This window comes from Nicotiana attenuata, chromosome 2, assembly GCF_001879085.1.
Source record: "Nicotiana attenuata strain UT chromosome 2, NIATTr2, whole genome shotgun sequence".
Classification (NCBI taxonomy): domain Eukaryota; kingdom Viridiplantae; phylum Streptophyta; class Magnoliopsida; order Solanales; family Solanaceae; genus Nicotiana; species Nicotiana attenuata.
This window is the reverse complement of record NC_031990.1, coordinates 41,907,215-41,979,303: the sequence shown is the minus strand read 5'-3', so window position 1 is coordinate 41,979,303 and position 72,089 is coordinate 41,907,215. Positions and strand designations below refer to the sequence as shown.

Genomic DNA, 72,089 nt, shown 5'->3' with positions numbered 1-72,089 from the left:
TTGCCAAAAGAGAAGTGGCTTCATAACTGGTTGATCTGAGAAATGGTTATGATTTCTACGTGTTTCATTCATCATTGGCAATATACAGAAGCGTTGGAATGAGGCTCTAATTAATAAGAGGTTTATTATCGGTATTTGGTTGTTTTGGGCAATTGCTGTGATTAGAAGTTATCGCTACGAGTGTCTGAGTTATGTGGTATATCATGTAATTGCATCTTGGTTACAGATATGGTTGTTACAGCTTGTTCGGACTTATTCAGAGTATAGATGTGAGGTTCTGACCTTATAGATGATTTCAGAAGTGGAAATTTGGTTCTAAGGTTTATGGGCTAGGTTGGACTGTGAGATTTCAGTTACATTGTATTATCGGACCTATATGAGATAGGGTGACGTGGGATCACCCCCGGGTATGTGCATGATAAGGTTACACAGTGATTTGATGGTTTTCGGAACAACTCTGGGCACGTTCGAGGACGAACGTATGTTTAAGTGGGGGAGGATGTAACGACCCGACCGGTCATTTTGAGCTTTTGCAATTCGCTCGCCAGTTCTTGGGCATGACTAGCCCCGTGTGATGTATTATGACGTATGTAAATCGTCGGTTTTGGTTTTCAGGGTAATCAGAATGGATTTGGAAGAACAGTTCTCAGTTTGAAGCTTTAAATTTGAAAGGTTTGACCAAGTTTTGACTTTTAGTACTCGATCTCGGATTTGGTTTTTTATGATCTGGTTAGCTCCCTTAGGTGATTTTGGACGTGGGAGCGCGTCCGGAATGTAATTTGGAGGTCCGTGGTAGATTTAGGCTTGAATTGGCGAAATTAGAATTTTGACGTTTTCCGGTCTATAGTGGAAATCTTGATATCGGGGTCGGAATGGAATTTCGGAAGTTGCAGTAGGTCAGTTGTGTCATTTGTGATGTGTGTGCAAAATTCCAGGTCATTCGGACGAGGGTTGATAGATTTTTTTATCAAAAGAGGAATTCAGAAGTTTTTGGAAATCTTAGGCTTGAATCCGTGGTTAATTTGATGTTTTGATGTTGTTTTAGGTGTTTCGAAGATTGGTATAAGTTTGGATGGTGGTATATGACTTGTCCGTACTTTTGCTTGAGGTCCCAGGGGCCTCGGGGTGATTTCGGATGGCTGGCGGGAGGTTTAAAGTTGGGAATTGGCAGCTGAAGCTGCTGAAGTCTGTCATAACCGCACCTGCGGCTTGGGGACCGCAGGTGCGCGCCCGCAGAAGCGCCACCAGGGTCGCAAATGCAGAATTGGGCATGAGGGGCCAAAATCGCAGATGCGGGTGCTTGAGCGCACCTGCGATAGCGCAGGTGCGGGATTTTGATCGCAGGTGCGGTCTTGAGCGCTTAAGTGATTTGCGCAGATGCGCACCTAGGACCGCAGGTGCGGGTCCGCAGGTGCATGGTTTTCGACCGCAGAAGCGGTTTAGCTGGGGCAGAACACATATATTTGGCCCTTCGCGATTTTGAGCTCTTCTTCATCATTTTTAAATCGATTTTGGAGCTTTTTGGGAGATTTTGAAGAGGGAATTGAAGGGAACTTCGTTGAGGTAAGATTTTTGAACATAAAACTCGTTTCTATGGTGTTATTTCACGGAATAGGCTTGCAATTTATGGAAAATTAGTGGTTGAAATTGAAGAACTAGGGCTTGTAATTGGAGACCTAAAATTAGGGATTTGAGGGGTCATTTGTGGTTGGATTTTGGTATATTTGGTATGTATGAACTCGTGAGAGTGTAAGGATTCTAGTTTTGTGAATTTTATCAGAATACGAGACGTGGACCCGGGGGTCGGGTTTGGTCAATTTCGGGATTTTGGGTGTAAATTGGTTACTTTCGAGTGGGCTTTATTCCCTTAGCATATTTTGAGGATATAAATTTGTTTTTGGTTAGATTTGGAGCATCCGGAGGCCGAGTCGAGAGGTAAAGGCGTCGCGGGATAGAGTTTGGACCGGATAGAGGTAAGTAATGATTGTAAATGTTGTCCTGAGGGTATGAAACCCCGGATTTCACATCGTTGAGCTACTTTGAGGTGACTCACACACTAGATGACGAGCGTGGGTTCGTGCACCGTTGGGGATTGTGACTTAGTCCGTCCCGTATGACTGTTAAGTCGCGTATTTGATTGAAAACTGTTTGATATCATTGTGTTTTGGAAAGTATTATCATGTTTTGGGCTGAATGTTATATTTGGGCCTCGTGCCAACTGTTTTAGACCCTTAGGGGATTTTTACTACTATTCCTCATTGTTTTGACTTCATATTTGTACTCAATCATGTTGTATTCTACTGCTTTCATAACTCAGCCTTATTTAATCCGTTTTAATATTTTAAATGATATTTTGGGCTGAGCATCATGTTTTACTGTTGCCCGAGTGGCTTGAGAGATCTCTGAATGAGTGAGGCCGAGGGCCTGTGTTGTGAGGATATTATGGGATAGGGCTGCGCGCCGCATCAGTGTTGTACCGATTCATGATTATGAGGACGAGGGCCTGATTTGTTATGCCACGGGGTGGCTTGTTATGAGGCCGAGGGCCTGTTTGACTATGCCACAAGATGGCTTGTTATAGCGCTTGGGCTGTACGAGCCCCTCTAGGAGTCTATACACCCCCAGTGAGTGCCGGTTTAGCGCTTCGGGTACCTAGTGTGAGATGTGATATTGCCCGAGGGGCTGTTGTTATTTCATGTTTTTTCCAGAGGGGCGGTTCTTGATTTATGTTATGCTCGAGGGGCTGATTACGAGTGATTGTGAGGTAGCCCGAGGGGCTGGTTCTGTTGATATTTTGCCCGAGGGGCGGTGTATGGGACATGTTTTGCCCGATGGGTTGTTTACGTTCAATCATTTTTACTAACTGTTTTATCACTCGTTTGAAACTATTGAAAGTTGTTTTAAAAGGTTTTACTGAAATTGAACTTGATTTACTAGGTAAATGATTTTTGTATTGTTTTTGGAAATGCACTGTATTTGCTGTAGCGTTATGACGTGGTTTATGTGTTTTCTTACTGCTCAGCTTTCATTTACTTTTATTACTTACTGAGTTGGCGTACTCACAATACTCCCTGCACCTTGTGTGCAGATTCAGGTATTTCTGAACCCAGTAGCGGGTGTCGATTGCTCAGTGGCAGAGTCATCGGAGTTAGCAAGGTAGTTGCCCGACGTCCGCAGCCCTGCTCTTATCCCCCTTGTCTTCCTCAGATTGTTCTTAGTATATTTTCAGACTCTTCGTTGTATTCAGACTTTAGTAGATGCTCGTGACTTGTGACACCCCGATGTCGGGTTTGTGTATTTATTCCGCACTGTTCATTTAGTCTTACATTATGAGATTAATGATTAATTAATGGCTTTAAAATGACTTTTATTGAATACTGGTTAAATCCGGGAATTGTGTCGGCTGGCCTAGTTTCACGATAGGCGCCATCACGACCGGGTCGATTTTTGGGTCGTGACAGTATCTCCTTGTTTTATTTTGAAGATGTCTTCCATACTCTTTTCAACTTTTTGAGCTCTCGAGTGTGCTTTTATAAATGAATCTGCAAGCTCAGCAAAAGAATCAATAGAATTTTCAGGTAAAAGAGAATATCATGTTAGTGCTCCCTTTGTGAGTGTTTCACCAAATTTTTTGACCAGCACTAACTCAATTTCTTGCTTGGTCAAGTCGTTCCCTTTCATGCCAGTTGTAAATGCAGTTACATAATCTCGTGGATCGGTTGTCCCATCATACTTCGGGATATCAGGCATCTTAAACTTTTTTGGAATTGGCAAAGGAGCGGCACTTTGCTTCCAGGGTTGTTGAGAATATCTACCCCCTTGATTATAGGTGGGACACCAGGTATCTGCTTTATGCGATCGTTCTGCTCTATGCGATCCTCACTACCCGAATTGGCGAATCCTGAGCGTGGATTTTCAAAGGTTGTGTTGCTATTCGGAGGTGGAGTTAATGGTATAGTCGGCAACCCGCTAACAAAATCTTGAAGAGCATTGTTGACCTGTTCTGCAATTAGGTGCTTCAATGCTTCATCAATAGCTTGGCCATCCCCTTGTTGGTCATTCGCATGTGACGCTGATCTGTCAGGTGACCCTTCTCGAGACTGTTGAGGAGAATTTCAGGATGACGGGACTGGAGTTCTATCCCCTTGTTGATTCTGCTGCTTCAACTGGTTTTGCTAATTTTGTTGGTTGTTGTCGTTGGCAGTCGACATGATTTTTGTTTTTTTGACAGAAAAAAGAATTTGGAAAGTGAAAAGATTATCAGATTCCCGATAACGGAACCAATTTGTTTAACCAAAAATTGAGTAATATGGTCAAAGCTAATTTTAAGAAGTACTCGGGCTACTGATAATCAAGAAATTCTATATTTACTTAACGACAAGAAAGGAAGTTAAAGTATGAAGTAGCAAAAATAGCCAATAGTAAGCAAAAGAAAGTAATTGTATTGCAATAGTAATCAGAACGTGTCCCTGTACAAATGATATCTATTTTCCTTTTACAGAAATCTATAAGTACAACGTTTTCCCCCTTTTATGATCGAAACATTATGAGCATTAATGGCAATAATGAGATGTTATAATTGGTAATCGTAACTGTTTGCGAAGATTCTGTAACGTTCGAGCTCATTCATGCTCATTAACTGATGATTCATGAATCTTTCCTTTTTAATATCTGATTCATTCTGTCGGTACCTCTTCACGTAATCGTTTAAACTTGAATGACTTTGTCTTCTCTTCTCGTGGGTGTTTTACTCGTATCTATTACGACTCGTGCCTCTTTTAATGCATTCTGCCAGCTGTCACTTTCTTACTGATCCACGTGTCTTGTCATATCAACCACTCACATAAATTCACGTATAATATTTATTTTTACCAATACAACTCGTTCGTTGAACTTTTTTGGTCCGGTTATTTTTTTATGGGTTCTCGGAAAAGGCAAATTTTTCATGGCTTTTACTGAATCTTGAAGATGTTACGAGGGTTTGGAGATGTTTTTTGCCGAAAGATTGAAGCTTTGATGAGCTGAAAAGGAGAAAAAAATTTTGGTGTTTCAAATAATCAGTAGGATCATCTGTATTTTTTCTCTTATATATTCCCCGGGCATAAAGTTGAATCTTTGGTGAGCTAAAAAAGGAGATAATTTGGGTGTTTCAACTTTCAAAATCAAATATGGGAAATTTGGGTTAATCCTCTTATTATTCTTCATTTTTCAGTGGTCTTATCTTCTGAAGCTTTAATAATATTTTATAGCAATGAGGTATTTGTATTTACACTCTATTTGGATCATTGTTTCCCGTCGTTTTATAATGTATTGTATCGTATCGTTTTATAAATATAATGTTTGGATAGATTGTATTATTTGCTATTGTTAAATAATACTTTGATGTTTGGTTTGATAGTATCGTACTGTACTGTAACTGATAAGTTGACTAAAATAACCTCAATTGTTTAAATATTAAATTTATTAAAATCATGCATAAAAATAATTTAAAAAACAAAACAGAAAAAGGCATGTAACGACCCGGCCGGTCGTTTCATGAGTTACCGCTCCGTTTTCCCCATTTCTGCTTCGTATTGCTTTGTTTATCGGTTCTATGTATTATCGGGTTGGTTGGCTCGGGTTCGGAAAGGTTTTGGTAAGATCTGAGACACTTAGTCTCTTTTGAGGAAGCTTAAGTTAGAAAAGTCAACCGGATGTTGACTTATGTATTAGAGGGCTCGGATGTGAGTTCCGATGGTTCAGATAGCTTCGGGAAGTGATTTGAGACTTAGGAGCGTGATCGGAATGTGTTTTGGAGGTCCGTAGTAGATTTAGGCTTCAATTGGCGAAAGTGGAATTTTGGCGTTTTCCGGTTGTTAGGTGAGATTTTGATATAGGGGTCGGAATGGACTTCCAGGAGTTGCAGTAGGACCGTTGTGTCATTTGGGATGTGTGTGCAAAATTTCAGGTCATTCAGACGTGGTTTGGTAGACTTTTTGATCAAAAGCGTAATTTGGAAGATTTTGAGAACCTTAGGCTTGAATCCGATGTGTTTTGGTCGATTTGATGTTGTTTGAGGTGTTTTGAAGATTTGTATAAGTTTGGATGGTAGTATAAGACTTGTTGGTGCTTTTGATTAAGGTCCCGGGGGCCTCGGGGTAATTTCGGGATTCGCGTTGTTTTTCGATTATTTTCGAGTGGGCTTTGTCCCCTTAGCATATTTTGATGGTTATGTTCTGATTTTGCCTAGATTTGGAGCACCCGGAAGCCGATTCGAGGAGCAAAGGCATCGCGAGCTAGAGTTTGGGCCGAATTGAGGTGAGTAATGATTTTAAATGTTGTCCTGAGGGTATGAAACCCCGGATTATACATCGTTGTGCTATGTTGAGGTGACGCACACGCTAGATGACGAGCGTGGGGTCGTGCACCGTTGGGGATTGTGACATAGTCCATCCCGAATGACTGTTTTACCGCGTATTTGATTGAAAACTGTTTGATGTATTCATATTTTGGCTAAATGCCATATTTGGGCTTCGTGCCAACTGTTTGGACCCTTGGGGAATTTTTACTGCTATATTCCTCACTGTTTTTTACTTTATACTTGTACTCAGTCATGCTATATTCTACTATTTTCATAACTCAGCCATGTTTACTCTATTTAAACACATTAAATGATATTTTGGGCTGAGCATCATGTTTTACTGTTACCCGAGGGCCTATTTTGTGAGGATACTTTTGGGTCGGGCTGCACGCCGCAGCGGTGATACGTTGATTATGATTATGAGGCCGAGGGCCTGAGATTTGTACGCCACGAGGTGGCTTGTTGATATGAGGCCGAGAGCCTATTGATTATTCCACGAGATGGCTTTATATTGCGCTTGGGCCGTAAGGGGCCCCTCCCGGAGTCTGTACACCCCCAGTGAGCGCGGGTACCCATTGTGATATGAGATATAGAGCCCGAGGGGCTGGTGTTGTTCCATGTTATTGCCCGAGGGGCTGATTTTGTTGACATCGTGCCCGAGGGGCGGATTTTATATGTTTATCTCTTCTTGCTGCCTTTCTTTTATTTGTTTAACTGTTAAAAAGGTATTTTAAAGAAGCTTATTCTGAACTAAGGTGTTTTTATGAGTTTTCACTGTTTTGTTGCACTTTATTGGTTTTATTCTGCCTCTTGATAGCATGCTGTTGTGATTCTTCGTGGTTTCTTATCGCGCAGTCTTCATTTATTGTTGTTACTCACTGAGTTGGAGTACTCACTTTACTCCCTGCACCCTGTGTGCAGATTCAGGCGCTTCAGGTCCTGCTAGTTAGGGTTGATAGCTTCCAGCAGATCTCCGGAGTCCACTAGGTAGCTGCTCGGCATTCACAGCCCAGTGTTTCTCCCTCTTATCATTATTTCTTTCCCTCGTACTGGATTTTGTAATAAAGTGTGTAGTCCCTTTCTACGTTCGAGACTTATGTTAGATGCTCATGACTGGTGACACCCCGATGTCGGGCCGTGTTGATTGTTTTCCGCAAATTGTACTATTTCACTTATATTTTGGGATTATTAGCATGTTAATGACTTAAATTGTGTTATTATAATTGTTTAAAATGAATTGAGTGTTGTGTCGGCTGGCCTCGTCTTCACGAGAGGCGCCATCACGACCGGGTCTGGGTTTAGGGTCGTGACAAGTTGGTATCAAAGCCTAGGTTACATAGGTCTCACGAGTCATGAGCAGGTTTAGTAGAGTCTCGCGGATCGGTACGGAGACGTCTGTATTTATCCTCGAGAGGCTGCAGAACCTTTCGGAAAACTTCATATTCTTGAAATTCTTGTCATGCAAATCTGTTGATCCGAGTACTAAACTTCTGTTATTCTATTCTCTCACAGATGGTGAGGACAGGAGCGACCGGTTAGGATGGACGACCACCAGTACCACCAGCTGGGGCCACTAGAGGCTGAGGACGCGGTCGAGGCCGTGGTAGGGGCAGAGGTGCAGCCCGCACAGCAGCTGGGGTAGCACCAGCAGATCCACCAGCCGCCCCAGTTCAGGATCAGGTCCCAGTTGTGGACGCTCCAGCAGCACCAGCTCTACCCATTGTGATTCCGGGTTTTTAGGAGACTTTGGCCCAGATCTTGACAGTATGTACGAGTCTTGCTCAGGTGGTCGCGGTTTCTACTGCCGCAGCCACTTCTCAGGCCGGGGGAGGCTCTCAGACTCCCGCCGCCCGCATACCCGATCAGGTTGCTCAGGGATTGCAGACACCGGAGGCACCACTAGCCCAACCGGTGGCAACTGTTCAGGGTTACGTAGCTCCAGTTATGCCAGAGGACGAGCAGCGCAAATTGGAGAGGTTTGGCAGACTCCAGCCTCCTACTTTCAGTGGTGTAGAGGGCGAGGATGCCCGGGGTTTCTTGGATATATGCCAGAGGATTCTTCGCACCGCGGGTATTCTGGAGACCAGCGGGGTTGCATTCACGACTTTTCAGTTTATGGGAGTTGCCTTCACTTGGTGGGAGGCATATGAGAGGCGTAGGCCTGTTGGTTCAGCACCCCTTACTTGGCAGCAGTTCTCTGCTCTAGTTTTGGAGAAGTATGTCCTACAGTCCCGCAGGGAGGAGCTGCGTAGGTAGTTCGAGCAGCTGCGACAGGGGGATATGAATGTTACTCAGTACGAGATGAGGTTCTTAGAGTTAGCTCGTCATGTTATTTGGCTGGTTGCTGCGGAGAGAGAGAGGATCGGGAGGTTTGTTGATGGCCTCACGTATCAGCTTCCAGTTCTCATGACTAGGGGGAGAGTGTCAAGTTCTACGTTTGAGGAGGTTGTGGATATCGCTCGTGAGATTGAGGCAGTTCCTCGCCAAGAGCGCGAGGAGAGGGGGGCCAAGAGGCCTCGAGGACATGGTAGTTTTGGGGGTGCTCCTTCGAGGGGTCAGTTTCAGCATGGCAGAGGCCGCCAGTTCAGGCATGCTCAATCAACTCACCCAGGTTATCGTGGGGCGTCATCGGGCCATGGTCCTCACGGTTCTCACGGTTCTTAGCAGGGTCATTCTTCACTCAGTGCCCTTCCACCCCAGGGTTCGTTACATGCTCCATCAGTTCAGGATTCTTCCACGTCAGGTGCGTCTGCTAGTCATTCCGGTGCTAGGGGTTCCCTTCAGTCCCTGTCTCCGGCACCCGGGAGTTGCTATGAGTGTGGAGAGATGGGTCATATATGGAGGCAGTGTCCTCGTCGTCTTGGGGGTTTATCTCAGCATAGGGGTCAGCCATCAGCTTCAGTGCCAGTTACTTCACCATCCACCCAGCCAGCTAGGGGTGGGGGACAGTCATCTAGGGGTCGCCCAAGAGGGGGAGGTCGATCCGATCGTGGTCAGGCCCGTTTCTATGCACTTCCAGCTAGGCCTGATGCGATTGCTTCAGATGCGGTGATTACAGNATTGATGATTTGTTTGACCAGCTTTAGGGAGCGAGAGAGATTGATCTCCGTTCAGGTTATCACCAGTTGAAGATCAGGGACTCGGATATTCTTAAGACAGCCTTCAGGACCCGATATGGTCATTATGAGTTCCTTGTGATGTCTTTTGGGTTGACCAATGCCTCAGCAGCGTTCATGCATTTGATGAACAACATTTTTCGGTGTTATCTCAACTTGTTCGTTATTGTATTCATTGATGATATTCTGGTATACTCGCGTAGTCAGAAGGAGCATACGGAGCATTTGAGTGTTGTATTGCAGCGGTTGAGGGAGGAGAAGCTTTATACAAAGTTCTCCAAGTATGAGTTTTGGCTCAGTTCAGTGGCTTTCTTGGGGAACGTGGTGTCCAGTGAGGGTATTCATGTTGATCCGAAGAAGATAGTGGCGGTCCAGAGTTGGCCCAGACCGTCCTCAGCCACAGAGATTCGCAGCTTTCTTGGTTTGGTAGGTTATTACCGTCGGTTCGTTCAGGGATTTTCATCTATTGCATCACCCTTGACCAAATTGACTCAAAAGGGTGCTTTATTCAGGTGGTCGGATGAGTGTGAAGCGAGATTTCATAAGCTCAAGACTGCCTTGACCACAGCTCCAGTGTTAGTTTTGCCATCAGCTTCAGGTTCATATACAGTGTATTGTGATGCTTCGAGAGTGGGTATTGGGTGTGTGTTGATGCAGGAGGGTAGAGTTATTGCTTATGCTTCTCGTCAGTTGAAGCCTCATGAGAAGAACTACCCTGTTCATGATTTGGAGTTGGCTGCCATTGTTCACGCGTTGAAGATTTGGAGGCATTATTTGTATGGTGTGTCTTGTGAGGTGTATACTGATCATCGTAGCCTCCAGCACTTGTTCAAGCAGAAGGATCTCAATCTGAGGCAGCGGAGGTGGTTGGAGTTGCTTAAGGATTATGACATTACTATCTTGTATCACCCGGGGAAGGCCAATGTGGTGGCCGATGCTTTGAGCCGAAAGGCGGTGAGTATGGGGAGTTTGGCATATATTCCAGTTGGGGAGAGACCTCTTGCAGTTGATGTTCAGGCCTTGGCCAATCGGTTCATGAGGTTGGATATTTCGGAGCCCAGTCGGGTATTGGCTTGTGTGATTTCTCAGTCTTCCTTATATGATCGCATCAGAGAGCGCCAGTATGATGATCCTCATTTGCTTGTCCTTAAGGACAGAGTTCAGCATGATGATGCCAGAGATGTGACTATCGGTGATGATGGGGTGTTGAGGATGCAGGGCCGGATATGTGTGCCCAATGTAGATGGGCTTCTGGAGTTGATTCTGGAGGAGGCCCATAGCTTGCGGTATTCCATTCATCCGGGCGCCGCAAAGATGTATCAGGATCTGAGACAGCATTATTGGTGGAGGAGAATGAAGAAAGACATTGTGGGATTTGTAGCTCGGTGCCTCAATTGTCAACAGGTGAAATATGAGCACCAGAGACCGGGTGGCTTGCTTCAGCGAATGGATATTCTAGAGTGGAAGTGGGAGCGGATCACCATGGACTTTGTGGTTGGGCTTCCAAGGACTTTGAAGAAGTTCGATGCTATTTGGGTGATTATGGATCGGCTGACCAAGTCCGCGCACTTCATTCCTATATGTACCACCTATTCTTCAGAGCGGCTGGCAGAGATATATATTCGGGAGATTGTTCGTTTGCATGGTGTTCCAGTTTCCATCATTTCAGATCGGGGCACTCAGTTTACTTTACAGTTTTGGAGGTCTGTACAGCGAGAGTTGGGTACTCAGGTTGAGTTGCGCACAGCTTTTCACCCTTAAACGGACGGGCAGTCCGAGCGCACTATTCAGATATTGGAGGACATGTTGCGCGCTTGTGTCATTGATTTTGGAGGGTCACGGGATCAGTTTCTACCGCTCGCAGAGTTTGCTTATAACAACAGTTACCAGTCCAGATGGCTCCATATGAGGCTTTGTATGGGAGGCGGTGTAGATCTCCCGTTGGTTGGTTTGAGCCGGGCGAGGCCAGGCTATTGGGTACAGATTTGGTGCAGGATGCTTTAGACAAGGTGAAGGTCGTACAGCGCAGTCGAGACAAAAGAGCTATGCTGACAGGAAGGTTCGGGATGTGTCCTACATGGTTGGTGAGAAGGTTCTGTTGAAGGCTTCACCCATGAAGGGTGTTATGAGATTTGGGAAGAAGGGTAAATTGAGTCCTCGGTTCATTGGGCCTTTTGAGGTACTTCGAAGGATTGGGGAGGTGGCTTATGAGCTTGCTTTTCCACCCAGCTTGTCGAGTGTGCATCCGGTATTTCATGTTTCTATGCTCCGGAAATATATTGGGAATCCGTCTCATGTTCAGGATTTCAGAACAGTTCAGTTAGATGGTGATCTGACTTATGATGTGGAGCCAGCAGCTATTTTGGAGCGTCAGGTTCGAAAGTTGAGATCAAAGGATATAGCTTCAGTGAAGGTGCAGTGGAGAGGTCGGCCCGTGGAGGAGGCTACCTGGGAGACCGAGCGGGAGAACCGGAGCAAATATTCCCAACTGTTTGAGGCTTCAGGTATGTTTCTTGACTCGTTCGAGGACGAACGTTTGTTTAAGAGGGGGAGGATGCAACGACCCGGCCGGTCGTTTCATGAGTTAGCGCTCCATTTTCCCCATTTTTGATTCTTATTGCTTTGTTTATCGGTTCTATGTATGATCGGGTTGGTTGGCTCGGGTTCGGAAAGGTTTTGGTAAGGTCTGAGACACTTAGTCTCTTTTGAGGAAGCTTATGTTGGAAAAGTCAACCGGATGTTGACTTATGTGTTAGAGGGATCGGATGTGAGTTCCGATGGTTCGGATAGCTTCGAGAAGTGATTTGAGACTTAGGAGCATCATCGGAATGTGTTTTGGAGGTCCGTAGTAGATTTAGGCTTGAATTGGCGAAAGTGGAATTTTGGCGTTTTCCGGTTGTTAGGTGAGATTTTGATATAGGGGTCGGAATGGAATTTTGGGAGCTGCAGTAGGACCGTTGTGTCATTTGGGATGTGTGTGCAAAATTTCAGGTCATTCGGACGTGGTTTGGTAGACTTTTTGATCAAAAGCGTAATTTGGAAGATTTTGAGAACCTTTGGCTTGAATCCGATGTGTTTTGGTCGATTTGATGTTGTTTGAGGTGTTTTGAAGATTGGTATAAGTTTGGATGGTAGTATAAAACTTGTTGGTGTTTTTGGTTGAGGTCCCGGGGGCCTCGGGGGTAATTTCGGGATTCACATTGTTTTTCGATTGTTTTCGAGTGGGCTTTGTCCCCTTAGCATATTTTGATGGTTATGTTCTGATTTTGCCTAGATTTGGAGCACCCGGAGGTCGATTCGAGGGGCAAAGGCATCGCGATCTAGAGTTTGGACCGGATTGAGGTGAGTAATGATTTTAAATGTTGTCCTGAGGGTATGAAACCCCGGATTACACATCGTTGTGCTATGTTGAGGTGACGCACACGCTAGATGACGAGCGTGGGGTCGTGCACCGTTGGGGATTGTGACTTAGTCCATCCCGAATGACTGTTTACCGCGTATTTGATTGAAAACTGTTTGATGTATTCATGTTTTGGGCTAAATTCCATATTTGGGCTTCGTGCCAACTGTTTGGACCCTTAGGGGATTTTTACTGCTATATTCCTCACTGTTTTGACTTTATACTTGTACTCAGTCATGCTATATTCTACTATTTTCATAACTCAGCCATGTTTACTCTGTTTAAACACATTAAATGATATTTTGGGCTGAGCATCATGTTTTACTGTTGCCCGAGGGCCTGTGTTGTGAGGATACTTTTGGGTCGGGCTGCACGCCGCAGCGGTGATACAATGATTATGATTATGAGGCCGAGAGCCTGAGATTTGTACGCCACGAGGTGGCTTGTTGATATGAGACCAAGAGCCTATTGATTATGCCACGAGATGTCTTGATATTGCGCTTGGGCCGTAAGGGGTTCCTCCCGGAGTCTGTACACCCCCAGTGAGCGCGGGTACCCGTTGTGATATGAGATATAGAGCCCGAGGTGCTGGTGTTGTTCCATGTTATTGCCCGAGGGGCTGATTTTGTTGACATTGTACCCGAGGGGCAGATTTTATATGTTTATCTCTTCTTGCTGCCTTTCTTTTATTTGTTTAACTGTTAAAAAGGTATTTTAAAGAAGCTTATTCTGAACTAAGGTATTTTTATGAGTTTTCACTATTTTGTTGCACTTTATTGGTTTTATTCTGCCTCTTGATAGCATGCTGTTGTGATTTTTCGTGATTTCTTATCGCTCAGTCTTCATTTATTGTTGTTACTCGCTGAGTTGGAGTACTCACTTTACTCCCTGCACGCTGTGTGCAAATTCAGGCGCTTCAAGTCCTGCTAGTGAGGGTTGATAGCTTCCAGCAGATCTCCGGAGTCCACTAGGTAGCTGCTCGGCATTCGCAGCCCAGTGTTTCTCCCTCTTATTATTATTTCTTTCCCTCGTACTCGATTTTGTAATAGACTGTGTAGTCCCTTTTTTTACGTTTCGAGACTTATGTTAGATGCTCATGACTGGTGACACCCCGATGTCGGGCCGTGTTGGTTGTTTTTCACAAATTGTACTATTTCACTTATATTTTGGGATTATTAGCATGTTAATGACTTAAATTGTGTTATTATAATTGTTTAAAATGAATTGAGTGTTGTGTCGGCTGGCCTCGTCTTCACGAGAGGCGCCATCACGACCGGGTCTGTGTTTAGGGTCGTGACAAGGCAAAATACCTTAAGAAAGCAGAACAAAGGAGCGAGACAGAAGAAGGCAAAACGAAGGAGCACAGCTAACTAGGATTGAGTTAAAGCAAATTAGGAGAAAAAATAAAACAGAAGACGGCAAAACATCTTTAACGTTGGTGGCAAAAGTTCTTGAAAAAAACAAAGTAGAACCATAGGTTGGAGATTTGGAGTTAAAATAGAAAAAAAGGTAAAGGGTAAAATAGAGTTGTGGAGTAATAAGTAAGGGCATAATTGAAAAGAAAAATAGGAAACAATCCCACCACGCCAAATCGCTTATTTCAAAAAGGAGGACTTTTTATTGTTCCGGAATAATGTATGTAACAATACAATACAACCAATTTTAATGAAACAATCAAAACAAATATTGTTTTAGGATAACAATACAATACGATACAATGGGGAACAACCATCCAAACAAGCTGTTAGTCATGGCAGAGAACATGCCAGTAATTGAATTTTTTTTTCATGGTGGCGTTTGTAGAAGGACAGAGAATTTCAGAGCTTCTTTCAGGCGATGTGTCCTTCATATAATTATGGTTATTTGACTGTGATTGGCAGCGATAAGAGTGGAAACCGTAGAAGAAGAAATGGATGGTAAAGAGAAGATATTGAGAGAGGTTGTAAAATAGGCTTTGGGCGGTGAAATGACATATCAATATTAAACCATATAGGATTTTTATAGTTGGATCCAAGCCACAGTATGTCTCGGTCAGAAACAAGGTACATGTGATAAGCTTATTAACGGGAGGAATATTTTTATTTTAATATTCCGAAAGTAAAAGGGTAAATTTGACACTTTTCCATTTTATAATTTTCCCCAATCCCACTTTATTTCTTTTCTTAGTGTTCTATCTTGTGTTTCGTTTGGGATCGATTATTTTGTATTTACGCTGGAATATTTTAACTTTGAGAATAAATCTCTACCACGACCCCATTCCCAAGGCTAAAACGTTCAAATTAGTGACGTTACAGTTCAAATTGTGTCTTATCTAACTATATTCACTAAATTGTCAGACATGCTTTATGTCGCACTTAACATTCTAGCAAGTTGCAAATCAATAAAAGGTACTAAGAAAGAGTAAAAGTGTGAGAGTTCTTTGTTTCATTTTCTTCGCTATGCTATTAGGGAAAAAGACCACAGGAAGAGGAGTAGCTTCTTGGGCTAACTTATTATATTATGGCTACATTAGATGTGAAAGGAAAGTTTAACAAGATAAGAGAGAGGTAGAAGTAAATTTTGATACATTTCTAAGCAAAATGTTCACAACCAATAGGTTGCATGGACATCAATAATTCAATAAATTTATAAATTGCCCCATCAATATTTAACGTACAAAGAATATGCCTCGTTAAAATCTTATTAAAAAAATTAGCAAAAAGCATATTGAATGAAAAATAGTACTGTGTAGTATGTGAGAATATGTGACTAAGTATGCTTCAGTAAGAATCTTACAAAAAAAACTAATAGATAAAAAAAATTGGTAAAGAGAAAAAGATAGTTCAGTGTACATAAGCTTGGCAAACATTAATTCAGACAGGGCCTAGGATGTCTGCCCACAGTGCCTTGTTTACAAAAATCGGAGGAATAGCCAAAACTTCTGTCCTTCCAAACATTTCTTTGTTCCTTCCTTTGAGATGAGGTCCGCCACCTCATTCAGCTCTTTGAAATTATGTCATAGCACTGGATTCTCCAATTGCTCCATCAATGATATGCATTCAAAAATAATAGAGTTATAGTGGAGGTTTCCCTCATTTAGCATCCCTACAACTTGTTCAGGATCAGTGCAAATTTGTAGAGGTGTGAAGTTGTGGTCAAGGGCTATTTTAAGACCCTGCCAGAGTGCATGAAGTTCAGCCTCTATACGGGTGGTATGTGGTAAACCCCTTATGTATCCTAGCATCCAGTCACCCCTGTTGTTCCTGAAGACTCCCTCCCTTCCCCTCCTACTCTTGTTTAATGGCAAGCAACCACATCTGTGTTTAGCTTATAGGAGCCAATAGGTGGAGGCTCCTATTTAATGTGTATTGCAGTGCTTTCCCCCTTGTCTCTGTGGTGGACAACAACATGATAGTACTCAGTAGCTCTAGCAATGATTTGGGCAACAGTGGTGAAGTTTTTCCTTTTGTCAAAGATATTATTGTTCCTGGTGAGCCATATGTTCCAAAGGCAGAAAGGCAGGAGAGATTTCCAGTCAATAGCAACATTAAAGCGCGTGTTCTTGACCTTGTGCCATGTTTGTTTCCAATGAACCATTGAAAACACAAGGTATGGGTGGCAATCATCGTTTGTACACTCACGTGACAAGGATAGCCAGAATATTTTTGCATTGATGCATTCAAAGAAGATGTGGTTTATGTCATCCACTCAGAGGAGCAAAAATAGCATATTGGGTTTACATTTAAGCCTATGATGTTTAGGTGCTTAGAAGTAGGCATCTGTTGTGTTATATCATCCAAGTGAATATTATATCTTATTAGGGACATTTAATTTCCAAATCCAGCCAAAAGAGTCATCCTTGCTATTACTAGGGGTTTAGCTAAGAACTAATGAGGTTGTAGGCTGATTTAATGCTAAAAAGCCCATATCCATTGAGGTTCCAGATAAGTTTATCCTCAGAGCTGCTAGAAGTAGGGATGAAGGTGGAGTGGATAATACTTTTAATATCCATGGGGATGGGGTAGTGAATGTCACGACCCAAACCCATGGGCCATGACGAGTGTCCGAGTCCTACTTGTCGAACACCCTTAAGGATGCGCTAAGATATAAACATGAATAACATTTGATGAACTACGAGAATAGCATACGTGAGGAAACCTGTCCAAAAGACATGTATACATACATGTGCAAAATATGTAGGGCGAGCCGACAAGGATGCTATAGACAACTGCATATCCAAAACTGGAAGCCGACAAGGCCAGATACTATCCAACTATACAAAACTGTCTACAGACCTCTAATAGAATATACAACCATACAAGGGCGGGACTGGGCCCCGTCATACTCATATATGTATACAAACATATTGTACCAAAATCCAAAGAAGCTCCGGATTAAATGGAGCACACCAACTCTCGCTGATCAAGGATCCTAAGAAGGGGACCGTCAGTTTGTCTACCTGCACCTGCGGGCATGAAACGCAGGCCCCAGGGAATAGGGCGTCAGTACGAATAATGTACTGAGTATGTAAGGCATGAAAATCAGTACATAAGAGACATAGATGAACATGGAATAAGGAATTCCTCCTGTAAGTTTGTATTATTGGAAATCCTGAAACGGTTATAATGTCATGCACGTGCGTGTAAATGTTATGTCATGCATAGGGCATCCCATCATATCATCTCGGCCACTGTGGGCAACATTATCAACGTATACCAGCTGATCAGGTGGTGGTGCGTATATAACGTCGTAACCTTTTCCTAAACCTACCCCATATACATATATATACATATATATGCGTATATAACGCCATCTGATCATAGGTCAATGTACATGTATAAATGAATGCAATGCATGAGAAGTACGTCAATAAAATCCTTCGGAGTGTCATGAGACCATTTTGCCTTTGATTAATATCATGAAGTAAACTTTATCAACTTACGTATTTTTGAGACCCATGAACAGACGATAGAATAATAAGACATATGGGAATTCAAGAACATAGGCATCTCTAATACTTCTATGAATAGAGTCATTTATGGAAGTTGTGCATTTGCTTGTTTCGTTCGTGTCGTATAGATCATGCCAAAAAGAAAGAAGGGATAACCTTATCATACCCGAGCATATCCTCTAGATAATCCTTCTAACACACGCCAATCGCGACGAAATACGTAACGAGATCGAAATAGGAAACAATTCGTATGAAATACCCAAAGCAATAACGTTGCAATGCAAAGATAATCTTGGCTGAAGTTTTTCCTTAAGAACTTAGCAATAACGTTGCTATTTGGAAATTCATCTTTGTAGGAAACTCTTTCTTAAGAGATAAGAAATAACATTTCTATGGAAGGAATCTTGGCTGAAATTTTTTAGAAAGAATGTTAGCTTTGCTTGAAATGAGATTATAAATGTTGTCCTTACTCTTAGGTAGGCCCCACATAATTAAGCTTGGTGTCACATAACACCCTTAATTTTGACACTTTTCACTCTTTTGTAAGAGTCACTACATAAGAAGGGGGTGCTGCCACATTGGGTTTTCTTTTTGATTATCCAAAGATTTTAATCAATCTCCCACTAAAAATTATTAATTACCCAATTATCCATATAATTAAGAAAATCTCAAATTACTTAAAATACTACTCACTTTTAACAAACTTTATATACCATACTATCATGGTTATGGGGTACCTCGTATGGCACTAGTCCATAAATACCGGGTATTATAGCTCTGACTGTATTCTATCCCACTTTCTTATCGCTTGTTATAAATAGCATAAATACTTATAACCTCAAGATAATCTCATCCCCGAGTCTACGTCGATTAACTTACGACGAAAATGCGAGACGTAACATCCTTCCCCCCTTAAAAATATTCGTCCTCGAATGTTTAACTTCTCATGATCCATATAAATTTTGGCAGAGCCTTTGTAACAGTACTACTAGCAATCCTTCATGTAGAGAACTAAATAATTCAACGCCACATATTGTCACAATTATCACTCACGACAATGGCCTCACATGACCAATAATAATAATTAATACAAGAATCCATACACGTACCTTAAGGCTGTGATGTCTCAATCGGATCCTTCTCTAGAAGAGGAAATAAGTGAGGATACCTAGACTTCATGTCTTCTTCGGCTTCCAAAGTCATTTCTTCTACATTATTGTTTTTCCAAAGTACTTTCACCGAAGCTACGTCTTTAGTCCTCAATCTAAGAACCTGTCTGTCTAATATAGTAACGGGAGTTCGCTCATATGATAGTTGTTCTGTGACCTGAACATCGTCAACTGATACAACTCTGGAATAATCTCCAATACATTTATGGAGCATAGACTCATGAACGACTGGATGTACATATTCCAAGTCAGAAGGCAAGTCTAACTCATATACTACCTGGCCTACCTTACGTATGACCTTATATGGCCCAATGTACCGAGGGCTAAGTTTTCCTTTCTTACCGAACCTCATAACGCCTTTCATTGGTTATGCCTTTAGGAATACCCAATTGTCAACCTGAAACTCCAAGTCTCGTCGTCGATTATCCGCATAAGACTTCTGACGGCTTTAAGCTGCTAATAGCCTTTCCTGTATAAGCTTAATCTTTTCGATTGCCTGTTGTACCATCTTTTGTCCTACTAACTTAGTTTCCCCAACATCGAACCATCCTATGGGCGATCTACACTTCCGTCCGTAAAGAGCTTCATATGGAGCCATCTGAATACTGGAATGATAGCTATTATTATACGCAATTTCAATTAGCAGCAGATGATCATCCCAGCTACCCTTGAAGTCTATCACACAAGCACGTAACATATCCTCAAATGTCTGAATAGTACGCTCAGCCTATCCGTCTGTCTGGGGAAGAAATGTTGTACTAAGACTTACCTGAGTCCCCAATCCTTTTTTGGAAGGACCTCCAAAAATTAGCTGTAAATTGAGCTCCTCTATCCGAGATAATAGATATAGGGACACCATGAATTCGTATTATCTCCTTAATGTAAAGCCTTGCATAATCCTCTGTGGAATACGTAGTCCTAACAGGCAGAAAATGGGCTGATTTTGTAAGTCTATCAACAATCACTCTTATAGAATCGAACTTACGCTGGGTACGAGGTAAACCTACGATGAAACCCATATTGATTACTTCCCACTTCTAAGTCAGAATCTCTGTAGCTTGCCATAATCCACCGAGTTTTTGATGCTCAATCTTAACCTGTTGATAGTTAGGGCACTGAGCAACAAACTCCACTATATCCTTTTTTTATTCTGTCACACCAATATACTTCCCTGATATCATGATACATTTTTGTTGCTCCTGGATGTATTGAATAACGAGAATAGTGAGTTTCTCCCATAACCTGCCGACGCAGCCCTGCAACATTGGGGACACATAATCATCCTCGATATCTGAGGACCCCATCTTCTGTAATCTCAAACGGTATCTTCTCCTTCTGAGGGGTGGTATCCCTATAATAAACTAACACAGGATCCTCGTACTGGCGTTTCTTCACTTCAGTTACTAAAGAGGATATCTCCGTATCCTAATAGTAATTCCAATATCACCTGAGTCCCGTAAACGAACTCCAAGACTAGCTAACTGATGAATCTCATGGGCTATTCCCCTCTTCTCTGGCTATAAATATGACAAGATACCCATAGATCTATGGCTGAGGGCGTCGACTACCACATTCGCCTTTTTCGAATGGTATAAAATATCAACGTCATAATCTTTAAGTAGTTCCAACCATCTCCTTTGACGTAAATTCAATTCCTTTTTCTTGAAGATATACTGGAGGGTCTAATGATCCATATAGATATCAACATGAATGCTATACAGGTAGTGCCTCCATATCTTTAGTTCATGAATCACTGCGGCTAACTCTAAATCGTGGGTCGGGTAATTCTTCTCGTGCTTTTTTAGTTGTCTAGAAGCATAAGCTACAACCTTACCCTGTTGCATCAGTACACAGCCCAATCCAACGCCCGAAGCGTCACAATAGATAACATAACCATCGGTCCCTTCTAGGAGCATTAGAACCGGTGCTGAAATTAGTCTATCCTTTAATGCCTGGAAACTCTATTTGCAAGCATCAGTCCACTGAAACTTAGCTCCCTTCTGAGTCAACTTACATGGGTATTCTAATCTTTTACAATTCATGAAATTCCTCCTTCTGAAAGCCCAAACGTCATCCTTTATCTATCACAATTACGCCCTTATTCCACTACCAAGGCAGCATTCCATCTCTTCTAAATGTTACTGGTCTTAGACTCCTCTGAGTTCATTTAGGCTATACTGAGCTTTCTATGACTTAGAGAAACCATTTACAAGTCAAAGGTGCTAAAAAAGAAGAAAATCCCTTTACAAGTCTCGTGTATAATCTGCCAAACCGAGAAATTTACGAACCTCCGTCGGTGTCATGGGACTAGGCCAAGTCTTTACTGCCTCAATCTTTTGTGTATCAACCCGGATACCTTCACGCAAAATGATATGCCTAAGGAAAGCTACAGAGTTCAACCATAATTCACATTTAAAACTTTTTGCATACAACTTCCCTTTCTGTAGAACCTTGAGCACAGTATGCAAATGATCCGCATGTACAGTCTCTGAATGAGAATAAACCAATATATAATCAATAAATACAATCACAAACAAATCTAGAAAGGTTTTGAACACATGGTTCATCAAATCCATGAATACTGCTGGGGCATTAGTCAAACCGAATGACATAACACGAAACTCAAATTGCCCGTATCTGGTCCTGAATGCTGTCTTCGGAATATCTTTCTCCTTAACCCTTACCCGATGGTACCCGGACCTCAAGTCTATCTTTGAGAAACACTTGGCACCTTCCAACTGATTAAATAAATCATCAATCCTCGGGAGCGGGTACTTATTCTTGATCGTCACCTTATTCAACTGTCTATAATCAATACAAATCCATAAGGAACCATCTTTCTTCCTCACAAATAACACCGACGCTCCCCACGGTGAAGTTCTAGGTATGATAAAGCCTTATTCAAGCAAGTCCTTTAGTTGTTCCTTCAACTCTTTCAGCTCTGCGGGGGCCATTCTATAGGGAGGAATAATATTGGATGAGTATTTGGTAGTAGGTCAATAGCAAACTCAATTTCTCGCTCTGGCGGAAGACCCGGATCCCAGCTGATCAGGTGGTGGTGCGTCTATAACACCGCAACCTTTTCCTATATATATATATATATATATATATATATATATATATATATATATATATATATATTATATTATATATATATATTATATATATTATATTATATATAATATTATATATATATATATTTATATATATATATATATATATATATATATATCATGGGTCAATGTACATGTATAAATGCATGAAATGCATAAGAAATACGTTAATAAGATTTCTCGGAATATCATAAAAATAATATGCCTGTCGGATAAACTATATCAAATACGTATTTTTCTAAGACCCATGTACAGAAGATATAATAATAATTCACATGGGGAATCAAGAATATAGACACCCTTCCTGTGCCGAGGGTCTATTGGAACAACCTCTCTACCTGAATTAGGTAGGGGTAAGGTCTGCATACAGACTACCCTCCCCAGACCCCACTTGTTGGGATCAAACTGAGTTTGTTGTTGTTGTTGTTGTTAATCAAGAATATAGACACCCCTAGTATTTCTATTAATAGAGTCATTTATGGAAGTTGTGCATTTACTCGTTTTGTTCGTGCCGTATGGATCATGCCAAAAAGAAAGGAGGGTTTAGCCTTAACATACCTGTAGTAGGAAAAATCCGTATGATATTCTTGCTTGAATTCTCGTTGAAGCAGAAATGTCACGTTATAATTAAGAAGGATGACTCCTCTATACAGTTAGTGTCACCAAAACTTTTGCAAAAAATTAAGTAGAAGAGTACTACTCCTTTTTACAGTGTAGCTTATATGATATAATATGCAAATGCATATTAGAGGAATAATCTAACATTACTTTGTTGTAAGAAGGCTTGCTGAATTCTTTCTTAAGATTGTAGGGAATGGTTTTGATTCTTTTTTAGATGTTATTCTTAACTCTAGGTGGCCCCACATAGCAAGCTTAGTGTCACTTGAGGTATGACACCTTTCCATCTTTATGAATAGTTATTAAAGAATTTAGGAGGGCTTGCCATGTTGGGGGAGGGGGAGGGTTAAGTCTTATTCTAAGCTTATTTTATTAATTAATTACCCACTAATTTTAATTAACTTGTTAATTTTCCCATTAACCAATAATCAATAAATTACCCATATAATTAAGAATTATCTCAACTTAAAATACTATTCACTTTTAATACACTTTACGTACCCTACTATCGTGGTCATGGGGTACCTTGTATGGCACTAATCCATAAATATCGGGTATTATCGCTCGACCCGTATTTTATCCCAAATCGGCAATCTTCAACGAAACTCATTTTCTTTAATCTGCGTACCCTTTATCCTTCATGACACTTACTTCTCGCTTGTTATAAATAGCATAAATACGTTAACCTCAAGATAATCTCATCCCCGCATCTACGTCGATTAACTGAAGATGAAACTTCAACGTACGAAAACGCGAGATGTAACCTTCCCCCTTAGAAACATTCGTACTCGAATGTTTGACTCCCCAGGATCTATATAACTTTGTCAGAGTCGCCTTTGTACCAACACTACTATCAACTCTTCCTGTAGAAGTTCAATAATTCAACGCCACATAGGACCACAATCATCAATAATGACAATGGCCTCACACGACCAATGACAATAACTAACACAAGAATCCATACACGTACCTTAAGGTTATGATGTCTTAGTCGGACCCTTCTCTGGAGGAGGAAATAAGTAGGGATATCTAGACTTGATGTCTTCCTCAGCCTCCCAAGTTATTTCTTCCACATTGTTGTATATCCAAAGTACTTTCACCGAAGCTACGTCTTTAGTTCTCAATCTCCGAACCTGTCTGTCTAATATAGCAAAGGGAGTTTCTTCATATGATATCTGCTTTGTGACCTGAACGTCGTCAACCGACACAACTCTGGAAGGATCTCCTATACATTTATGGAGCATAGACACATGACAAACTAGATGTACAGACTCCAAGTTCGAAGGCAAGTCTAACTCATATGCTACCTGGCCTACCTTGCGTATGATCATATATGGTCCAATGTACCGAGGGCTAAGTTTTCACCTTTCTCCGAACCTCATAACGATTTTCATCGGTGATACCTTTAGGAATACCCAATCGTCAACCGGAAATTCCTAGTCTCGCTGTCGATTATCCGTATAAGACTTCTGACGGCTTTGAGCTACTAATAGCCTTTCCTGTATAAGCTTAATTTTCTCGATTGCCTGATGTACCAATTCTGGTCCTACTAATGTAGTTTCCTAAACATCGAACCACCCTATAGGCGACCTACACTTCCATTCGTAAAGAGCTTCGTATGGAGCCATATGAATACTGGAGTGGTAGCTATTATTATACGCGAACTCAATAAGCGGCAAACGATCATCCCAGCTACCCTTAACGTATCTTCAAGTGTCTAAATAGTACGCTCAGCCTGTCCGTCTGTCTAGGGATGAAATGATGTACTAAGACTTATCTGAGTCCCCAATCCCCTTTAGAAGGACCTCCAGAAGTTAGCTGTAAATTGAGTTCCTCTATCCGAGATAATAAATACAGGGACACCATGCAGTCGTACTATCTTCTTAATATAAATCCGTGCATAATCCTCTGCGGAATATGTAGTCCTAACGGGCAGAAAATGGGCTGACTTTGTAAGCCTATCAACAATTACCCATATCGAATCGAACTTACGCTGGGTACGAGGTAAGCTTACGATGAAATCTATATTAATTACTTCCCATTTCCGAGTCGGAATCTCCATAGCCTGCAATAATCCACCCGGCTTTTGATGCTCAATCTTAACCTGCTGACAGTTAGGGCACTGAGCAACAAGCTCCGCTTATCCTTTTTCATTCCGTCCCACCAATATACCTCCTTGATAACATGATACATCTTTGTTGCTCCTGGATGGATAGAATAACGAGAATGGTGAGTTTCTCCCATAACTTGCTGACGCAGCCCTACAACATTAGGGACACATAATCGTCCTTGACATCTGAGGACCCCATCTTCTGAAATCTCAAACGGTGTCTTCTCCTTCTGAGGGGTGGTATCCCTATAATGAACTAACACAGGATCCTCGTACTCACGTTCTTTCACTTCAGTTACTAACGAGGATGTTGTCGTATCCTGAATAGTAATTCCAATATCACCTGAGTCCAGTAACTGAACTCCAAGACTAGCTAGCTGATGAACCTCATGGGATATTCCGCTCTTCTCTGGCTGTAAATATGACAGGCTACCCGTAGATCTACGGCTGAGGGCATTGGCTACCACGTTTGCCTTCCCCGGTTGGTATAAAATATCAATGTCATAGTCTTTAAGTAGCTCCAACCATCTCCTTTGACGTAAATTCAATTCCTTTTGCTTGAAGATATACCGGAGGCTCTTATGATCCGTATAGATATCAACATGAATGCCATACAAGTAGTGTCTTCACATCTTTAGTATATGAATCACCGCGGCTAACTCTAAATCGTGGGTCAGGTAGTTCTTCTCGTGCTTTCTTAGTTGTCTAGAAGCATAAGCTACAACCTTACCATGCTGCATCAGCACACCACCCAATCCAATGCCTGAAGTGTCATAATAGATAACGTAACCATCGGTCCCTTCTGGGAGCGTTAGAACCGGTGCTAAGGTTAATCTGTCCTTCAATGCCTGGAAACTCCGTTCGCAAGCATCAGCCCATTGAAACTTTGCTCTCTTCTGAGTCAACTTTGTTAAAGGTTCTAAAAGGGAAGAAAATCCCTCTACACATCTTCTGTAATAACCTGCCAAACCGAGAAAGCTACGAACCTCCGTCGGTGTTGTGGGTATAGGCCAAGTGTTTACTGCCTCAATCTTTTGTGTATCCACCCGGATACCTTCACCCGAAATGATATGCCCAAGGAAAGCTACATAGTTCAACCAGAATTCATTTTTAGAGAATTTTGCATACAACTTCCCTTTTTGTAGAACTTTGAGCACAGTACACAAATGATATGCATGCTCAGCCTCTGAACGAGAATACACCAATATATCATCGATAAATACAATTACGAACAGATCTAAAAGGAGTCTGAACACACGGTTCATCAAATCCATGAATATTGCTGGGACATTGGTCAAATCGAATGACATAACACGAAACTCAAAGTGCCCATATCTGGTCCTGAATGTTGTCTTCGGAATATCTTCCTCATTAACCCTTACCTGATGGTACCCTGACCTCAAGTCTATCTTTGAAAAACACCTTGAACCTTGCAACTGATCAAATAAATCATCAATCCTCGGGAGCGGGTACTTATTCTTGATCGTCACCTTATTCAACTGTCTATAATCAATACAAATCCATAAGGAACGATCTTTCTTCCTTACAAATAACACAGGAGCTCCCCACGGTGATATACTAGGTCTGATAAAGCCCTTTTCAAGTAAATCCTTTAGTTGTTCCTTCAACTCTTTCAGCTTTGCGGGGGCCATTCTATAGTGAGGAATAGATATTGGATGAGTATATGGTATTAGGTCAATAGCAAACTCAATTTCTTGCTCTGACGGAAGACCCGAAAGCTCATCGAGAAAAATATCGGGAAACTCATTAACCACAGGGATGGACTGGATGGTTGGTGACTCTACTTCTACATCCTGAACCCGAACTAAGTGATAAATACAACCCTTTCTAATCATCTTCCTTGCCTTGAGATAGGAAATAAATCTACCTCTCGGTGATGCCATATTGCCTTTCCACTCCAAAATAGGCTCCCCTGAAAATTGAAATCGGACTATCTTTGATCTACAATCAACATTGGCATGACAAGAAGCCAACCAATACATACCCATTATAACATAAAATTCTACCATATCTAATTCGATTAGGTCTGCTACGGTAGATCGACTATGAACTACTATTATGCAACCTCTATATACTCACTTAGCTATCACTGAGTCCCCAACAGGTGTAGACACCTCAAAAGGTTTAACCAATTCAGGTTTTATTCCAAACTTACTAGCAACCAACGGAGTAACATATGATAAAGTGGAACCTGGGTCAATCAGTGCATATACATCATATGAGGAGACGGATAATATACATGTAACAACATCAGGTGATGACTCCTGATCCTGTCGTCCTGCCAACGCATAAATGCGGTTCTGAGGACCACTCGAGCTAAATGCTCCACCTCTGCCTCACCACGACCCATTAGTGCTTGTGAACCTTGCCCAGGGGGGTGTACTGATGATGACGAACCAGCTACAGATCCCGCTGGCTGAGCTATGCTTGCATCACCTCTCATCGGATGATCCCTCATAACATGGCCCAGATAACCACAAGTATAGCAAACACCCAATCCCATACGGCACTACCCGGCATGCTGCTTACCAGACTGAGCACATCGTGTCAATGGCAGCCTCATCTGACTTAACTCACCCCTATACTGAGAACCTGAGGCCCTGGAATTCTGACCAGACCCTGAATATGTGGAATGATCAAATCTCTTACCGCTAAACTGAGGGGGTGCGCTAGCCGATGGCTGGGCTGGATACCTCGGGTACTATTGCCTCTGACCACCTCGAAGCTCACCAGAAGGACCCGAAGACCTCGCTCTCTTATTATGGGCCCTATCATGCTCACGATCGGCCCTCTGCTTCTGCTTACACTCCTCTACACCTTGAGCGTATGCCTGAATACGAGAAATATCCATGTTTGGCTGAAGTGAGACCGACATACAATCGTTAAGCAAGTGCGGTTCAAACCCCATCACGAACTGATGAACCCGACCCTCCATCTTAGATACAATAGTGGGAGCATACCTAGCCAATAAATCAAACTGAAGACAGTACTCTCGAACACTCATGTTACCCTGCTGAAGGGTCAAGAACCTATCAACTCTGGCCCGCCTAAGCTCTGGTGGCAGATAATGACAAAGAAAAGCTTCTGTAAACTCCTGCCATAGTGCTGAGGGGCATTCTCACCTCTGGACAACTCCCAAGACTCGTACCAATTAATTGCAACATCCTGAAGTCTATAGGAAGCTAGCTTAACTGACTCAGTCGTATTGGCCTTTATTACCCTCAAAGTCCTCTGCATTCTATCGATAAATACCTAAGGGTATTCGTTTGGATCTGCCCCAATAAATACCGGAGGGTCCAAATTAATGAAATCACGAACCCTCGCACTGACGGACCTATCTACATGACCAATACCTACTTCCTGACGTTGAGCCTGCGCAGCTACTAATCGAGTTAATAGCTGAATAGCATCTCTCATCTCCTGACCCGGTGCATCTGGCTGAAGGGCTGAATGTACAGGGGCGGGCGCTGGAGCTGGTGCCCTTTGGAGCTCTACTGGAGAGGGCGTGGTATGTGAAGTCTGAGATGGAATCTCACTATGAGACTCTCCCCGAGCCCTGGTAACTCGTGGCGCTCGACTAGTAGTCTCACCAGCCACGGACTTTCCCTTCTAGGCGGCTGTAATCTTTGGAGGCATCGCTGGAAATATAACATATCATTAGGAACATGAATTCTTATATCGCACGATCTAAGATAAAAAGAGAGGATAATATCCTATATGTCCTGTAGCCTCCTGTCTATAAGTGTGGTGCACAACACACCCATAAACAAGACTCTACTAGACATGGTCAGTAGACAACCCTAGGACAGAACTGCTCTGATACCACTTTTGTCACGACCCAAACCGATGGGCCACGACGGGTGCCTGAATCCTACATGTCGAACATCCTTAAGCATGCGTTTAAGATGTAAACGTGAATAACATACGTGACGGAAATCTATTCAAAAGACATATGTACATATATATGCAGAATACAATGGGCGAGCCGGCAAGGCTGCTTTAGACAACTAAATACTCAAAACTGAAAGCCGACAAGGCCACATACTATGCAACTATACATTACTGTCTACGGACCTCTAATAGTAATATAACTGTACAAAGACGGACTGAGCCACGTCATGCCTATATATATATATATATATATATATATATATATATATATATATATATATATATATATATATATATATATATATATATATATATATATCAAAATCAAAAGCAGCTCCGGATCAAGTGGAGCACACCAACTCTCGCTGATTAAGGATCCTAAGAAGGGGGACCGTCAGCTTGCCTACCTGCACCTGCGGGCATGAAACGCAGGCCCCGGGAAATAGGGCTTCAGTACGAATAATGTACTGAGTATGTAAGGCATGAAAATCAGTACATTATTCGTACTGAAGCCCTATNAATAATGTACTGAGTATGTAAGGCATGAAAATCAGTACATAAAAGATATAGATGAAACATGAAATAAAGAAATCCACCTGTAAGTTTGAATAACTTTGTAAATCCTGAAACATTTATAATTTCATGCATGTGCGTATAAATGTTGTGTCATGCATAGGTATAGGTTTACATAACATCATCAAGCCTCTGAGGGCATCCCATTATATCATCTCGGTCACTGTGGGCAAATTCATTAACATATACCAGACGATCAGGTGGTGGTGCGTTATATATAACGCCGTAACCTTTTCCCATATCCCATATACATATATAACGCCATCTGGTCATGGATCAATGTACACGTATAAATGCATGAAAAGCATAAGAAATACGTTAATAAGATTTCTCGGAATATCATAAAAATAATATGCATGTCGGATAAACTTTATCAAATACGTATTTTTCTGAGACCCATGAACAGAAGATATAATAATAATTCACATGAGGAATCAAGAATATAGACACCCCTAGTATTTCTATGAATAAAGTCATTTATGGAAGTTGTGCATTTGTTCGTTTTGTTTGTGTCGCATGGATCATGCCAAAAAGAAAGAAGGACTTAGCTTTAACATACCTGTAGTAGAGAAAAATCTGTATGATATTCTTGCTCGAATTCTCATTGAAGTGGAAATGTCACGTTATAATTAAGGAGGATGACTCCTCTATACAGTTAGTGTCACCAAAACTTTTGTAGAAAATTAAGTAGAAGAGTACTACTCCCTTTTACAGTGTAGCTTATATGATATAATATGCAAATACATATTAGAGGAATAATCTAACGTTACTTTATTGTAAGAAGGCTTGCTGAATTCTTTCTTAAGATTGTAGGGAATGGTTTTATTTTTTGAGATGTTATTCTTAATTCTAGGTGGCCCCACATAGCAAGCTTAGTGTCACTTAAGGTATGACACCTTTCCATCTTTATGAATAGTCATTAGAGAATTTAGGAGGGCTTGCCATGTTGGGGAGGGGGGTTTAAGTCTTATCCTAAGCTTATTTTATTAATTAATTACCTACTAATTTTAATTAACTTGTTAATTTCCCCATTAACCAATAATCAATCAACTCCCCATATAATTAAGAATTATCTCAACTTAAAATACTACTCTACTTTACGTACCTTACTATCGTGGTCATGGGGTACCTTGTATGGCACTAATCCATAATGTCGGGTATTATCGCTCGACCCGTATTTTATTCCAAATTGGCAATCTTCAACGAAACTCATTTTCTTTAATCTGCGTATGCTTTATCCTTCATGGAACTTACTTCTTGCTTGTTATAAATAACATAAATACGTTAACCTCAAGATAATCTCATCCCCGCGTCTACGTCGATTAACTGAAGACGAAACTTCAACGTACGAAAATGTGAGATGTAACAGACAGAGGTTGTTGAGTGCCCATATATTGGGCTTGGAGGAGGGTGGACAGCCAGAGCTGGTGGCCGAAGTTTGACAGATCTTGGTGAAGAAGGTGGGTCGCTAGCCTTGCAAGGTAGCGTGGGTCCTGGATGGTGATGGATATTGGAACTGGCCCAACCATCATTTGTAGCAACTGCGAATGTCCCTGCAGTGCCATCTCCAGCCAAGATTCCAGCATCAAGTCCGGTGGTAGTGGAAGGGTTGCCATCTTTAGGTGGTGATGTTCTGTTGATTGCTGGGGTTGTTTGGGTTCGCCACTGAGAGAGGGTTCCTTGGGTAGTCCGCCGGTTATACTTGAAGACAGAGGCATCTCTTCAGTTGCCTGGTTATAATCTGTTTGGTGGCTATTGGGTTTCGTGCTGGGACTTTTGAGATCTTTTCTCAATCTTGAAGCATTGACACTCGGTTCACAACTCAGATGGTGTGTTTGATTTTTTCTAGGCAATTGATTGCTTCTATTGAAAGAGGCGCAGTCGGAGATGGGTGGAGTGTGGGTTTGGGTAGAACTGGGCAGGGTCAATGTAGATGAGGGTTGGCCCACATTATCAATTTTTTTGGGTTTGTCAGAGCATAATTTCCCAAATCGGGGGCGCCTTCTGAATTTTGGAGACTACTCGATTTGGGGGGGGGGGGGGCGGGAGTGGCTAAGATTTGGATGGGGTCCGCCTTTTTCCCCTCTCCTTGACAGGTATCATTAGTAGGATTTTGGGGGGATCCTATTTTCCTAGAAAATGATCTTTCATCATTGGGTCAGATGCATATAATTACCTCTTTTACCCAGTGTATTTTTGTTGTGGGCTAGCGTGTGTGTTGCTCGGGCTAGTGCTTGGCATTGGTCCATCTTGAGATAGGCCCGTTTTTTGGCCCACCTCTTTTCCCCCTTTGGTTAGGTTAGATGGCTGCCTGTTAGGGCCCATCACATATGTAGTCCCCCTCGTATTTTGGCTACTTTCGCCGGAATCCATGGCCAAATTGTGGTGGAGATCTAGGAACATACCTGATGAGGTATTGAACCTCTTTACCTATGTATTGGATTCATCTGGAAATATCTGTTGCTTCTGTCTATGTGGTTGGGTACCTTGGCTGGATTGTGTATGTATTTGGAGAAAGGGACAGTTGCGCCATTGTGAGCTTTGGTCCTTTTTGGTAGCATCGCTATTGGAGCAGCTAGTGGGTGTTTGCTTGAAGGTTTTCTTGAGTGGGAATGGAAATGAACTCACAGCTCCTCAGGATGTGGCCAATTCTCCCACATCCCGTATATTTCCCCTTCATACACGATCGATTGGTTATGGGTGCCAATAGTGACGTTCGTGGTTACTGGGATATCTTATGAAACCTTACGCATATTATGGCATACCTGCCTCTTAGTGTAGAAGAGGTGCAAGTACCAATCTTTAGTAGTTTACCCACTCTGTTGCGCACCTGTTCTAGTATTGATTTGTCGTAGAATTTCGTTGGCAACTGTGGGAGCCTTATCCATACCGCTGTTATGGCTAGTTTTGATTCTGCTGGAGCAAGGTTTGGTTCCCATCTGCGGATTGATAGGAAGTCCGCAGCTACAAACCATGGCCCCTCGCTTAGGACCTTGCTCATGCTTTTCTCCATACTAAATTTGACAATGAAGAAGTCCCATCCTAGATCAATTAGGGTGAGTGGTTCGTTGGTTTCCACAGATTTGAGAGTTTAGCCTATAGTAGATGGTGTTGGATTTTTCCCCCAAATAGTTTGATAATCAAGGAGTATTTCCAAGGTTTGTAGAGCCTTATTTTGTCTCCAATCGACAGTGGGATTGGTATGTTCCCTGGGTTTAGTTCAAAAACTTGTGTTTGCAGCCCGGATTGGTGTGGATCATAGCTTGTTGAAGAAACTAGATATTTTTCTAGTAGGACTTCCTTGAAGGAATTTTTCACAGTGTTGTCCTCATCCATAACAGAGCTTGGGTCTAAGATTGATATATCAGGAGGTTCAGGTGGTTTTTCGACGGGGGATCTTCTATTTGGGAGTGGGGATGTGGTCATTCCTGGGTGACTGTGTGGTTAGTTTCGAGTTAGAGAGATGCTGGTCTTTCTCTTTCCTTACCTTTCTACCTTTATTCCAATGTTTGCACATCTAGATTCTTTCTTAACAAGTAAACCGTAGTTAGTAGGTGTTTGGGCATAAGAATTGTAAAATTCCAAAAAATGGTGAAATTTTTTTTCAAATGAAAATGGCATTTGAAATTTAGAGTTGTGTTTGGACATAAATTTCAGTTTGGGTTGTTTTTGAAGTTTTGTGAGTGATTTGAGAATTTTTTTTGAAAAACAGCTTTTTGGAATTTTTTAAATTTTCAAAAATTTCCAAAATGCATCTTCAAGTGAGAATTGAAAATTTTATGAACAAACGTTGATTTCAAAAAAAAGTAAAATTAGTTTGGAAAAAAAGAAGAAAAAATATGTCCAAACGAGCTCTTACTATAAACATCTACAATAGAATTAGGAAAAATATCTCTGGTATTATTAAAATTATTTCTTGGTGTGCTATAAAACTAACAATAGCTGCTCATTCTTTTAATGGAAAAGGGTCAAAACTATCCCTATCATTTGCTTAATGGTTTATAAATACCCTCCGTCCATCTATCCGTTCAAACAAATACACTCCGTCTATCTATCCGTTCAAAAAAACACACGAAACTAATTCTATTAACAAAAATACCCCCGCGACTAACGGCAGAACTGATGGAGTGTATTTTTTTGAACGGATAGATGGACGGAGGGTATTTATAAACCCTTTAGCAAACGATAGGGATGGGTCTTTCATTTAATGACGTGGCGATTTTTAATTGGGCCACGTGGCAATCTTTGACTGGAACAAAAAATGGATATTATTTCAACCCATTTACCTTATCCGATCCATTTACAAAAATGGGTAGTATCTATCACACTCATTCCCACTCATCTGATCTCCCCCTTTCTTCTTCTCCAATTGGGACACTGCATACACACAATAACAAATTAATTAAAGAATAGATAAAACCCAAATCAAATAACCTGAAATTCAAACCAGATTCTGAAATTTCTCCAATCAAACTCAGCATAAGTATTGAAACTCTTAAATGGAAAATCAACAGATACATTTGGGTTGTTAAGTAAGAAGACAAGGATCAAAACAAACCAAAAATCTGAAACAAAAAAATTTAGCCCAAATGCTAAAATTGTCCAAATATATCAATCAAATCTAGGAGAAATATTGAAACTTTAAAAGGGACAAGTAATGAAAATCTTTGGATTGTTCATAAGAAGACAAAAGAGCCACGAAATAACAGAGAAAAAACAAGTACATATAATTGATACAAGCACACAAGAAAATTGAAACCAAGGTGCTAAAAAGCTTGAAATTATCACATTCTAGGATAAAGATTGAATCTATAAAAGGTAAAAAAAAAAAAAGTAAAGGGTTACCTTTGGGATGTTCATAAGAAGAAGAGGAGGACAAAGAGCCATGAATTGCAGATGAAGTGAAAGCCAAAGCCATATTTTCAAACACAAAGAAAGATTGTTTCAACAAAGAAACGCTAAAAATTCTTTGTGAGATGAGAGTGGGTGTGCTGGGTGATAAGGAAAAAGAGAGGAAAAAAAACAAAGAAAAAGAAAGAAAATAATTAGGCGGATCAAATAAATAGGGTCGAACCAGGTAAATGGATAAAAATCGCCACGTCATTAAATGAAAGACCATCCCTATAGTTTGCTAAATGGTTTATAAATACCCTCCGTCCATCTATCCGTTCAAAAAAATACACTCATTCAGTTCTGTCGTTTAGTCGCGGGGGTATTTTTGTTAATAGAATTAACTTCGTGTGTTTTTCGGGACGGATAGATGAACGGAGTGTATTTTTTTGAACGAATAGATAGACGGATGGTATTTATAAACCATTTAACAAACGATATGGATAGTTTTGACCCTTTTCCGTTCTTTTAATCATGTAGAAAAGCACATGAGACTAATCAAAATCATGGCTTTTGCATGATTGAAAATATGTTTGTGACATTAAATAAGGATGAGTGCCTAATACCTAACTCTTACAAAAGCATATATTCGGACATAAATATAGCATTCACTGTTCACTGCTCCCTGCTCCCTGCTCCTATAGCTTTAGTCCCAAATATCTATTGTCCTTTTTTCTTTTCTCTCTTTTTGAGATTCCATAATACTCTTTCTTGAATTTAGAGTCCATCCACCAGTCCCCAGACTGTCTGCGTTCTTCTTTATATATAATTCCCTTCATTCCCAGTTCCTGATTTGATCTTCCTTTAATTTAATCAAAACCCTAGTATTCTTCTATAGCTGAAATCATTGGGTATTTTTGAGGAATTGGATCCGAAAAAGTTATATTAGATGGCGATAGCTGCACCAGAACAGCTGAACCTCACGGAAGCTCCAACGTGGGGATCTCGGACAGTTGATTGTTTCGAAAAATTGGAGCAGATTGGTGAAGGCACTTACGGGTCAGCTCTTCTATTTTGATCTATTTCTTCAACGTAATTGTATATATATGTTAAAGTTATAGATTTTTTCAGATTTTAAAACACATTGTTTAGTATTGGAGTGAAATGGTTAAGAACAGAACGGAACGAATATATAGGAATTATATAGTAGCCTCCAACTAGTTTAGTATTGAAGTGTAGTTGATTAATTGATTGTACATATTTAAAATTTCATCAACTGTACTAGGGAATTTGTGGATTAGGGCAACTTTTAGTCTTGGGCTCCTTTTGGTCTTGCGGGTAGGGATAGAGATGAGGAATTGGAAGAGAAGGATAGTTAGTGTATTCTTTTATCCAGAATCGATTGCAAATTAGTAACTCTATTGTGAGAAACGTAGATATTCTGCAAATTAAAGACATCTGGTGTTTGTGAGCTCAAAGGTTAGTAAAGCAGTATTTTAGCTTATAGTGTCGCTGACCAAAAAGAATCAGCTAAAGGTCTCAGCTTTTTTGCATTTAGCGTCGCCGACAAAAATAAAAAAAATATCAGCTCGAAGTTCCAAGCTTTTTCTGTCTCATCGAAAGAGTAGACCTTGTCTTTCGTTTTTTTACTGATATGTAGTAAAACTTTTATCGATCTCAATCTGCACCAAGTTGGTGCAGTATGGTACATCAGGAACCTTACAAAACCTCAGCTCCCGACTAGTCTAGCTCGTGAGGTCTCAGAAACTCTATTAAGCTATCTACGTCATGTCCATTTTTTCAGCTTACACCAAAATGCCAAAAAAAAAGAGACTGTTATACTTCAATATAGGTACCTTAAAAAAAGAAAAAGAAAAAAAACACTTCAATTTAGATGTTCTCCTTTCTGCTTTCAAAACATCTTTAATTCCTTCATTTCCATACTAACCACCATATACAGGGCGGGATGGTATCCCAAATCCCCTTCTTGCCTTTTCCAACTCCTTTTCTTGTCCAACAAAATAAGGTTCCTTCACTGATCTTGGCATAACCCCCTTCTTATAAAAAATGTCATCTGCCATAACCGATCAATTAGGAAGAGACACTGTGCATCTTCTGTCTCCCTTTCACATATGTATTACCCCCAAAGGCATTCAATTCTAGTGTTCATATCTTTGGCAACATCATGCTAGATGGGACATTCAATTAACACTATCTCGACCACAAAAAGAAAAGACAGAGTTAAATTAGTACATTTTTTAGTTAAATCGATCTTCACCATCTTAACAAGAAAGAGCAGACTCTTTTCCTGTTCTATTTTAACACTAAAAGGTATAATCGAGGATAGATGTTGAGAAACCTTTTTCCAGCTCCTTATCTTGTTGCCTATTTATCTCACTAATGTAATATATCCTTAATAAGGAGTAGGGAGTGTAAAATATCGCATGCGCTTCATATGGAACCTTGAGATTGCCTCACATCACACTCTTATAACCCAAGAATGGAAGGTTTCAGCTATATCCAACTGGTTTTAACATTCACTTACCAAAAGACTACCTATGAGAACATTCAAAACCAAATATGAAGAATATTAGGTAATCAGTCAGATCAAGGGTACCAACAGTTAGCATGCCTGTTCAAGTTTTTGGTCTAATCACGAGGCAAACGAATTCTATCAGGAGCGATATTTTATAGATGAAAATAATTCACATATTCAAAATATTAATGGAGAATTTTCAATATTAATATATTCAAATTCATCTAACTAAGACTTATGCTCTCTGTCCCATTAGGTCTGTGGAATTTAAGTTTCTACTTTCCTACTCCTCTGTCCCAGCCACGCTATATTGAGTTCCTTTATAAATTTGCATAGTTATTAAGAGTACGATTAGTATATGCTGTTTATGTTAATAGGGAAACATGTATGGGTCATAAGTTTTTCTTTTGAATGTTGTGGAATAAGAGACAGAAAAGTTTGTTATTGACAAGTTTACTGGTGGGAACATGTAATTTTAATGCCCTATACTGTATTTCTGGAAGTGGATTTGATTTTAATACAAATCAAAAGGCAAAAGTGGTTGTTAGATCGAAAGGGAGGGAGTAGTTAGTTATCCATTCTTTAGTTTGATCATTGTATGTACAACTGTTAATGGTGCATATCTTTTACCTTGCAGTCAAGTGTACATGGCTAAAGAAATTAGAACAGGGGAAATTGTTGCTTTGAAGAAGATACGCATGGACAATGAAAGAGAAGGGGTGAGCTTATTTTAGTATGATTTGCGTTTGGCTAATTCCTTCAAAATTCAAACTCTTGTTTCACTGATTATTCAAGGGTGTAAGATTATCTTTTGAGAATACGTTGTTCTGAAGTGTTTCTTAATGTTCTTATGCAGTTTCCAATAACTGCTATACGGGAAATCAAAATCTTGAAGAAGCTGCACCATGAAAATGTGATTAATCTGAAAGAGATTGTAACATCTCCAGGTAAGATATAAATAATGTACATGCTTTCATCTTATGTTCTTTTACTGTTTACTACCTTCCCTTATTTACGTGAACTTGAAAGCAACATACAAAAGTTATATGTCCTTTTTTTTCCTTATGTGCCCTCCTTTTGTGCTTTTTTTCTCCACTAATAAAGAACCAATACAAAAGTTTCTGCCCTTGCAATTGCATTGCCAGCAAGTATTTATTTACCTTATTAAATATTTCTTATATTTTCCGCAGCTAATGCACTAAGTTTTGCCTGCATTGACTGTGGTCTTCACCAATATCCAACTATATTCAATTACGGGACGAAACTGAATTGCAAAATACGTCCTTTTGATATCAGATTTGACATTATACAAAGGCCCTAATAGTTTAATGATGTTTTAGTGAGTATGAGTCTTTTCTTTTGTTATTGTTCTTTATCTTGTGATGAACAGTGCTGTGAAAGTATCAAATTTTTAATTGTTGCAGGTCCTGAGAAGGATGAGCAAGGGAGGCCAGGTAAGTGTTTTTAAATTCAGTTTTAGTTCATATGGTGCTTTTGCGTCCCCCCCCCCCCCCCCCCCACCCCCTCGCCCCCCCCCCCCCCCCCCCCCCAACCAAACCCCACAACTGCCGGTCCTGATATCACTTATTTAATTGAGTTTGTCATATTTGAAGTAACAATATGGCTTCATTTGCAGATGGTAACAAGTATAAAGGTGGAATCTACATGGTCTTTGAGTACATGGACCATGATTTGACTGGGCTTGCTGATCGTCCTGGAATGAGATTTTCAGTTCCGCAGATTAAGGTAGCGTAATTTGTCTTGAACATGTTTGGTACCATTTCCGAGCAATTAGATGGCGAGTGGGATGTTGATTTTCATTCTCTCTTTTGCAGTGTTACATGAAACAGCTTTTGACGGGACTTCACTATTGTCATGTGAATCAAGTGCTTCATCGTGATATTAAAGGTTTGATTTAGGAAATTCATGCTGATTTTCTAATTTCAATCTCTCTAAATGTGGTGATAAAGGCTACTCTTTTTCCCTGTAGGTTCCAATCTTCTGATTGACAACAAAGGCAATTTGAAGCTTGCCGATTTTGGGCTTGCTCGATCCTTCTCAAATGATCACAATGCAAATCTTACAAATCGTGTAATTACTTTATGGTACAGGTATGATTTGTGACACTGATCCATTGGGGTAAGCTGGATTTCATTTTAAATTCTCTTCTCGCGTGAGTGGTGACTTGTGGTATATCAAACAGACCACCTGAGCTGCTTCTTGGGACCACAAAGTATGGTCCAGCCGTTGATATGTGGTCGGTTGGTTGCATCTTCGCTGAGCTACTTCATGGAAAACCAATCTTTCCAGGGAAGGATGAGGTAGCTGATGTTTTCTATTGGTTAAATGTCCTAAATCTTACAAAAGTAGTGAAGATGTAAGTTTTTAGTCTAACTAAAATGCACTTCCTTCAGTATTCTCGGCCTGACAAAGACTCGGTTAAAGTCTTAGGAAAAATAATAACAGCTTCCGCTTGAAAAGAATTGTGATGTGTTGATATTTGCCCAATGTGTACTTATTTTTTATTTTTTTTAAAGAAGTATGTATGTGTCTGGTGTTCCTTTACATCTGACTTCTGGTTGGCCGATGGCATGCCTGATTAATCATCGAGCCTCAAGTCTGTTCAAGACAACTGATTGCTTCTACACTTAATTTGTTGCATCTTTAATACTCACCGTTAGAGTTCTTTTATATTTGAGCTGGTGCACCAGCTTATGACAAGATTTGAAGATTCATTCTACACTTGTTTGCCAAGGATATAAAAAACAGAAGCTGCAGTATCTGCATAAATCCAAATTAATTAGTACTTTCAAACTACTTGTCAATATGGAGCTTAAAAGCTGTGTGATATTTTGTGTAATGACAATTTTCTTTTTGTCTGAACAACCTGCTAAAAGTCACTACCATGTCTGAATGTGACTTTGGGCTAGGTGAATAACCCTCTTTAACAATGATTTCAGCCAGAGCAGTTGAATAAGATTTTTGAGCTGTGTGGTGCTCCAGACGAGGTTAATTGGCCTGGAGTTTCCAAGATTCCATGGTATAACAATTTCAAACCATCAAGGCCATTGAAAAGACGTCTAAGGGAGGTTTTCAGACAGTAAGTAAACTATATATGGTGTGCTATATTTGCAGTTGTTCCGCAGCATAGTTATTTGTGTTAAATAGATCTTGTTCATGTATTTATATCATTGTGTCTGTGGCTTTAGCTTTGATCGACATGCTTTGGAGTTGCTTGACAAGATGCTAACGCTGGACCCGTCTCAGGTACTCCCTCCTGTCCAAAATAAGTGATTTTTTGGCCTTTTTCTTGTGGTCCAAAATAAGTGATTTTTCCAGATTTCAAGAATGAATTAATTATTTTTTTCCTACATTGTCCTTGGAGTAAATAGTGTTGGAATATGTGTTAGGAGTGTTTATGTGAGATAGTAAAGGTTAATATGGTCAATTTCATTGCTAATTAATGTTAAAAGGTGGATTTCTTAATCTGTGTGAAAACATCCAAAAAATCACTTATTTTGGACCGGAGGGAGTATCAGTTTCTCTGGCATGCATGTCATTATTTTGCTTGTTTTAAGTAATGGAGTACAAGACAATGTTGAAACATATATTTGACATGGTGCTTGTAGACCAAAGCTAGCCTACGAATCCCATCTCCAAGCTCATCATATTTTCAACTTATGTTGTTACTTCTTTCAGGCCTTATTTTGTGGTGGTTTTTTTTTTTTGGGGGGGGGGGGGGGGAGACAAATAAATAAAATACAGACATGTATTCTTTTGCTTGTATAGTTCATTGCAATTTTCCAATGAATTCCTGTACAAGAAATTTCATAGAATAACCAGATTTTTGGGAGAATTCAGTTCGGTGATAATTCATATTATTTCTTAAAGGTATGATCCTTTTGGGATGTTTGATCTAAGTTAATTAGGTGCCTAACCATCTTATATTTCAAATCTGGCCACGTGGAATTGCTATTGATTCTTGTAAGAATTGGGCTTTCAGTGCACTAATGATGCTAGTAATTTGACTGACTCTCGTAGTCAACATCCCCTCCAATGTCCTCCCCACTGAGAGACCAAAGAGATGCAGAATCTGCCTGTGCAATTTGCACCTGCTAACCAGCTGAAGTGTGAATATTCTGCAATAGTCTCATTGCATGAGCAAACACTATCTTTGTGCACTAAAAATGTGTGCCAACTGCCATTAGATTCCGCTCCCAGTTGTACGTTAAGGATCTGTTCTTATGAATGATGTGAATATCCTGACTGACTTGCTTTTCTACTTTTTATCTTGTGAAGAGAATTTCAGCCAAGGATGCACTTGATGCCGAGTATTTCTGGACTGATCCATTACCATGCGATCCAAAGAGGTATTTCTTTCTAGATAATCCTTTTTCCTTAAAAATATCAAAAAAGAGATTCTCTTTTCTTTATTACAAAGAATCACTTTATGAATTCCCTATATGTTCTTCTAGCGAGCAACTCTTTTAATTAGGAATTATTTGCTTGAACAGTTTGCCAACCTATGAAGCTTCACATGAGTTCCAGACAAAGAAAAAGCGTCAGCAGCAGAGGCAGCACGAAGAAGCAGCTAAACGCCAAAAACTGCATCACCAGCAGCAGCATGGTCGGCTTCCACCGGTTCAGCAGTCAGGGCAGGGACATCCTCAAATGAGACCAGGCCCAAATCCCCCATTGCATGCATCCCAACCTCAGGTTGCTGGCGGACCGAGCCACCACTATGGGAAGCCGCATGGACCTCCAGCAGGGCCAAGCAGATATCCAGCTGGTGCAAATCCTTCTGGAGGATATGGTCACCCTACTCGTGGCCAAGGTGGAGCTTATGGCAGTGGTCGCTATCCACCTCAAGGAAGGGGTTCCCAATATGGTTCAGGAGGAATGCCTGCTGCTGGTCCCCGGGGAGGTGGAGGTAGCAGTTATAGTGTCGGAGGCTCAAATTATCCTCCATATGGAGCTTCTGGCACTGGACGTGGCTCAAATGTGAATCGCAACCAACAACAATACAATTGGCAGCAGTAAAATGTGCAATGTGAAATATAGGAAGCGAAGCGAAGTGTGGATTGGATATTCCCGCTTTCTTGGTTCTCTGATCCACCTTATGCATGGCAAAGAAAGGCAGGCAATGTGTGGCAGGGCATTGGCGGAACCTGTTTATATGAAAACCTGTTACACTGAAGGTTACGTAAAGTATATATAATGTTCTATGGACATTGTCTTATGTTCTCTATCCACGCCCAAATTTACTTGTAAACAGAACCACCATAAATTTACGTACTTGGCTAGGGAGGACTTCTATTTTCATCCGTTTCCGTTGAATATCTTCCTGTTGTTTAAATACTGAATTTTACTTTTATAAATCGTGGTCGAGATCAAAATGTGTATTAGCTCCTTTGATTAGCCATATATTTGCGAGGATGAGCCACATCAACTCTTACTAGAGCCCTTCTGATTGGCCATTTCTTTGTGAAGATTAGAAGGGCCCTTCTCTACACTTTATAGTTGTATCTTATTACATTGCCAATCTCAGCTTAGCAACTAATTAAATGGACCAACTTCCATGCTATTCTATCAACTCTACGAACAATTAGGTATAACATCAAATAAGGATGCTCTGTATGGAAATTTTTCCCTTTAAAAAATGAAAGAATAGTTTTGACACCTTTGCCCCCCTTTTTCTGTTTTATTTAAATTATTTTGATTATTTCTTAGCTTTCCTTTGTTACTAGAAATTATTACTCACTTTCTTCCACACACAGTATGTGACATTATCTCCTTTTTAGTCTATTCCATAAAAAATGATCGGCTCTTTAAATTTGAAAATAATTTGTCTTTGAACTTCTCATTCCACTCTTACTGACAAGCTTTTGTAGTCATGCAAATATTATTGACAAGCTGTTGTAGTCATACAAATATCATACAAATATTATGATATGTTTAAGGTCACAGGTTTCAAAAGTATCCTTATTTTTTTGCTTCTTGAATGAGCATAAGAATGTTGTCTAAACTCTTAATAAAGTTGCACAATAATGCTCCAGCCATAGTGCAGCAGATTTCAGTACACGAAGCTCACCGATGAGAAGGCATTGAGCCATTTCTCTCCGCAGATCATGTTTTCCAACCATGCAGAGAGTAGTAGGCAGCTCCAATGACTTAATAGATGCATTATACTCTTGTATTAGCTCATTGATTTTTGAGTGCAAAAACTGATGTGCTTCAATCTCTCTGCTCTTGTCCTTGAGCGGACACCGAGCCAATCGACCATCATTTTCTGCAGCTTCCACAGCCAAATCATTCATCTCTTGTGGAGAAGTGCAGCACACAACACGAGCAAACGCACGAATTGACTGTGGAATTCCCCTACCTTTACCGTCATGAGCGTACCCCCTAACCTCCTTGAGCGCGAACGACTTGTCAGAAGAGCTTAATCCATTGACATCTTTAAGAATTGGCATCTTGTGTCTGCTCAATAGCTCCAACTTCAACTGACGTAGGTTGTCCTCATGAGGTATACTCAGCTCAACTTGAACCTGTTCATACTTATTACAAGGAAGAGTAAATCCAAAATCCAAAAGGAGTCTTGCATTTGAAAACTTTCCATATCTTATGAGCACCTCATCACCAGGAGCATAACTGTAATCCGCAATAACCTCTGAGAGCTGTTCCTCTTCATTACTCAATACAATCGTGTCCGAAAGGTCACTGTGATTTGCAAAATCTGCAAAAGGAATCATAGATACACCTCGAGAGCTTTCCCATGCTCGCGATGTAACTAAAGAGAATGCATATTTAAAGTCCTCTAATGTTAACACATCTGGTATAAAATCAGCCTTCTTAATTGTTAGAAATTCTTGTTCAACAAACAACTTATGCATAATTGTGTGCTGATATAACGAACTTGGTTGAATCATCTGTAGCTCATTCTCATCCCAGAATATTGTGTTATGCATATATTCAAGCCGGGGAAGACGAGTAATATAAGGGACCCATTCAGATTTGTGGCCCAACTTCTGCTCATATAGAACGAGTAAGGCAACTTTAGCGGCATTGCTTACATTATCTCCCAATAAAGTATCGATACCTTTGGGGAGATTATCAGGGGCCAATTGCACATTGTACGGAACCTTGAACAAGCAATCGCCTGCTTTTATGGGGTGACGAGCAACGAGTGATTTTCCATGAGCGGAGTTTCCAATTGAAAGCGAGGAAGATATCTCCAACCCGGCCTTGTGTTCCAACCACGGCAAAAAGTCATTACACTCTGAACAACAAGTGGAGAAGGTGAATTGGCAGCGGAGCCGACGGATGACGGTGAGGACTGAGCACGGTGGTCGCCAGGTGTTTGATAATTTGACTCTGTGGGAGATTACCATTTTTAAAGATAATAATCTTATAAGGTGCGGTTTCAATGCTATGTTGTTGTGACGAGGGACACCATCTGTTGCTAATTCCGGAATCGTAATGCTAACTGGCTCCAAAAAAGTTTCCTTTTCTTTCTTTAATTCAGTGTCTCTTTCTTTCTTAAACTTCATCCCACCTAATTTGGCTCACATAAAAGAAGGGAATAATATTGTTTCTGACGTGAAAAGGACCCGTTTTGTAATAGATTTTGGCAGTTTTTTTGAAATTATTTTTGAAAACAATGTTTTCTCATGGAATATAATCAGTTTATGAAAAAAAAATCAATTTTTTTTTCAAGTTTTCAGAAATGGTTTAGGCCTTTTTTTTGGTGAAAATTTCCCACACGCTCACAAAACTTTAACTTTTTTTTCAAATAAAATGCAATCCAAACATAACTTCATCTTCCAAAACTTATTTTTCAACACAAATTCAAAAACTCTATTTTTAAGTTTCAACCAAATATATGTCCAACCGCTAGCTTACAATTGTCATTGCAAAGATATTTTAATGTTATGGATAGGAGTACGCTAAAAATAATGCACACTAACTCCTTTGCCCATAGTAAGGACTTACATTCGGCGTCAAATTCAAAATAGCCAGATTTACAAGTGCTAATTGAAAAATAGTCACACTTTCAAAAGTAATCGAAATTTAGCCACTGTTCATGTGAAGATATATCTGAACGAAAACACTATTCAAAATTCGAAAAATATTCCAGCATAATATACTGGAGTTCTGGAGTTCCGGCATAATATGCTGGAATTTCCTGCACAGGTGCACCACTCTCCAGTATATTATGCTGGAACTTTTCGTGTTGCGGCAAAATAATGGTTATTTTTCATTGACCTTGCAAATGCTGGTTATTTTTCAATTACCAGTCCGTAAACTGGCTAGCCCATGCTATTTTCACCTTACGTGAAGACCACACCATCAATATGGGCTTGGCCCAGTGGGCCGGCCTTAGTCCATGATTTAATAGGGTTGGGCTAAAAAATTTGGAACTCATTTAAAAATGAGGCTTTTAAGCCCCAAGTAAGCTCGTGGCCCATGAGGTTTGATCGAGGTTGGGCGGGCCGACCCATGGGCTTAATAACGTATTTAATTAAAAATAAAAAAAAATAAAAAATAAGAAACTAAAATAACAAGAAGAGTAATCCAATCCTAAACTAGTAATACTTTTTATGTGAATACAATTATTTTTTGTCCTTAAAATTTTAGTTATTTCTTAATGTTTAACTAATTAACATTGCACATAATTACAGATTTAAAAGAAAATGAAGATGTCAAGACATTTTTGTTTCACAAGAGAATTTCAATGTGCTAGATGAAGATGATTTATTGGCGTTGGATATACAATGAGCACGTTGAAAATATTTTTGAACAGTTTATTTTGAGTATTGACTTTTAATGAATGAAATATTGTCCTCCTTTTTTGTGTTTTATAGTAATCTATTGAAACAATATCAAAAGTTATTAAGTTTTGTAGAAACTTACTATCCAACAAGTAAGTTCTTTGGCTTGTAAATATATATGTTTTGCAATTTTGGGAAAACAATTTATAAAAATAGTGGGCGGCCCCGTACCCACATAGGATTGAGTCAGGCTGATCATTTTAAGACTTATCGAAATAGTGGGTCAGCCCAGCTCAGCCCGTATTGACAACTCTAGTGAAGACATATATTGCAAAGGGCTTAGCAAAGTAGTCTGAGTTGCCTTTTTTAAACCTTTTCTCCTTTCTACGTATTTGATTGAAAGGGACAAAAAGAGGAACAGAATATCCAAATATCTTATTCCTGAATCCTGATACATGTGTGCGTGTATATTTATTTACCTAATGAAATTGAAAAGGCTACCAGTCAACTTCTGGAAATCACAAATTTTTATGTTACTTAACGTTAGACCTTCTGATACATTATTCCTTTGATTGAAAGAAATTTAATTATTTGAAAAATAAAAAATAGGGATTTCATCTTCGAATTCTTAGGATTTTATATTCTTTCGAAGCAGTGAATTCGAGCCGACGAAGGATTCATTCCATTAATAATTGGAGCAGCTAGGTGTATTCAGGTTGGTTTCACTTCCCAATTTATATTCTCTCAATCACATATTAGTTGGGTCTAATTATATGAATCCTCTGTATCCATAAAGCTCTATTTATCCTGTTACATTTAAAGGCAAATTACCGTTAAACTAGAAGTTCTCTCCAATTAATAAAATAAAATACTAAGAGAAAAGCAATACTGCAATCAGCAATACTACAAAGGAGATGCATTGCATCAAAGACTCTCACAACTCAAGACAATCTAACATGCAGAAGTCATTTTCAGTTTATCGAAAAATATTATATTGTCTTCTATTGTTGTTTAACAGCTGAGACAATCAAAGTTTGTATGGCAAAGCGTAAAAGTACCATAATCTTGCTGAGCTTATTGACTAGATGGTAGACATGGCATCCCCTGTGCAAGAGCCATGTCCACAAACTTGATCTGATGGTTTGACTACCAATATAATCATCAAAAGGACCGTAGCCAACTTTCAGCGCCAAATGGTTCTCACATAGTTCTGCATAGGACTGAAACAATTGGAGTCAAGCAAATAGTCTGGCCTGGAAAAGATTGGGTTTGAGGCGTCTTCCTTCCCATCATAGGGCCCGAAATCAAACTTCTCCTGCTTAACCTTGCAACCTTCACAACCACAAAACAATCAAATTACATAAAATTTATGTTCTCAACTGTTAACGCAATAAAGAGAAGTGAATATTATAATCAGTCTCACCTGGCATTGTCAATAACTGGGGCTCCTCTGATGAGCTTCCACTAGTAGGGGTGTATTCACTAAACACAGATGCAGCAGAATGACCTAAAGGAGAGATTGGATCACCATATGTTTCCCACCCAGTCTCATGGAGATCTGGACATGAATTATCCACCACATCATCAGAACTCTCCTGCTGCAAGTTATTCTTTGAAGCTCTCATAGTTTGTGCTTCATAAAGTACAGCGTCCAACAGACCGCTGTTCCTAGGTGACAGATTGCAGGACTCAGTCTGGTCAGTTGGAGGGGACTGAATCAAAGTATCAACGGACTCGAGTGAAGGAAGAGGGGAAGAAGATAAGCCCCAACTTGCCATCTGACTTTGGAGTGAAGGGAGCTCGAGCTTCTTTGCCCGTGAGGGCTCTGAAGAAGAGGAGTTGCCATTTAAATGGGCATGGCTGCCAGGAATTACACCCAAGGATGTCGGGTGATGATCAGATGTTAGATTTCGATAATATGAAGATGAAAACCCCAAGGACTGAGCAAGCAAAGAACCATCATTCTGATATTGATGGCAGCTTGGGAAAGAATCATTATTTTTTAATGGAGAAGAATCATCATTCAAACCAGAGAACACGGACTCGGAGCCTCGCATACGCTTGGTTGGATGCACCGTTGAGAGGAATGACCGACTATAATAGGCAGAATTAAGACCCTGTGCCAACAGGCTTCTCGCAGGAATATCAAGTAAGCTACCGGAGGGAATATCAAGAAGTGGTGGTGGACACAACTGCTGATTGAATTCCAAATTTTTGAACTCAACTGCTGGAATCTCATAATTGTTCATTGGTAAGAAATCAGGATATTGTGCATCTGTAGAGGAGAATGCACCCAACTCCTCGTTTTGCTTGTTTTCACTAATCGCCTGAAAACAAATATCTGGAGGGTAAACTGGCAAGCCTGCACGCTGTCGTCTCTTTATTCTGGTATTCCAGTAGTTCTTTATCTCATTATCTGTGCGCCCAGGCAACTGAAAAAGTAGAATAGGGGCATCAAATGTTAAACTGGAATAATGAATGATATACCACAAGATTTCCAATTTGAGAACATGGTGAGGTCACAGTTTTTGTTATTTTGTAGAAAGTCATCTCAAATAGTGGAAGTTACAGAGCTAAATGTACTGATAGAAGAGGGGAAAACCCACATTTCCAGTCTGCAAAGAACATTATCCAAATATATCCATACATACAGGTTCTACCAAGAACAAAGCACTATTCATATCTGGTGACACACATTACACGAAACCACCTAAAGAAAAATCATGTGCACTATATGGTGGAATATAACTTGGAACATCACAAAAGAGTCGCAAAAGAGTGAAGAGAAATTTATCACGGTAGTTAGGCGCTCCCAACAATGTGGCATTCACTATGAGTACTTTCCCTTTCTCCCTAGAATAACTTACTTTTCTTACTCACCAGAATCAAGACTCCTATCCAAGTCGAGAGATTATTACCAAGTGTGCAATAGAATTATAAAATTATTGATAAATATGTCAAGGCAGATAAGACCCTTGTAATATGTTGAATCCCAATGACCCAGACACTTTTACATTTGGTTTCTTAAAACTTTTTAAGATAAAAGATTGTTAGACTATAAATTCATATCACAACACTTCTCACCATGCCACGATTTGTCACATTTTGACACTCCCCAATGTTAAGAACAGCGAGAAAATGAAGAATAAAGGAGAAGGAAAAGAATACTATAGCTGAGGAGAGCTAATCCGAAAGTACTAGCATTACTTCCAAAAAAACAGCAACAAGGCCAGTATATGATAGGGCTATAAACTACAAGTGTGCACTTCAACTGAACAATGAACTCCTTAAATGGATAATCTGAATAAATTTCATAGTACTGTTAATTCGATAACCTGATCAGGATCTAAAGCAAAACCCATATGCTGCACATATATTTGCAATATATATATATATATATATATATATATATATATATATATATATATATATATATATATATATATATATATATAGCACCTAAAATATCAACAGAAGTTAGGGATAACTGCACATGGAGATCGGTAAGCTGAGACAATGATAAGGATAACTTTGTACCCAATCCCACCCCAACACCTCTTTTCGGTTAATTGCGGAAGTATTGATTGATCCTCATTATTATGGATTGAGGTGTAGTTGATTGATTACTTGCAAAAGTATAAAAAGAAAATATTCACATATTTTGCACATGTTGTATACAGAAAAATAAGGAAATAAATGAGCACATAAATGGCCAACACCTAAAAAGTGTTGCCTTGGAACATTTCATTCAGTCGCACGAGAGAGGGGTAGGAGGATGTGCATGTGTCTTCTGCTTAACATTATATAGCAATAACGACTGAGAAAGGGTTTTATATTTACTAAATGATGGAACAAGAGCTTAATAAGAGCCAGACAAGGATCAAACCGATCTGAGCCAAGTTACCAGTTTTGAATCAATAATCAGGCAAACGGCATTCAATGTCTAGGACCAACCAGATGGAACAACCATCCAGGCTGGTTTCTAGAAGGAAAAAAAAAGGTACAGTTGATCAACTTGTTTCCTCCTCCCTTCAAAAGATGATGTTAATAGCTTTACCAGACCACCCTCTTACACCTTAATATCATTGAGGATCAGACTTTAACTTCATACCAACTGAGCAATAATTGACAACAAATAGAAAAACAAAAGATAAGAAGTACAGAGAGCTTAACAACAAACAGGGGAGTACAAAAAGAAAAGATAATACTATTTAATGATAAAAACTTGAGCAAGGTTTCTAAACATTGCACTTGAAAACTTGAAGACAAGCAGATAACACATTATTAAATAAACATATTGAAAGAACGCTACATTTTTATATAAAGGTAAAATATGAGAACACTAATTGTTTCTCCCAAAAGCAGAATGCTTAGCAAGGACTGTTTGGAATGTGTTATGGTGATTATCAATCTAATTATAGATTTTGTCAATTAATGCCAGGTATAACATCCAGCTAAGATAAAGAATTAAGCAAAATCAAATAGAAACTTAAAAGTGAAAAGATGGGCAGTCATTTCCCAAGTACTGTGATTTTAAACTGGTGTTTAAATTATTTAAGGGGCAGATAAGGCTTTTAAACCAGCTCAACCCACCAACTTAAGGAAAGAAATTTTACTGCCCCACTAAATAATATAGTAGTGCATCACATCAACTGAAAACAAGGATTTTCTTTAAATAAAACAAAGTTCACATATGATTCTGTTCTCATTCCTATTTTTTTCAAGAACATGATTTAAAATTTTCAATAGAATGATTTGGGTATATGAAATGTGATCGTGTAGATAACGCAGAAAGTAAAACATGAAAAAAAATGCTGTTTCTACCAAAAGTTATCTTGAACTGTCAGTTTAACCAAATTCTAGGAAATAGTTTAGCTAAAATAATGATATCTGATAGCATTTATGGATTTTATTATCAGAGATAAGATTTGAGGAGAAGTAAGCCATTAGCAATATAGACTGCAAAAAAAGAAGCAGATTGAGAGAAGTTACGAACATCAGCAGCCATTCGTGCCCATTTATTTCCCATCTTAGCATGCAGTTCAATTATGCGGCGCTCTTCCTCGGGAGTGAAAGCGCCTTTCTTTAAATCTGGTCTCAGGTGATTGGCCCACCGCAAACGGCAACTTTTACCACATCGAGCAAGTCCTGAGTGCTTCTGGACGGCATTCCAGTTCCCCTCACCGTGTTTCGTGACGTAATCCACTAAAATTGCATCTTCTGCAGAAGTCCAGGGGCCTTTTTTTAGTGGTAGACCTCCTCCGGTATTTCCTCCACCACAGGCTTCTTCAACAGATGGCGAATCCACACCAACATTTGATGTCATCCTGTCATCGCTTTCACTTGTCATACTCATATCCTAAAAAAAGGTTGAAGAAGTAAACAAAAGTGACGGCGAATGTAAGGGATATAAAATTGTTTGTTACTAGGTCAAGGGAGTAATAAGGGCAACACATCCAAAAGGAGTGACATCATTCATGACAAACCAGTTGCGCTTACTATAAAATGAATGACAATAAAGAAACTGCCAACTTTTGAAAAGCAAGATTGAGATTTTTAAATAATAGTAACAAAGATGGAAAAAGGTTCATGACGAAAAACGAATAACCTATTCTGAAATATCGCAGTCAAAACTTCTGAAAACCCATTAGATCAACTTATCACAACTACCAATTAATGTGACATAATCAGAAATTGGTACACTTGTAAGGATCCAGATGTAGCGAATAGCACAATCTTTGTGCTCCCTTTGTTTCAATAAAATGTTCACTTACCTATTAAAAAAATGTGAGATAATCACTTATTGGGATAAAATGAAGGAAACACGGGGAGAAAAAGGGTTTAACTTATTTATCGACAAATCAAATCAATTATACCTCAATCCCATACTTGAAAAAAGAAAATGCTGATCTCAACATCCAGGTGAGCAAAAAAGGGAACGTTTTGACAAAAACTCAAATAAACATAGCTTGTAAAACCTAAAGAAACAGCCAAGAATATTGACCAATCATATAGCTTCTAACCAGCCAACGAACTCAACGACTTTGCTGATAAGGAAATCAATTTGTACATAGGAGAACCTCTTACATCATATTAAGCGTTTGTCGGTTCCATCATAACATTTATCAGTAAATATATTATTATTTTTTTGATAAGGAAAATAATTTTATTGATGATTGTAAAAGAAGACTCCCCAATATACAAGATGTATATAGAAAATCTACAAACAGATATGATTCTCTACAAAAGACACCCAATCTTCAATACAAATTATCGTTAAACAAACATTTAGAATGAAAAAGTTCAAAATTCCCAGTTTATCAGCCTCAAAAGGTTGAAATGTCAAATATAATAAAGACCCTGACTATCAACTCAAGAAAAAGATTATCATTTAGAGACCACTCAAATATCATGATATCCGTAACTTATTTCCAAATAATAACCTATTCTTAAATTCCTTAACGCATAATTCAGGGCACCAAACTTCTAAAAACCCATCACGTCACCTTATCACATCCAACTACCAAATACTGTGACATAATAACTTCTTGAAATAAAATGAAGGAAACACGGCGAAGAGAGGGTTTAAGTTCTTTATCTACAAATTAATCGATCAACTACCACTTAATCCCATACTCGTAAAAAGAAAAAAACTCAGCTAAACATCCAGCTGTAAACAAAAAGTAATGATTTGTCCAAAACTCAAGTAAGTATATTTTGTAAACCTAATAGCAGCTGAACAACATAAAGAAACCGCCAAGAATATCGACCAATCATTTAGCTTCAAATCAGCTAACAAACTCAATGATTTTGCTGAAACGCAAATCAATCGTGCATAGGTGAACCTCTTCCACCATTGGGCGTTTGTTTTGTTAATAAAAAATATAACATTTATGAGTAAACAAGCATTATAATAATCAAATAAAAAATCTCGAATTTCACAATTTACTAGATCACTCAGCATAACCTCAGCCTCAAAATACTAATTTTGTTAAATCTAATACCTACAATACGTGAAATACCTCAAATTAAAGCTATTAACAAGTCAGAAACTTCAGCAACACCAATAAAGAATCCCCAACCCTCAAATCAATAAAACCTCTATAACTTAAAGACCAATCAAATTCATGCTAATACATTTTCAAAAACATAAGTATCAAGATAGATAAATGCTAACAGCCCTAAAATGACTGAAAAAAGAAAAACAATAACATACCACAAGCTGAAACTGAACCTAAAGATAGTTATGTAAATTATCATTTGTGAATTTTTATTTTTACCTGAATGAAGAAAGCTGGTGAAGTTGCCACAAGGACTCTTTGGAGTAAGTGGAGCACCTTCAAAGCAGTAAATAGTATTCAAACTAATTGAACACCCAGTCCTCAAACCACCTCAATATTACCCAAAATGAAAATCCAAACCCTAAATATGGATCATGCAAATATGAACCTTCAAATTCATCACCTAAAATCCAGACACCAGAAGCTAAAATGTGAATCCCAAAATGTCCAACTTTTGAAACCCTGATAAGGGGGTCGGTGAGAAAAGAAATGGGTAGCAGCAAGATCCACTTATTTTTCAAGTTTTTTTTTTTTTTTGGAGATAGAGAGAGAAATAAAAGGTGGGTGTCAGCTGATTATGGAATTTTGAAAAAGAAAAAAAAAAAAGGGGTAAATGTGAAATGGAGAGAGAGAAAATAGAGATGGCAAAAGAAGAGGGGAAATAGAAGAGAAATATGAGGAAATGGCTAACACAACATCATTAGATTATAAAGAATAAACTAAAGAAAGTTTCTTCTTTTTGCAATCATTTTTTGCTTGTTTTATTGGCATCTTTTTCTTCTTTCTTTTTCTCTCCCTATTTTTTCTCTCTCTTCAACTACTACGCGTAGCAATGGCACTTGAGAAGATGGAGATTGACATTTCTAGAGAGAGAAAATCTTGGACCGAAGAAAAAATTATGGGACTTTTAAATTATTTGTTGAGTACTATTCTTTTATTTATAGTATGATGGGGTTTAATCATTTCTACTAATGATTAATGTATTAATTAAGATATTAATGAATTAATTAAGATATGTGGCCTCTAATAGAATTACTTATATATTACTTTCTCTGTTCACTATTACTTATCCACTATACTAAAATATATATTTTTCACTTTTATTTATTCATTTTAGTAAATCAAGAGATTTTTTTTTAAATTTTACTCTTATCATTAGTTATTTATTTTTAAAATTATTTCTCAAGATAATTTGAAATGCTATTATTATTGTTATGATAAAATATATACTATTTTAGTTAATTTTTAAGGGATGTGTGAAGTTTATCGTGGACAAGCAAAAATAAAAAGAAGAGTATGCATGGGTTTAATCATTTATTGATGACTAAATGATTAAGCTACTAGAAGTAATTATGAGGCCCCACAACATGACAATAAAGAATTATCTTTCATTTATTGAAAATTGCACAATTCAAGAATTTCGTCTCTACTATAAAGAACCACATGGAGTCTTGTGTCGTTTATGAGATTTATTTATTTTTTCTTCCATTGGAGAGAGGATAAACAGTATCTCCACTTATCTTTCATACAATTCGAATATTTAATTTAAATATTGATTGTCGAACTTCTCACTTGTTAATGGGTAGTAGAAGTGTCTAATAGTGAACTTCACTTATCCGTTATTTGTAAGATATATTTAATGATTTACAACTGATCACAAGATGAAATTTTTTTTGTTGATAATAAAAATATTATTATAAAGGTATAACAAGTTTGTATAAAACATAAAGAATGTATATATATAAAAAAAAGTTATACAAAAAATACATATTTTTCGGCTATTATTTTGAGAGCTGCTATAAAGTTTCATTTATAAAAAAAAAAAAAACTGTTAAAATTAACCTTCAGAAAGATAAAATGAAAATTTCTATATTGGGCATGAAAGAACTTAGGGGCCGTTTGGCCATACGATATTTTTTCACTTTTTTTCAGAAAAAATTTATTTTTTTCAAAACCAGTGTTTGGCCATGAAAATTTTAATTTTCACTCGAAGACGAATTTACAAATTTTTCAAGAATTTGAAAAACTCAAAACACTGTTTTTCAAAATTTTCACTTCAAATCACTCACAAAAATTCAAAAACAACCCAAAATTGTAATCATGTCCAAACACAACTCTAATTTTCAAATATCATTTTCACTTGATTTTTCTTTTAAAACTTTTTTCCGGAATTTTATAATTTTAATGTCCAAACGCCCACTTAATATTGTCAGTGTGATTGAAAGTGACTATAAATGGAAAAGGTTTAATAAAAGTATCTGTTTAATTATTTTTGGAATGTTTGATAGGGTAATTGAGGGGGGGGGGGGGGAGTGGTTAGTGTAACTTAGTACTGTATTAATTAGGAGAGGTGCTTAGAAAGATAGAATTAATTAATACGAGGAATGAGTTTGATTAAGCAATTACTACTATTAAAAGAGGAATTTAGGTGAGGAGTGTGTCTGATATTAAAAGGAAAGTTTAATAATCCCTTTAGTTACACCAGTCTTAGTCCACCTGGGGAACATAGTCAGAGGAATATAATTAATTAATTAATTAAAAAGTGCAGTTTTAAGTCTCTTACATTAATTAATAAGTGTCTTTTTCTATAGTTGTACTATTTCTCCACATATATTTTACTATTGTTGCTAGGGGGGTGGTACTGGTCTAAATAAGGCCAGACCAGACGAAATTATATTGTTTTTCTTTTTAATAAGTGGTTAAAAATTGGGTGTCTTTCTTTTTTCTGTTTTTAGAAGAGTTTTTATTCCTTTCATCATCTCAAATAAATTTTCACCCATTTCTTATTTTGGCATCCTAAATGATGTTTCATTTGAAAAAATAAATTTCTTTTATATGCAAAAAAACAATTTAAGAGGGACCTATAGCAGATTCAATATCAGCTTCTCTTTTATTTGGTAGTCCAAATAGTTGTCTAACTATTTTGAAATTTATTATGCATTATGCAAAATAGAAACTTGTAGGGACCCTTTTTACTTTTTCTAGATATTATTCTTTTCTATTCTATCTCCTAAAACCAGAAGTTAGTAGTCTTTAGATACTTCCCTTTACAGACACAAAATTTGAAATACTTTTTTTTAATGTGATTATTAAGTCAAAAACAAAAAGAAATTCAATGTGAAATGAACAGAGTAGTATGGTCATTTTACGTGAAAGACAATTTGGAGTGGGTATAGAAGACAATTTATTTTCTAAAGAAAAAGAGTGTAAGGAAAAAAGAAAGTTCTTGAGGTCACCTTTGGCAACTATTTGCAAATTCATGGGATCACACTTTTTTCTTACGTTGCAATATTGTTAAGCAAAAGAATACTCGTCACACGTTCAAAATGTGACATTACAAGTGAAAAATTTAGGAAAAATTAGACTATAGCCGCTTCCAAAAAATAATAGCCGACAAAATATATATTTTAGTATATTAATGTATATTATATACATATTATACACATTCTTTTGTATATTTGACTAGTATGTAGGTTTCTTTGGCCGACCAGCCAAATATGAACTTGTTTCACGTACTCATGTTCGCATTAAATAAATAAATTAAAATCACATGTATTTGCATGTGTATTTTTATTTTTCAACACGATTAAGTGAACTTTGATAAGTTATTACGATTGAATTGTATATGTTCTCACTTTAATTTATAATTTTTATAATGAAATTGATTAATTAGACTTTAGTGTAGGATGAATCTCGCTCGGCAGGAGAAGAGCCGAAGGGATAGATAGCAGACAGACAGATAAGGTTCAAATGTGAACACTGAAATTTAAAGTTACTTATTATTCAGTATTGAAATTTTATATGTTGACTCTTGAGAGAAAATACAAAAGTTTACCTTTTCACGGTGATTGATTTTGTCGATTATTCCTCCCTTCTACTCACACGATCCAAGAAAGTATTGCTCATTTTCTTACTTATTGCCACACTTTGTTGTGGGGAGGGAGGGATCTTTCACACCATTCAATATTTGGGTGAATCGTTCTTCCTATTTACATTTATTGCCATTTTCCATATTTATTGCTCATCATTCATTCTTCATTTATCCTCAAAAGCGTGCATTTAATAATCTGATAAGCGATTCCGCGTGTTAAGTAGACGATACCATTTAAACACTTAGCTAGATCTAAGAATTATTATGCTTGACTAGGATTCACCTTTCACCTTATTTATCTTTTGAATAGTTTAACAAAGAGTGCTATACTTTTTGGTCAAATAAATTGGCGTCGTCTGTGAGGAGTTTCTAGTCAAAATCATAGTCTTTCTAGACCTACAAAAATACACCAATAGCAAAATATAGGACTTTCTTTCCCCTACTTGCATAATCTAACATGGCAGGAAATGAGAAGAAAGATTAAAAGCAGTGGCATGCCTTACTACTAATCTCCTAAATACCATTAATGAAACTCACGGAGAGGACGAGGAGAACGTGACACCAAGCGCCTCACCTAGGCGAAGTGATTCACCCTCTCTCATAGCAGCGTTACCGCTTCTCATGGAAAGGGAGTCTCTACGTCCACGACGGGAGAAGCACCACCAGCGGTGAAAAAACTACTAGAAGCATGGCTAACGGATACACTGAACAGTATACTCGACAAACTCGCTTAGAGGGTGGGCGGAGAGGGTACGCGAGTCGACATCACAACAACAACCAATGAGCAATACGCCCCGCCTCTCTCGACAGGTATCATTCACTCTGTTAATGATGCAGGTAATGATGCCCTCGCTGCTATCCTAAGAAAAATGGAGGAGATGGAGAACGAGAACAAAGCACTCCGCGACCAAACGAGAGAGCATCAAAAAGGGTAGATAAGATACCGGGAGAGGACGACCTTAATGGGCCAGCCCAGCGGTTGACGTCAGTCCAGATGGAGTCGAGAAAAGACTGCAGAAACGACAACAAGAGGGATCATGCAGGTCCGCGCCTTAATCGCGAAAGACACTAGCCGTACACCAGAATGGCCGTCGTACCACCTCCCCGCCATGGTGACGGCTCACTCAAGCCACAAACAGGGAATCACCAAAACGAAAGAGGTGTGCCTCTACTGTTATCTGCTCATAACTTCTGTGTTTCTCCTTCAGAGATAGTCTACGCTCTGGAGAAGCTCGGCCCTAAGGTGAAATGGCCACAAAAGATGAAGTCCGACCCAAACACCAAAAATCGAACGCCCTCTGTGAATTCCATCAGGAGCGAGGCCAGAAGACCGAAGACTGCATCGCCTTAAGGCAGAAGATAGTAAATATGCTCAACCAGGGACATTTGAGAGAACTGATGAGTGACCGAGGAAGAGCGAACTTTGCTCGCGGACGAGAACAACATCAAGGCCCCTCGAAGCCGCTCTCCCCAACCCGTACCATCCAAATGATCATCGGCGGAGGTGACGATGCAACAATCAACAATGTGAAATTCACGACCACCCACGAGTTAAAGCGGTCGATCACCCATGAACGATATGATGACCTCAAAGAAAGTATCATCTTCGATGAGTCGGATACCCAAGGTTTGACTTTTCCTCACTATGATGCTCTTGTCATTAGTTTACGAATTTCAGATACCGATGTAAAATGGATTATGGTTGATGACGGAAGCGGTGCATGTATTATCCACCCTAGAGTCCTCGCCCAAATGAGGCTCGAGGATGAGATAGTACCACGCTGCATCATGCTAACAGGTTTTAATAATGTAGTTGAGCGGACCTCCGGAGAAATCACATTGCCCATTTTGACCGGCGGTATCACCCTGGAAACAACGTTCCACATCATGAATCATGACACGGCATACAATGCCATCATAGGACGGCCTTGGATACACGCCATGAGGGCCATCATGTCCAGCCTATATCAAGTCATAAAATTTCCCACTCCATGGGGAGTGTTCAGTATTCGCGGCGGGCAACGCACAACTTGAGAATGTTACTGCATCGCCTAAGACTGCACGTATACCCAACAGTTAAAAAAACAAAAGCACAGAGGCATAGCAATTAGAGAGGTCGAGGTCAGCTGATGACGAACGAAATGATGTCATCAAGGACCCCGACGTCGTGGAAGCCACGGGATCAACTGTGGAAGACCTCGATCCCATTCAGCTGGATAAAAGCGACCCCAACAAAAAAGCCTACATCGGCCACAAACTTCAAGAACCAGGTAAATTCCATAAATTTTTAACTAACAACGCGGACTTGTTTGCCTTTTCCCATGTAGATATGCCAGGCATCCCGAAGGAAATAGTGACACACAAGCTGAACGTCAACCCACTCTACCCACCGGTACGGCAAATTAGAAGAAAATTTAATGCATAAATAAATGATGTCGTCCGCGAAGAGGTGGAGAACTGCTCGCAAACGGCTCCATCAGGGAGTCGAAGTACCCCTAATGGGTTGCTAATGTGGTCATGGTGAAAAAGAAAAATGGGAAGTGGCGCATGTGCGTGGACTTTACAGATATGAACAAAGCCTGCCCGAAAGATTTATTCCCGTTGCCTCACATTGATCAGCTCATCGATGCGACAGCAGGACACGAGCTTTTAAGTTTCTTGGATGCCTACTCAGGTTACAACCAAATCCTCATAGAGGAGGAGGATTAGGAAAAACATACCTTCATCACCCATCAAGGGACGTACTGCTACAGAGTCATGCCATTCGGACTAAAAAACACAGGGGTAACCTATCAGAGGCTAGTAACCAAAATGTTCAAAGAGCAACTCGGCAGAACGATGGAAGTATATATATATAGAGGACATGTTGGTCAAGTCAAAAAGAAAGGAAGACAACATTGACCATTTGAGGGAGGCCTTCGACATACTTAGGCGGTACGACATGAAGCTTAATCCCGAGAAATGCGCCTTCGGCATAACTTTAGGAAAATTCCTTGATTTTCTGGTATCGCAGAGAGGCATTGAGGTTAACCCCGACCAAATCAAGGCTATAGAAGGAATACCAGAAAACTTGACCAGTAAGAAGCAGGTGCAAAAGCTGACCGGCCGCATAGCCGTACTATCGAGGTTCATCTCACGATCCTCCGATAGATGTCACAAATTCTTTGGCGTACTCAAGAAGGACAATGGACTCCAATGGTATTCCGAGTGCGTCAACGACCTCAGGGAATTAAAGGCATACTTATACTCACCCCCGCTGCTTGCCAAGGCAAACCCTGAGAGCGCATCCTAATCTACCTGGCCATGTCCGATGTCGCGGTGAGCGCAGTTCTGGTCCGCGAAAACAAATGTATGCAATCTCCAATCTACTATATCAGTAAAACCTTGGTCGATGCCAAAATGAGGTACACGCACCTTGAAAAGCTGGCCCTAACTCTAGTCGTAGCTTCATGAAAGCTTAGACCTTATTTCCAATGCCACCCCATCTCGGTGGTCACGACCTTTCCCTTGAGGAATATCCGACTTAAACCCGAGCTGTCGGGTAGGTTGGCTAAGTGGGTCATCGAGTTAAGCGAGCATGATATAATCTATCAGCCTCGAACGACGATAAAGTCACAAGTACTTGCCGACTTCGTCACCGACTTCAGCGCTAGAATAATGACCGAGGCCGAAAGAGAAGCAACTAGTACTTCCCCGAAGTTACACGACCTATGGGTTCTATACACCGATGGCGCCTCCAACGCGTTAGGATCTGGACTGGGACACGTACTCGAAGTCCCGACAGACGAAGTAATTCGCCAATCCATATGGTGTCCTGATATGACTAATAATGAGGCCGAGTATGAGGCCGTGATTGTAGGATTAAAATTGGCCCTCAGATTTGCAGCATGACGGGTTGTTCTTCGATGTGATTCATAACTCGTCGTCAACCAAGTCACGGGGACTTTATCAAAGAACAAAGGCTACAAAAATATCAGGCCGAAATCTGCAAGCTGCTTCCCGAGTTCGATGAGTGCCAGCTCGACTAGATACCTCAAACGCGGACACCGAGGCAGACGGCCTCACCAAATTGGAAGCAACCACAAAAAGCATAAACAGAAAAGAAAATATGGTCACACTCCTCCACTCAACCATCAACCAAATCGAGGTACACACTATTAACCTTACCTGGGACTGGCGCAATCGTATCATCACCTACCTACAGGACGGCATGCTCCCAAACGACAAAAAAGAGGCCAAAAAACTTTGAATGCAAGCAGCCAGGTATAGCATCATCGACAACGACCTGTACAAGAGAACATTTGGCGGCACTCTAGCAAAGTGTCTGGGACCGAACAAAACGAGGTGTGTCCTAGAAGAAGTCCACGAGTGTCACTGTGGGGCTCACACCGACAATCGAGCACTGGTCAGATGTTTCATACGAGCAGGCTACTACTAGCCCACAATGAAAAAGAAAGCAGCCGATTTCGTTAAAAGATGTGAACCATGCCAGAAGTATGCTCCCATAATCCACCAAGCTGGAGAGCACCTCCACTCAATCATGTCGCCCTGGCCCTTCATCAAATGGGGAATGGATATCGTCGGCCCGCTCCCTGCGGGACGAGGTAATGTGCGATTTCTTTTGGGTTTGACTGAATATTTCTCTAAATGGGTGGAAGCAGGTGCATTTGCTCAGATACACGAACAAGAAGTGATCGCCTTCATATGGCGGAACATCGTATGTCTTTTTGGCATTCCCAAGGAAATCAATTGTGACAACGGACCTCAATTCAAAGGGAAAAAGGTCGCCGAGTTCTTCGAGGAATGGCACATCAAAATAATACTCTCCACACCATATCATCCCTCCGCCAACGGCCAAGCTGAATCCTCCAACAAAACAATATTGAATATCATGAAAAAGAAACTCGAACGCCAAGGGACTGTGGCCAGAAGTGCTGCCAGAAGTGTTATGGGCATATCGCACCACGCCAAAGACGGGCACAGGGGAAACTCCATACTCACTGGTCTATGGGACTGATGCAATGATACCAGTTGAGGTCGGGGAACTAAGCCTAAGATATTCAAATGAAAGCGGGCCAAGCAACAACAGGAACAGAAGGCAAGATCTCGACGTGGCCGAAGAACGAAGAGACATGGCTTACATAAGAATGGTGGCCCAGAAGCAACAAGCAGAGCGATACTACAACAAAAAAGCCAAGGTCAGGCCACTCAAAGTCGGGGACTACATACTCAAAACCAAAACGCAGGCGAGCAAAGATCCATGGGAAGGAAAACTGGGGACCAACTGGGATGGCCCATACAAAATCACGACGGTAGCAAGCAAAGGGTTGTTCCAACTGGAAACAATGGAGGGAAAAGTGTTACCAAACAATTGGAATGTCGCTTACCTCAAATACTTTAACTTCTAAAAACAAGACATCCTCCAAGTCGCACTCTTTTTCCCTCGCCCGAGTTTTGTCCCAATTGGGTTTTCTCAAGGAGTTTTTTTTAACGAGGCGACGAAGAGGGCATCTCGAAGTTAAGTATAAGTTCATCGCCCGACCTCTCGACAACCTCTCCAGGTCGGCCGATGAAAGGACTAGATAGACTAGGACTTCCCCAATGTATGTATGAACAGAGAAAAAGCATGTAAACTTCTCCAATGAATGTACAAACAAATAGAAATACGCAAACAAGCTAGTTTCTCATTTCTCCGCCAAGTTTATATATTACACCAATCTCAGAGTCAAACATTCGACCTTGCTCGAATCGACTTATATTCGACCTCGCTCGAATCACTCAGAGTTAAACATCCAACCTCATTCGAATCATTAAGAATCAAACATTCGACCTCGCTCGAATCGACTTTGTTTGAATTAATTAACATTCAACCTTGCTCGAATCGACTTATATTTGACCTCGTTCGAATCACTCAGAGTTAAACATTCGACCTCGCTCGAATCGACTAACGTTCGACCTCATTTGAATCATTCAGAGTCAAACATTTGACCTCGCTCAAATCGACTCACAATCGACTTTGCTTGAATTAATTAATATTCGACCTCGCTCAAATCGACTTATATTTGACCTCGTTCAAATCACTCAGAGTTAAACATTCGACTTCACTCGTATCGACTCGCATACAACCTCGTTCGAATCAATTTAAAATCAATATTCGACCTTGCTCGAGGCAACTTATATTTTGACTTTTTTCGATTAAAAGCACAAGTCGACAGTCTACCTCGAACCAGCTCGACTCGCAGTCGACCTAAGTGAAATCGTGACCAAGGCAGTCGATTACAAAAAAATAACATTCAAGGGAAAAATAAGAAGTTCAAGAACAAAAATTGAAAACAAAAGTATTATCATTGCAAAATGTCATCTTACAAGGGCCAAACAAATGCCCGCAAAAAAAAGAGAGAACAAAAGTACAGAGAAAAGCACACTATTCGGCCGCAGCTCCCCCATCGCCATCACCACCGACGCCCTCGCCATTTGAGTATTCGTCATCGTACCAAGCATCTGGCTCAAGCCCATCCAAATCCTCTTCGTGATCATCCATCCCGGGCGTGCCGGGGTCATAGCCGCAAGCGGCACGAGCTGCACGTGCCTTAACACGAGCATCCTCAAACTCCGCCTCAAAAGCTTTTCCGGTCGCCATCAAACCCTCATGAGCTCATCATCCTTCCCCTTCAACTCCTCATCATTTTTGGAACAAAGTGTCCTCACCAAGCATGCGGACTAGGGCCCGGTGTTTGGTATGGTACTCTCTGTATTTTGATTCTATCTTCTTATAGAGAGCCGTCCTCTTCTCCTCCCGACGAGCGCTCTCAATATCCAGGATGAGAGTCTGATAAACAGACGAAGAAGGGTCAGCAAAGGCAAATAACGTAAAGGAAAGAAGAAATTAAAACGCTTAGAGAGAACTTACTCGCAGGGCCATCCCGGAAATGCCTAATGGCAGGTCCGCATCTGTCGCGCCCCCTTTTTTCCTCCTCGCGGAGAACGTTCGGGTTTCGACATTCATGGGGGAACAACTTTTTTCCTTCTGGGAATTGGGTATTTGAAGAGTCGCCACCTAACGGATTATGGTGCGTTAGGGCACCTTGAGCAATTAACTCATGGACTAGTTTGCATCACCAGAGATTTAGGGTAAGGGCTCGAAATAACCTTGAGGGGAAGGTGTTAGGCACCCCTCGCGGTCCACTACGGTGGGTCCCGGCCGAACTTATATGAATCAGTCATTTGAACAAGTAAACAATTTTAACACATACTTGCAAGTAAAGGATGTTTTGACATTCTAAGCACATGTATGATTCAAGTAATGAAACAAGGGAAAAGGTTTGAACAAGTTGCACATATACAAAGAAAAGTAAATTCATTTAAACAACGGGAGTTGGGAAAGGGGGTCCTAGGTTGGTTAGCCTACAGGATCATACCCACACAATGTCCGGTAATCACTCCTCAATGAGGGGCTACACGTGACATTAGCGCGTAGTCATCATATCCTTACTACCCAGTCCCCTCCCCTTGGTCATAGCCTAAAGCGTTCTAGCAACCTTGAAAGATATCCTATGCGTGCACTACCCGACCCTTCCTCGTGGCCCTGGAGGTATTTAGGACCTCTAATTTAGGTAGTTCTAGACCATCCTAAGGTTTTTAAAGGAGAAAAGTCTAAGCGTCAACCAAAACAATTAGGATTGCATTTTAAAGGGGGGAACAATTAAAGTCTCACATTCTTACCTCCACAAGCAGAACAAATACGTGCACGTCTCAAACAACTGTTTCAGGTATTTAAGAGAGAAACCTTAGAACATGATATCTAGGTGAACAAAGAGTATACAGTATTGAATTAGGACCGAAGTGTCAAAGACCTATTCAGCTTGCCTACTGATTTTAGACCTGTTGAATGTGAGTAGTCTCAAATAACGAAGCGCGGTTTTATAATTGCAGGATTTTAATCGCCCTATAGGCTTGTCTAGGTGCGTAATAGTGATATCCTATGAGCATGATATCTATATTGACTGGGAATGCAGAAAACAGTAAACGATTTTAAACGGGCCATNTGGCCAGATGTCCTCCTTCAGTTCCTTCAGCGTTCTGGCAATCCTCAATCCTCTTTATGACTTTACCCTCCAGCTCCACTATTCCTCGCTCCAGATATTCCAACTTCCTGTTGGAAGTGACTGCCATTTCTTTCCATTCTTCGATCAACCTCACATTCCTCTCATGTATTTCCCGGTGCTCATTCTTAGAGTCGTGGACCCTCTTGCGCAGCCTGTTGTATTTGACTTGAGCTTCCGCTTCTTCGTCTATGATTCTATTCCCTCGACCGGCTCCTGGCCCCACCATTCCCTTTAGATTGTCTTCTAACCATGCCGGGTAGAGAGGTTCGCACCCTGCATGATACCTGTCAGGCTCAATGGTGTTCTTTTCCACAATGATTTTGCAGTGCAACATGTGCTGGGCTTGGCACTTGTAAGGGACGTCGTCATCTTGAAAGTCTGCTCTGAAATGACTCATCTTGGCAACCCTTGGTACAACCTGTTTCCTGCCAGCTTGCCTCATAACTCGGATAGGGACATAAGGGTATATTCCTCTCAACCCAATCAGCACCAAGTGTGGAGCGTCCCTGGATCTGATGATAAATTCGTCTGTTGGGAACCATTCAAACATCCATTGCACTTGTTCCTCTGTCAGATTGTCGAAGAACTCTACCCACTCTTTGGCACTTTCCGGCTGAGCAAACCTGTCCGGAATGTAAGTCATCCGCTTGGGGTGATGGAAGGCAATATGGTCATTCCAAGCCCTTCGCAGAAATTCTTGGCGATACTGGCCCCTTTGAAGATGTTCTAATAACCACAACGGCAACAACAAGTTACAACCCTCGAAATGCTTGACCTCTCTTTGACAGCATTCCAGAGCCCTGTAGATGTCGGCTATGATCATGGGGACTATGGTGTATGTCTGCCCATTGATCCCTTCCATCAGAGTCTTGGCGACCATGGCCAACCTAGTGTGGATTCTTTCCCTTTTCATTGGGAATACTATCAGGCACAAGAAGCACACAATGAACACGAACACTCTGCGGTGGATGTGGCCCAAAGAAGTGATAGAAAGCTCGTCATGGAAGGTACGGTATGACTTGTTATGGCCATATCTCTCATACAGATATTCGAAGGGTATGTAGGATTCCTTCAGGCATCCCAAGTCAGCATTTTTCTTCAGCCCCATTATCTTTAAAAACCCTTTGCCAGTACGGTTCTCCGGCACCAATAACCCAGGGCTATCCCAAGTCAATCCTGCAAGTCCCCCGATTTCTTCTAGAAGTGGTGTCATTTCTATGTCGCCAAAACGGAACACTGCCCTTTCACTATCCCAAAACAAAGTGGCAGCCTCGATCAATCTATTGTTTGGCTCAATGTCTAGTAGAGAAGGTAAATTGCCCAAGTGCTTCCTTACGTGTTTCTTGTCACTTTAGGAAAGGTCTTCCCACCAATCTAGTAGCAATGGTGGAATGTTGCTGACCATACCGAATCTGGGGATTTCGTGCCTCATTTTCTGTACATTCATGATTAGCATATTGGCATTTAGTTCTCCAAATTAATGCACAAAACGTGATTGTGACCGTTGGGATTATGGAAACCCCGGTGGACTTTGGATAAGGCTCGTCTTAAAGGATTATTATGTGGACAGCATATTAATCTGACTAGGTTTGACCATGATGCATGCACAGTTACGATCAGAGTAAAGTTACTATGGGGTTCTAGACTGGTACCCTTAAGCGGACAACTTGAGGGGCAAAGGCACGGAACCGTCGACTGCACTGCTGATTGACTAGTTTTACCGTATATAAGCCTTTTCGAATTTAAGTGTAATAAATTGGAAGAGCGCAACCACTCATCAAGCGTTGCTATAGGATTTGATACGCACGAGTGGAATATGATGTGGAGTATATGCAACAATAACAGCATGTTGTCAAGTATTTGCACGTAAGAAAATAATAAATGCAGTATTTAAATAATTGAAAGACAGTTACAGAAGAAGAAAACAAAGAGACAAGTCAGTTTCAAGAAAATAAGGAAATCATAAATGCTTAAAAAATAAACAGTTAAATTCACATAAGGGGAAAGGGTACGTGGGATAGAGCATGCTTAAACTGATTCAAAAATAAGTTCGTTATGGTAAGAACCTAAATTCCCCAGCAGAGTCGCCATGCTGTCGCGCCCCCTTTTTTCCTCCTTGCGGAGAACGTCTAGGTTTCGACATTCATGGGGGAACAACTCTTTTCCTTCTAGGAATTGGGTATTTGAAGAGTCGCCACCTAACGGATTATGGTGCGTTAGGGCACCTTGAGCAATTAACTCATGGACTAGTTTGCATCACCAGAGATTTAGGGCAAGGGCTCGAAATAACCTTGAGAGGAAGGTGTTAGGCACCCGTCGCGGTCCAGAACGGTGGGTCCCGGCTGAACTTATATGAATCAGTCATTTGAACAAGTAAACAATTTTAACATATACTTGCAAGTAAAGGCATGTTTTGACATTCTAAGCATATGTATGATTCAAGTAATGAAACAAGGGAAAAGGTTTGAACAAGTTGCACATATACAAAGAAAAGTAAATTCATTTAAACAACGGGAGTTGGGAAAGGGGGTCCTAGGTTGGTTAGCCTACAGGATCATACCCACACAATGCTCGATAATCACTCCTCAATGAGGGGCTACACGTGACATTAGCGCGTAGTCATCATATCCTTACTACCCAATCCCCTCCCCTTGGTCATAGCCTAAAGCGTTCTAGCAATCTTGAAAGATATCCTATGCGTGCATTACCCGACCCTTCCTCGTGGCCCTGGAGGTATTTAGGACCTCTAATTTAGGTAGTTCTAGACCATCCTAAGGTGTTTAAAGGAGAAAAGTCTAAGCGTCAACCAAAACAATTAGGACTGCATTTAAAAGGAGGGAACAATTAAAGGCTCACATTCTTACCTCCACAAACAGAACAAATATGTGCAAGTCTCAAACAATTGTTTCAGGTATTTAAGAGTGAAACCTTAGAACATGATATCTAGGTGAACAGAGAGTATACAGTATTGAATTAGGACCAAAGTGTCAATGACCTATTCAGCTTGCCTATTGATTTTAGACCTGTTGAATGTGAGCAGTCTCAAATAACGAAGCGCAGTTTTATAATTGCAGGATTTTAATCGCCCTATAGGCTTGCCTGGCGCATAATAGTGGTATCCTATGAGCATGATATTTATATTGACTGGGAATGCAGAAAACAATAAGCGATTTTAAACGGGCCATTTGGATCCTATAGGCATGCTTTCTAGTAATATTACTTAAGGCGGCGTATTAAAGAAATGAACAGATTAGTTAATTAAACTGATTCAAAGTCTNGAGACAAGTAGAGGCTTCGCACAGCCATAGGACGCCATAGATCGGACAGGGATTCCAAGGTTTAAGGTTGATTTTGGGTGACGGTGATTAGGTTTAGGGGTCGATTTCAGAGAGAACCAGAGATGAAGTGATTCAAGGGCGGGTGTGTGTGAGAAATGGTTAGGGTTTAGGGGTCGTTTGAAACTAAAAAGGAAATGGTGGATTGTGGCCGTTGATCTCTATGATCAACGGTCAGATTGAAAGAGTTTGGGGCCGGATCGGGTATTAGGTTTGGGCTGGGTTTATTTGGGTTAAAATTGGGCTGGGTATTGGGTCAAATTAGAACCAGAATTAAAAATAAAAATAGGGCCAGATTTTAAATAGCCACTTTTAATAACTAAATAATTTATAAAAATAATAAATGAGTACCAAAAATATCTTTGTGCACTAAAATAATTTAAAATAGTTATTTGACATTTTAAAATATAAAAAATTATTTTATGCATAAATAATGTAATTATACATTAGTAAGGGCTATTATTGCAAAGATGTGCAATTTAGCTTAAAAATATAAATGTAATTACAAAAATGCACTAAAAATATTCAAACACTATGTTGGCTTAAATAATGAATTTAGATGGCTAAATCATCATAAAAGTAGTAGGAAGGATATTTATTGGATATGTATATAATAAAAGGAGAAGATTTGGAGCTTTTAAAACTATAAAAAAAAATTATAAAAATGCTTATACATGTTTATAACTGCATATGTAATATTTCGAAAGTATGGGGGGGNTCATGCAAATGGGGGAGGGAAGGATTAGCCTCATGCAGATAGGGAGGCAGGGATTAGCCTCATGCAAATGGGGAGGCAAGGATTAGCCTCATGCAAATATGGAGGCATGGATTAGCCTCATGCAAGTAGGGCGGCGGGGATTAGCCTCATGCAAGTGTGGAGGCAGGGATTAGCCTCATGCAAGTGGGGAGGCAGGGATTAGCCTCATGCAAATAGGGAGGTAGGGATTAGCCTCATACAGGTGTGGAGACAGGGATTAGCCTCATGCAACTATGCGGGATAGGGCTTAATCCCATGCAAAAAGCGAGTAGCAAATAAGAGTAGCATATGTCTTAGCTGGAGATATATTCGGTGTCTGATGGACTGATTGATAGTGATCTTGTTACGTGTATATTTTGCGGACGCCATTGCTACGTCAGATGTACCTGCATTCAAAGAAAAATTATAAGTTTTGTGAGGGGGAGGTTGGTTCGTGCTTCTATTCGTTGGCCTTGCTTTGCTCCGTGCTGGAGGCCTTTCGACTTTTCCTGGGTAACCTGACTGTTACGGAAATAGAGTTTTCGAAAATATGCAATTATTGATAAAAATAGAGTTATTTAGAAACATATTGGAATATCAAGTGATTTAGATGAACTAGTGACTGTAACACATTTCAGAGACACTGCAGCTTTCTTACTCCTTAAAATTCTGCCCCAATTTCTTAACCGATTTCTGATCGTCTGGCATATGTTAGCGTTGGCTGGACTTGCTCCGGAATTTTGAGGGTCCTCCTCAAAATTCTGCCCCAATTTCTAATCTTGGGGGGGGGGGGGGATGGAAATTTTATTATGATATGACCGAACCCATAAGGCTGCCTAAGTATCCCCTCTTAAACGGGAATCAGGTCAAGCGTAGTTCAATTACATTAGATGAGCAAATGTAAATAGTCTAAGCATAATATCTTTTGACTGCGTCTGAATTGATTGGTTTTGGACAAATTTCTCCGTCCATTTCTGCAAGTATGAGTGCTCCTCCTGTTAACACCCTATGAACCATATAAGGGCCTTGCCAGTTGGGAGAGAATTTCCCTTTGGCTTCATCTTGATGTGGGAAGATCTTCTTCAGCACCAGCTGTCCTGGTGCAAATTGCCTTGGTTTGACCCTTTTGTTGAAAGCTCTGGACATTCTATTCTGATAAAGTTGGTCGTGACATACGGCGTTCATCCTTTTTCTGTTTATAAGGGACAATTGTTTGTAACGGCTTCATATTCATTCTGCGTCGCTGAGTTCGGCCTCCTATATGATTCTTAAAGAAGGAATCTCTACCTCGGCCGGGATGACAACTTCGGTACCATAAACCAGCATGTAGGGAGTTTTCCCGGTTGATGTGCGAACTGTGGTGCGGTATCCCAACAAAGCAAAAGGTAGCCTCTCATGCCATTGTTTGTGGTTTTCTACCATCTTCCTTAGTATCTCCTTGATGTTTTTGTTGGCGGCCTCTACGGCCCCATTCATATGAGGTCTATAGGCTGTGGAATTCTTGTGCTTGATTTTGAAAGTTTCACACATGGCTTTCATCAGATCACTATTGAGGTTGGCGGCATTATCAGTAACAATAGACTCGGGAACTCCGAATTGGCAAACAATACGATCTTTGACAAAATCTGCGATGACTTTTTTGGTTACAGCTTTGTAAGAGTGCAGCCTCTACCCATTTTGTGAAGTAATCAATGGCTACTAGAATAAACCTGTGTCCGTTTGAAGCAGTGGGCTCAATCGGACCAATGACATCCATTCCCCAGGCGGCGAATGGCCAAGGTGAGCTTGTTGCATTGAGCTCGTTTTGCGGCACTTTTATCATATCAGCATGCACTTTACATTGGTAGCATTTGCGGACATACTGGACGCAATCTGTCTCCATGGTCATCCAAATGTAACTCGCCCTGAGTATTTTCTTGTCTAAGATAAAACCATTCATATGTGGGCCGCAGGTCCCAGCATGTATCTCTTCGAGTAGCTTAGAGGCTTCTTTTGCGTCGACATATCTTAGCAATCCTAAATCAGGAGTTCTCCTGCACAAATTTCCTCCGTTGTTGAAGAAGTGATCGGGCCGAAGCGTGCGTTTCTGAGTGTGGTTTGCATGCTCCGGATATTCTCCTTTCGCCAAATACTCCTTGATGTCATGGAACCAAGGCTTTCCATACGTTTCTTCCTCAACATGGGCACAATAAGCCGGTTGATTATGGAATTTTACTGGGATGGGATCAATGAAATTCTTGTCTGGATGTTGTATCATAGATGACAAGGTGGCCAATGCATCGACAAACTCATTCTGAGTACATGCCGAAACTCTATCTAGGTGAACCTTTTTCTCAATTCCTGCACATGGTGCAGATATGGCAATATCTTGGAATTCTTGGTGGCCCACTCTCCTTGTACCTGGTGCACAAGCAAATCTGAATCACCAATTACCAGCAGCTCCTGAATATTCATGTCGACTACCATATTGAGTCCTAGTANGGGGGGGGGGGGGGGGCAAAGCTGGAACCACACGCTCCGACAACAAGTTGAAATCCATGGGGATGATGATATTCCGATTGGATCCCTCGATCCTTACCTCCACTCGAGTAAATCTCTCCTCGAAAGTCCGGACCTCCTCAGGGTCGATATCAGAACCGGACCTGTCATCCTCCACAGCGACCGCTTTTCCTCTACCACCAGCAGATGAAGAGCAAACCTCGGCTGCCCCTGATGTTTCCCTTTCCACAACAGCCTCTGATGTCTCCAACGGCCTATCTTCCGCGAGAACCTCTGATGGGGGAGCAGTCCCCGCAGCTGAAGGGCACGCCGCCTCCATGTCCACAATTATTGTCCGCTCAGGTGTGGCTGTGGCCTTTACTCATCGCCTTTTTAGTGGTGTCGTTTCCTCCTCGCCGGGGAAAGATTCGTCCACTAAATGAAATACCGGGCAGGCTGGGGCCTCCGCTGATGGAATGGTTGTCTGACGACCGTGTTCGCTTAATATTGGAGTTTGGGAAGAAGTATTTCGCACAGACTCGGCCAACACAAACTGCATCCCAGCCGAGGCAACCACCTGGCAAAATGCGGGGACAAGAGCCTTCGCCCTCTTAAAAGTTCTCCGACTTGGCATCAGAAGAAAACCATAAGCGGCAGAAATGCACCACAGCAAGAGCGATAAGGGCGAAACCCAACTTACCGGTCAAGGGCTTGAGCCCGAACCTCTTGTTGAAGGATGCCCAGTCACGGATCCCTACAGTGTGAGGGAAGACGCGGGCAACCCAGTCACTGATATCGGCAATCAAAGAAGGGGGATGCCTCTCAGCTACAAAAAGAAAAACAATGTAACAAGTCACGAAACACGAAGAGAAGGGAAGAACATTCTCCAAATAATGACACTTACGAGCAAAATTCCATTGTTCAGGAAATTCGCTAGGGTTCACCGCCACGTGCTCGGTTTTAATGAAGAAACAATGGGCCCAAATCTGGTGGTTCATCCTATCATCCATCCACTCCACCAACCCTTTGGTTCCGCAGTGGCGGAGGTGAATCATCGTGCCCCTATGGAAGCTCGGTCTGAAGAG

The 72,089-nt window shown here is 40.3% G+C and overlaps 4 protein-coding genes across 5 annotated transcripts; 2 read left to right on the top strand and 2 right to left on the bottom strand.

The window, feature by feature from the left end:
* On the top strand, positions 34,760-42,069 carry LOC109207997 (cyclin-dependent kinase C-2-like). The gene is made up of 12 exons (XM_019370999.1): positions 34,760-35,170; positions 37,285-37,366; positions 37,504-37,594; positions 38,072-38,101; positions 38,284-38,393; positions 38,483-38,555; positions 38,638-38,758; positions 38,851-38,968; positions 39,608-39,747; positions 39,857-39,914; positions 40,947-41,017; positions 41,162-42,069. Exons 1-12 carry the CDS (start codon positions 35,061-35,063, stop codon positions 41,685-41,687), a joined length of 1,530 nt encoding a protein of 509 aa, XP_019226544.1. The 5' UTR covers positions 34,760-35,060; the 3' UTR covers positions 41,688-42,069.
* On the bottom strand, positions 42,510-44,242 carry LOC109207989 (fructose-bisphosphate aldolase-lysine N-methyltransferase, chloroplastic). The gene has a single exon (XM_019370991.1). The coding sequence runs from the start codon at positions 44,195-44,197 to the stop codon at positions 42,668-42,670; it is 1,530 nt and encodes a 509-aa protein (XP_019226536.1). The 5' UTR covers positions 44,198-44,242; the 3' UTR covers positions 42,510-42,667.
* LOC109207974 (transcription factor GAMYB-like) lies at positions 46,246-53,224 on the bottom strand. 2 transcript variants are annotated; one of them, XM_019370975.1, is made up of 4 exons: positions 52,699-53,224; positions 50,415-50,777; positions 46,842-47,850; positions 46,246-46,750 (listed from the first exon to the last, which is right to left on the bottom strand). In XM_019370975.1, the coding sequence occupies exons 2-4, from the start codon at positions 50,772-50,774 to the stop codon at positions 46,602-46,604; spliced, it is 1,518 nt and encodes a 505-aa protein (XP_019226520.1). In that variant the 5' UTR covers positions 50,775-50,777; positions 52,699-53,224; the 3' UTR covers positions 46,246-46,601. The 2 variants fall into 2 exon arrangements, with proteins under 2 accessions (XP_019226520.1, XP_019226526.1); XM_019370981.1 differs by having other exon boundaries at positions 50,415-50,745.
* LOC109218777 lies at positions 57,599-58,384 on the top strand. The gene has a single exon (XM_019383165.1). The coding sequence runs from the start codon at positions 57,599-57,601 to the stop codon at positions 58,382-58,384; it is 786 nt and encodes a 261-aa protein (XP_019238710.1).

Coding starts and splice junctions, on each gene's coding strand:
- LOC109207997 (XM_019370999.1), top strand. CDS start 35,061: ATGGCGATAGCTGCACCAGAACAGCTGAACCTCACGGAAGCTCCAACG. Junction 38,394..38,482: donor TTTCAGTTCCGCAGATTAAG/GTAGCGTAATTT, acceptor TCTCTTTTGCAG/TGTTACATGAAACAGCTTTT. Junction 39,915..40,946: donor TAACGCTGGACCCGTCTCAG/GTACTCCCTCCT, acceptor TATCTTGTGAAG/AGAATTTCAGCCAAGGATGC.
- LOC109207989 (XM_019370991.1), bottom strand. CDS start 44,197: ATGAAGTTTAAGAAAGAAAGAGACACTGAATTAAAGAAAGAAAAGGAA.
- LOC109207974 (XM_019370975.1), bottom strand. CDS start 50,774: ATGAGTATGACAAGTGAAAGCGATGACAGGATGACATCAAATGTTGGT. Junction 47,851..50,414: donor GGGCACGAATGGCTGCTGAT/GTTCGTAACTTC, acceptor CTACTTTTTCAG/TTGCCTGGGCGCACAGATAA. Junction 46,751..46,841: donor CCAGTTATTGACAATGCCAG/GTGAGACTGATT, acceptor GTGGTTGTGAAG/GTTGCAAGGTTAAGCAGGAG.
- LOC109218777 (XM_019383165.1), top strand. CDS start 57,599: ATGGCCACAAAAGATGAAGTCCGACCCAAACACCAAAAATCGAACGCC.